The sequence below is a fragment of the Anabas testudineus genome, chromosome 19, assembly GCF_900324465.2.
Source record: "Anabas testudineus chromosome 19, fAnaTes1.2, whole genome shotgun sequence".
Classification (NCBI taxonomy): Eukaryota; Metazoa; Chordata; class Actinopteri; order Anabantiformes; family Anabantidae; genus Anabas; species Anabas testudineus.
Window position 1 is genome coordinate 3,582,531 of NC_046628.1, and position 70,540 is coordinate 3,653,070.

At 41.5% G+C, this 70,540-nt stretch overlaps 6 protein-coding genes across 8 annotated transcripts in view; 2 read left to right on the forward strand and 4 right to left on the reverse strand.

The window, feature by feature from the left end:
• Positions 1-3,422: 3,422 nt before the first annotated feature.
• Positions 3,423-9,541, reverse strand: LOC113156040 (5'(3')-deoxyribonucleotidase, mitochondrial). Its single transcript, XM_026350853.1, has 5 exons — positions 8,841-9,541; positions 7,806-7,906; positions 6,187-6,247; positions 5,949-6,063; positions 3,423-5,230 (listed from the first exon to the last, which is right to left on the reverse strand). The coding sequence occupies exons 1-5, from the start codon at positions 9,117-9,119 to the stop codon at positions 5,091-5,093; spliced, it is 696 nt and encodes a 231-aa protein (XP_026206638.1). The 5' UTR covers positions 9,120-9,541; the 3' UTR covers positions 3,423-5,090.
• A 1,006-nt stretch (positions 9,542-10,547) lies between these two features.
• On the forward strand, positions 10,548-19,683 carry cops3 (COP9 signalosome subunit 3). The gene is made up of 12 exons (XM_026350852.2): positions 10,548-10,710; positions 11,692-11,821; positions 12,727-12,839; positions 13,076-13,125; positions 14,217-14,309; positions 14,605-14,784; positions 14,900-15,040; positions 16,099-16,272; positions 16,572-16,658; positions 18,455-18,568; positions 18,669-18,749; positions 18,840-19,683. Exons 1-12 carry the CDS (start codon positions 10,656-10,658, stop codon positions 18,891-18,893), a joined length of 1,272 nt encoding a protein of 423 aa, XP_026206637.1. The 5' UTR covers positions 10,548-10,655; the 3' UTR covers positions 18,894-19,683.
• A 313-nt stretch (positions 19,684-19,996) lies between these two features.
• Positions 19,997-36,677, forward strand: usp22 (ubiquitin specific peptidase 22). Its single transcript, XM_026350851.1, has 13 exons — positions 19,997-20,460; positions 24,746-24,878; positions 27,908-28,021; positions 29,725-29,826; positions 30,617-30,783; positions 30,886-31,033; positions 31,288-31,390; positions 31,988-32,146; positions 32,889-33,015; positions 33,104-33,195; positions 34,278-34,340; positions 34,459-34,608; positions 34,759-36,677. Exons 1-13 carry the CDS (start codon positions 20,341-20,343, stop codon positions 34,799-34,801), a joined length of 1,521 nt encoding a protein of 506 aa, XP_026206636.1. The 5' UTR covers positions 19,997-20,340; the 3' UTR covers positions 34,802-36,677.
• A 33-nt stretch (positions 36,678-36,710) lies between these two features.
• On the reverse strand, positions 36,711-42,142 carry LOC113155864 (tumor necrosis factor receptor superfamily member 13B). Its single transcript, XM_026350586.1, has 5 exons — positions 42,078-42,142; positions 40,713-40,847; positions 40,309-40,425; positions 38,438-38,734; positions 36,711-38,278 (listed from the first exon to the last, which is right to left on the reverse strand). The coding sequence occupies exons 2-5, from the start codon at positions 40,825-40,827 to the stop codon at positions 38,016-38,018; spliced, it is 792 nt and encodes a 263-aa protein (XP_026206371.1). The 5' UTR covers positions 40,828-40,847; positions 42,078-42,142; the 3' UTR covers positions 36,711-38,015.
• Positions 42,143-50,195: 8,053 nt separating this feature from the next.
• On the reverse strand, positions 50,196-56,888 carry sstr2a (somatostatin receptor 2a). Of its 3 annotated transcripts, XM_026351451.1 has the most exons (5): positions 55,390-56,017; positions 54,933-55,184; positions 52,851-53,526; positions 52,297-52,622; positions 50,196-51,999 (listed from the first exon to the last, which is right to left on the reverse strand). In XM_026351451.1, the coding sequence occupies exons 3-5, from the start codon at positions 53,239-53,241 to the stop codon at positions 51,568-51,570; spliced, it is 1,149 nt and encodes a 382-aa protein (XP_026207236.1). In that variant the 5' UTR covers positions 53,242-53,526; positions 54,933-55,184; positions 55,390-56,017; the 3' UTR covers positions 50,196-51,567. The 3 variants fall into 3 exon arrangements, with proteins under 3 accessions (XP_026207236.1, XP_026207235.1, XP_026207234.1); XM_026351450.1 differs by lacking the exons at positions 54,933-55,184; positions 55,390-56,017 and adding an exon at positions 56,047-56,888; XM_026351449.1 differs by lacking the exon at positions 54,933-55,184.
• A 12,557-nt stretch (positions 56,889-69,445) lies between these two features.
• The window catches only part of LOC113156860 (somatostatin receptor type 5), a 2,416-nt gene continuing 1,321 nt past the window's right edge, over positions 69,446-70,540 (reverse strand). Inside the window, exon 1 of the mRNA XM_026352239.1 lies at positions 69,446-70,540. This exon is cut by the window's right edge and continues 1,321 nt beyond it. Coding sequence (XP_026208024.1) covers positions 70,291-70,540 — 250 coding nt within the window. The 3' untranslated portion in view covers positions 69,446-70,290.

The following is a 70,540-nucleotide window of genomic DNA, read 5'->3' on the forward strand; positions in this document are numbered from 1 at the left end:
TTTGTAGCTGAAGAAATACAGGTCAGGGAGAGCGGTAAGAGAGGATATTTCCTTCTATTTCATGCACAAACAAAAAAATCACCCTGTCAAACACATGACACAGCCTCTAGGTAGATGGTTTCTATAGACGTGTCACTGGGTTTAATTGTTGAGCCTGAGAGAAAAAGAGCAAACACAAGGCATTCTTTAGTGTTAGGGGTGAAGTGAGTCTGTTTAATTGACAGTGGCTTCAGGAAGTATTCAGGCCCTGCTCCCTTTTTGCACACTTGACTGTTGTAGCTTGATGTATGTCTTCGGTGTGACTACAGCAGTTGAACCACATGCGTGTTTTCTAACCACACAGACTCAGATTACTGATATTTTACCCTCGGTGTGACAGAAACTAATCTTGGCCCGAACAAGACAAACTTGCTTGTTTGTGTACATCTTTGTTAAAAATGAAACAGGCCAGCAACATTCCCTAAAAGAGTCGAAGGGTAAAATTCCACCCCCTAACACACACAGACACACACACTTTAAACACCTCCACTTTGCTGACACTGTGCCTACACTTGTGTAGCCCACATTATCTGAACCACGTTTCCTATCTCAGGGGAATGTGTAACATTTCAAAATCTCTATGATGAGTGTAGCAGAAGTGTTATAATGGTCCAACACAAGAATGGGACACTGGTTGATGCAGAGTTCAGTTAGAGTTTGCAAGGATGTTCAGTGGTTCTCGCATGGAGCTCGCATGTGACCGACTAGAACAGACTGTAAGTATTAATTCATCAGAAATCTGATCACTAGGTCAGTATTTGTCAGGTTGTCAGCTGAGAAAACGTAGCCAAAGACATTTTTCTGCTTGGCTGCCAAAAATATTTGTCCATGTCCACTACTATTTCCACACAATTATGTTTCAGAAACATTAGTTTTGGCAAGTTCGAAATGTTCATAAATCACTGCCACTACATAGCGTGATAGTGATAGGACAACGTGCTCTAAAAAATAATGCTTTGAGATGTGTTGTTTTTGTGTTTAACGTAAGTTTGTAATGCTACAAACTTTTTATACAGAACATACAAACAATACAAGATGTCATTGTTACTCCTTCCACAGCTGTGAAGCATTTAGGAGTTCTGCAAAAGGGGTTCAGCCTAAATGGCAACAAACCATATTATTCGCAGTGTTAAAATACAAATGTCAGTGTGTACATGCAACCAGGGTTACACTGGGTTTTCTCCAGTAACTGTGCTGTTTATTGATTGGAGAAAGCTACTAAATTTCTCTGCCATGTAAACGTGGATGTCAAGGGCTACAGACAGACACCTGTCTCATAGGAAGGATGGATAAAATAATAATAATATAAAAATGGGGAGAAAACAGAACAAAACAACAAATGAACGCACTTCGTTTTAATAAATGAATATTTCTGCATCTTGGTTCAACATGTGTCTCCCACAATTATTGTAGCTGCTGCGAAAAAACGAACACATCAGCGTCACAAACATGAGACACTGATTGACCAAAATGGATGAGATACAACTGACAGTGATTGTGCAACGGCTGACCGGCTTTTTGAAGTCAAGTGGCTTAAAGAGTAACATGGACATCAGGAGGGTGATCAAATGGAACGGATGGCACTTCTGTAGGCTTCCTCTGCAGGAGGCTCAAGCCACTGAGAGACAAAACTTATCCAGTCGTCTGGGTTAATGGTGGTGGGAAAGAAGGAAAGAGGTGACTTTGAAAGTGCAGCAAGTCACAAACGAAAGTAAGAAAAGGTGAAAGTTTACAACTGTAGTGTTTGGAAGAAGTGATGCTACCAAAGCTCTGCAACCTGCTCGTGTCCAAGCCTCAGGGCTACATTAGTCTCTACTAGCCTCTTATATCTATAGTAAAAATGCTGAATGTCAATGTAATATTTTATTTTCATGTGAATACTGTTGTTACACTGGTAACTGTCTGTTGTTTCTCCTGACAGTGGTAAATGGCACACGTATTTGTTGAGGATGCATTGCCTCCATGTATACACACGTGCATACATATGTGTGCACACATGCACCCACGCATGTCTATCGTGAAAAACTAGCAGCTATAAATATCAAACCAGTACTGGCATCAAGACATAGCAGCTACACATCATAAAAACAAATCCTGCCACTATTCATGGGCATGAGGAAGCAGAAAAGCTTGGCAGGAGGATTCCAGAGGGAGGCTCCGCAGCACCTAAACACATCTGATTTTATTCTTGGTACCACAAGAAATCAATTTTCAGACCTATAGAGGGATAGTTGGCAACACGTCAGAAATATACTGGGGAGCTCAACCGTGTAGTGCTTTATAAAACACCAGGAATATTTGAAAAGTGAATTCTGTTGTAGGGTGATTGAAGTTATGACATTAATTAAAGTAATGTGCTGATGCTTTCAGCTACCAGTAAGTACTTTAGCTGTTAAAGAGAGTGGATCAGTCAATGTTGTTTGGAACCAACAATAAGAATTTCAGTTTTATTCATGTTAAGTTGTAAAGAAAGAAAAGTTTGAAACGCCATGATATTCATCTAATATAGAGTTTACCAGATTATTCATTGGGCTAAAATCATTAGGACATTAATCAAGAATGAGAAATATGAAGTTGTGTATTGTTGCATAGGAATAATAAGATACTGTATAGTGGTTATTAATGATGATGCTGATGACCAGAATTAATCATGTATACCTTGCTTAAACACCTCTAGAAGCAAACATCTTTGCATGGATACTCAATCAGTCTGACTTCATGTAAGGCACAGGCAGCACCTCTCTGCAATTATTGGAAAAATACTGCAGCATTAAGTAAATTAAAAAGTAAAAATGTTTAGTTTGGATCCCTGAATAATAAAAAAAAAAGACAAAATCTATTTATTATAATTCTTCAGACTGATTATCTCTGATATCTGTGTTGCGATGTTGTGACACTGTGTTCAGCGTATCTATTTGGCAAATTTCATTGCTGCATTAAATTGTTGTTTTCACCTTAGACATTAAATATATTGCACACAGAAAACGTTTCAACTGTCCCTGAGTGGCTGTTCCTCTTTCAGCACTAACTCCAAGTTTACCCTTAAAAAATCATGGTGGTTTGATGTACTGTATGCGGGCACAGACTTACTTCCTCCATCAAGAGATCACAGTATTATTAGGAATGAGTGCATATTTGGAATAAATTACAGTAAACAGCACCAACATGCACGTCTGCAAGTGGGCAGATGTTGACATTTGATAGTCAGCAGTTTATCATGTGTAACAAAGTCTAACCAGGCATAACAAGTATCTAGACTAATTTTCAAATCCACATTCAGCTACATGTGTTTTCAACTAATATGATGGCGAAGAAAATTACAACACAATGACAGAGACGTTCTGTTTTATCATGTTTATTTAAAACAATCCTGCACTGCCAGAACGTGTCCAGACTTTAATCCAAGCTATTTGTGCGTTTGAGTGACTTGTGGCAGTGTGGACCTAAATTAACTAAGTACAAAAAAAAAAAAAAAAAAAAAGAACTCCACCTTTAATTGCATCATAAAGAGAGGACCGTTAAAAGCTTGTTGATCCCCTCTGTTATTCTTTTGTTTGTGAGGTGAGGTGAAGTAAAAATACAGCATTAAAAAAAAAACCTTGGACAGAAATAAGCATATGTGAATTGGGACATTAGAGTAGGCACAATAACACAGCGCTCAGAACAGCACATCCGCTACTCTGTTCCCAAAAAACACATTAGTAGGAATGGGCAAAATGAGGACTGGCCTGCCATTAATGCATCCCAACTCCACTTCTAAGTACCGACAGATGACATGAAGCAGAGCAAAGTGAAGCTTGACGGAGAAAACGCCATTGTTTAAAACTATGCGTGTTAGTGTTAACCGTAGACAGAATTAATCGATGAGTTTTGTAGTTTTGTGACTCGTGACTCAACAGTGTATAATATTACAGTATTTTAGTGTTTTTAATGAACTCCTTTTAAATCATTTATGTAAACAAACTAAACCTGTTAACTGTTGTGCATTTCCTGAATGCAAACTGCTGGGGATTTAACTAAAATGTATAAAATCTGAAGGTAGAGCAGGTTAAAAAAAAGAAAAAAAAGAAAAATCAGTTCTAAATCATCTCTTTGCTTACTTTTAGTTCTTTCTTACAACCAAAAATTAGTGTAAGCTGTAAGTCTCAACTTTAAAATAAACATCTTGCATTAATCTTTTCATTCTACTCATCTACAATAATCTATATTAGTGATGCTTTTGGCAACATGCATATGTATGTGATTAAATCTCTATCTTTACAAGTATTTGTTTCTTATCAGTGTGTTAGTTAAGATGCATAAACCACAGAGGGGAAAAACATTTTGTTTTTTTTAAAAAGCACCAATATACAGTAACAACGTGAAGTCTTTAAAAACACTGAGAGGTATCTTTGAACGTGTATGCCTGCATTTACGTGACGAACGCATGGCAAACTCCCAAAGGGGACGTGTAAATGAACGGACAAAACATGCGCAACAGTGCTTGTGACTTGTGGAGATTATTTGTGTACATTTCAGTGGTCCATCGACACATAAGTGAAACACAGGACTGAGAACTATAGATGAGCTTTTTTGTGAAGAAGATCACAGGTAAACAGCCCCAGTGGCTCAAAACTGGGAGGTGTTTGATTTTGAGGTGAAAAAACACAGAGAATGCAGAAACAGAGCAGCTCACAATGAGCTCTGCCCTCTTACACTTTTATCTGTGTATCCATTTTCTATTATTTTCTGCATTTGTTTTGCTGTTCAAGTCGTTTCAGTGAAAGTGGTGGGAGACTGCAAGGCTTCACCCTCGGTCTTCTATTGCCCCCTTGTGGTCAAACAAATGAACATCTGTCCCTCCCATGTACAGTGTGTGCCTGCTGTGCGGAAAACTATCTTTTATCTTGCCTCTTAACTTATTCTAAAATGAATTCAATGCCTCTGCAAGACACAGTGAGACCTCTGAGCCTCAACGCCTACAGGTGTAGTGGTGGGGTTGGTGTCATGGTAGTGAGCCCTTCCACTAACCAGGAAGCGAGGCACCCGGGGCACGTGGGAGAAAGAGTTCCTCACTGCCTTTTGCTGTCCAGGATGGCCCTCCAGTCGTCTGACCACGACAGGAGTCGTCTCTGAGAGGAGCGGGTGGGAAGAAGCCTGTTGTGGCAGGCAGTGAACAGGATGTGCTCCCACGTTGGTTTGGGCTCCACACCTGATTAGGATGTGATGGTACACAAAGGTTACATAACTGACAAACACACACACTGCACTGAGCACACTGTGGCATCTGTCTTAGAAAGGTTCCAATGAAGAGGAAGCAAATAATTGCAACACCCACAGACACAAACAGAATGATGTATTTCTTTCTTCTTTAAGGTTTCCCTTCCTTTTTTCTCCATGTCAACATTTTGAAGCACATATTCACGATGTTGACATTTTTAGGGACATATTTACAATTTTGATCACATTATGTCACCGCTCTTCTGTCAGTGCCGTTTTGCCAGGTAGTGAATCTATTCCTGGAAAACAAATTATCCAATCACAGCTTAACAACTGTAAAAGGTTAAAGAAGGCATGTTTTGTATTTCTCCACAAGTTAGAGCACTGTACACTCTTATATTTAACTGAGTTTTTGACACCAAAATTTACTATAAGTTTGGTGCATGGCCATTTTTAGCGTGTTCAATCTTACTGACAACAGCTGAGACCAAGCATCAATTAAAAGACCAGTCATTCATTTACTGTGTTCACTCCACTACCTAGAATTTCCCTGCTGTGTGCAAGCTGATCCTGAATGCTGTCAGAGTTCACATTAGCAGCTCTGTACTTCTCATCAATGGGCTGTACACTACAATCCAAGCCGCTGATAATTACAATGGTACTTACTGAGCAGTTTTGTGCACACACATTAAAACGTGCACAGTCCTCACCTAGAATGTCAGGCTTGTCGTCTATAAGGAGGTCTCCTGCAATTAATGTCTTGTCCCTCGTCAGGATGACCTGCTCCAGAAAGTCATGGCCCAGATGCTTCTCCACCCAAGCATACTGTACAGAAACACATGGGCACACGAGACCATGCAGCAAATGAGATTTCAATGGAAAAAAAAGGACACGGGTAATCATTTCAAAAAGAACATAATAGACAATGTCGACTGGCAGGAGGCTCACCTTCTCATATGGGCAGTGTTTGTAATGCATTATAGGGCTGGTGCAAATAAAGACATCTGTGCTGCGGAAAGAAAGAGAAAAAACAGGAGCTGAGTGGAAAACATGAAAAACATCCAAATATCTTTTCTATTCTACACTACTACACTGTTTTGCTATGTTTTTTTATAACTAAATTTTCAAATAAACTATGACGGAGAGCAGGAAAAGGATGTTTTTTGTTAGAAATAAACAAAGAAAACGCATTAGAAAAATTTATCACACCAGATGCTATGTTTCAGGTTCATTCAGGCTGTGGTGGCTAAAGAAAACCATTCATTTCCACTGAGAGAGGAAACGTAAACATACACGTTCATAACTGTGAAGGCTATTTTTGGACGTTATTCCACTGTGTTGTGTGCTTATGAGAATGCTACCAGAGGCGGCAAGCACGGCCTCCTTCGTGTTGACTCGGATCACACTCCAATGAATCAACAAAGAACTCGTTATCAATATACTGTAGATGACAGTCAAAGGACGGTGGCACTACGGCACGGTGCTGGCTCGACAATAACTTCAAAATCCTGGTGACTGCAAAGGCTAGAACGTATGAGTCACTTTTTTATATTCATAAAACCACTCATGTAATAAAAGTAATGTAACTTCATGAACATCACTGTCCAATCACATCACACTGGGACTCATATGAAATGTTCTGTAAATATTCCACTAATGGTTTTGCTGGAACATATTGCACAGTGTATGCATATCTACATTAACTGCAGCATCAGTGAACAAATGTATTACAGATTTAATAAGAACACTCAGCTTTATTGCACTTTTATTGCATGACGCTGAAACTATTAAAATCACTGAGCTGTCAACTGCAGCTATATGTGATGCAAACCACCAGATGGCGCTGTGGAACCAGATGATAAGTTTGAAGCCATGGAACTAAATGTATTATTTTATTTCCAGCACAAATGGAAACACAATTCTAAAACTTCATGAGGCTATAAAGGAACAAAATTACTATGAAGACTTGTAGACTGTATGTGGATTAAATACACGCCACAAGTTGACAGACATCTGTCGGGTTTAGTCAGCTAGTGTTACGCACATTTCTACAATATGTGTAGCGTTCCTCCTGATGACATCATCTGGAAGAGTTTTTACTTTGGATGATGTCATCTGGAGGAGCTCTTGGAGTACATTATGTTAAATGGAGGAGTTGGATATAACTACAGTGTCATTATCTGAGCTAAAAACTCCTCCAGGTGACATCATCTGGAGTTTTGCAGCTAGAAGCAGGGAAATTGTTTAATATAGGGACGAAGAACCCTACAGAAAGCACAGGTTACTCCTACTGTATGTCTGCACATGAGAAAAGTTGAGACTGTGCCTGGTAATGTTAGAGCGTATGACACATGAATTCTGCTTGTAACAAGCATCCATTAAAAATTATAAAGGCAAAAATGTGGTATGGTTTTTATACATAACTGTGCCCCCCTATCGGTTCACACACTGAAAAGCTGTGCCCTGCTCAAACTGATCACTGAACCACTGATCATAGACTCTGACAAAGGAACTTGTCTCTATCACATTTTGCTTTTAAATGACTGTCCAGGATCTTCCAGACATACTTATCCATCTTGGCCATCTCCTTGACTGCCTCCACTCCTCCCGGCAGGGGCTCCAGGTCTATGAAGAAGCCTTTGGACTGCCAGATACTGATAGCTTTTTGCTGGAGTCACACACACACACACACACACACACACACACACACACACACACACACACACACACACACACACACACCTTATCAGTTACAGTGTATGCTGTTCAAGTGAATGTACTGTATGTATATCCACGTGAGTGCACATGTTTTAAAGGAGGAATGACCAAAAGCCAACTTTTCTAAGGCCTTTCTAAATAATTAAAAAACCTGGTAAATGAATGGAACTGTGCTGTAATTTCATTAATAACAAACTCAGTTAAACAGTTTCCTGTCTATCTCTTAAGCATGGACCTTACCCCTTTGCCAACAGCTAGTTTACAATCTCTACATATTTTATGCGAGTTACAGCATGAACAAGATAATGCGAAATATATTTTCCATGGTATGGTCACAGAGGTATAGCAGTGCAGTGCAGCTGTGTGTGCCAAAGGTTAGGTGACCATTCCTATAGAAGCCCATTATTCATATTTAAGAGGTGTGCTGACCTTTCACTGGGCCCCACAGGCCACGTCATCAGATATCTGTTGGGCCCCAATGACCCCCATGACATCTCCCTAATTCTCTAGTATTTTTGTAAAGCCTGTGGAGGCCCACCGGCACCCTAGCCTATTCTGTTTTCTAATTCCGCTTTCCTTTACATTGCCAAGCTAGATTCAAGGTCTTTTCGCAGCACAGGAATCCACTCTTTCCCACTATCCACCTTTTCTTTTGAAGCCTTTCCATCGCACACATCCCCTCTGAATAAACAGTTGCCCATATGCTCTTGTCACTAGCCCTGGGTCAGTAACTTTGGATTTGTGCCCAGCACTCTTCTACTTCTTTGGCTGATCACTCTCACCAGTCACTCTAACTAAACTATCTCAGTGGATCTTAGGATCTGTGAAGGACTGCAAACTGGTATTTAAAAGTACTTTTGTCCACTTGTGTACATGTCACTTACACACAGGTCACCCCTCAGCTGTCCGTACTGCGTTGACACCCAAAACCCCCTCCTGTCATCCAGGGTGATGAAGGGTTCGTCCGGATACCTGGCCCGGTACTTCTTCAGGAACCCCCCCTCGAAGTCCGCCAGGACCCCGTCCATGTCAACCAGAACCCGCAGCCTCTTACCCGAGGTGGAAGAGGACGACATGTTCAGGCGAATCCTCTTAAACGGATCACGGAGCAAAGGTTTGGCTCCTCCGAGTAGGCGTGTTGAACCGGACAGCAGCGTTAACATGACCGAGTAGTGACTGAGCGGCTGCAGCGGCACCAGTTACTGTCACCGTCCGCATGAGAGTCGGCAAGTTTTCCAAATGATGAGGCTGTTCAAACGTCTCGTCTCAGCACCGCCATCATTCGTGTTTCCCTCTGCTCCGACTGCTAGCTTAACTTCATTATTCTGGGCGTCTCTCTGCTGTTGAGCAGCTGCAGTTGAGCTAACTGAATGGCGCTAGCTAACTTTAGCTGGCAGGCTAGCGGCTTAGCAGCATGCAGGTCAAATGTGACATTCCTGAGTCTGTCAGTGTGCAGGGAGCGGGTTGTACCGTTTGTCAGTGTGTACGAGCTGCCCGGCAGCTACACACAGCCTTTCCTCCACCCCTGAGCATCTGTGACAGGGGCTGCCGGTGGAGCCGCAATGGAAGCGAGGACTACACAACTGGTGCCTCTGCACCAAGGGGAGAAGAGCCTGTACTACGAGCAAAGATAGTTCCCATAGGCGAGATGGCTCACTCCTTTCTACTCCTGTGTGACAGCCATAGCAGTGGAAAGGAAAATAAAGAAAAGTTTTACCACCACCTCCATTATTATTATTATTATTATTATTATTATTATTATTATTATTACATGTTAACTTCCAATGGGTTCTAACAAAAGGTCATACTCAAATCTAAGCTTTCAAGTCAGATCAACAGCAAATAACAATTACAGTGCATTTTAAAAGCCAAACATACTTCCCTTCTTAAACATATAGGTGAAATTTACAAATAAATATACATGTCAGCCACAGATGACTGTCAGTAAATGCTTGAGGCTTTTTGTGTTTTAAATGTAAGTGAAATATCAGGATTTGTTTATTAAAATGTTTCATTTTGTCAACAGATATGTGTAGGGATTCCATGTTTGCTAGGGGTGGCACTGTTACTCAAGACATACTGTAGGTTATACTCCTCCACAGAGTCTTGGCTTTGAATTATAAATGTGATAAGCTCTGCAGGGAGTGGATGGATGCCAACAATTAATCTAGTTGCTCAGTTTTCCGAATAACAACTAAGAAAATGATGTGTTTTCCCTGAACAAACAACATCATTGCATCTTTTTAGAAGTTATCAACGTTGGTATCCTGTTCATGAACAGTGAATGCTTTATAGACAGTGAGGCAGCTATTACATTTTATTACATCTTTGTTGACAATTCTAAGTCACTTCCGGTGTCTTTTCCATAAAGGGAGAACTAGTTCTACAGTCTGAATTACTATAGTTGTACCTGAACCGATAAAACAAATAATTTCATTTATTAAACTCTTGATTAAAATAGACTATAATGAATTTCTTGATGACTATGATACAAATGCCATGAGCGAAATGTGCCTGTCCCTTTAAAAATCCGACGGTCCACTCGTAACTCTCGCTACAGTCTGTTCTGTTCTTATGATCTCGCGATAGCTTCACCTCAGTGGCGGCTGTGTGGCCCCCTGTCTCAGTCCGGACGGAGTTGTTTCTGACGTTTGAATGAAAAACAGTGCAAATTACCTCCACTTTGGACCCAGGAAATAATGGCTTCAGCCTTGGAGCAGTTTGTGAACAATGTGCGGCAGCTCTCCGCTCAAGGTAGGTTTAGTAAACTCATTCGACTGGGAAGTATTAGCTACTTAGCTAGCATATGCTATCCAATGCTTGCCGATAGCTAGGTAGCCAAACTGGTGAGAGCCCTGTTTTTGCTTTATCATGTAAACACACCATAAAAATTACTTTGTTTGGCTGCGGGAGTTCTGTTAAGTATCACCAGAAGATGCGTTACTACACGGAGGCGCTAGAGATAATCGCGAACTCATTAGGTCATCAAAGAAAATGTCAAAATCATACTTTTTGTTTTTGATCTGGAAAATTATTTCTGGGGACTGGCTACCGGTAGTCCCGCCCTGGCCCCACACCATTGGCTGTTGAACAGAATAAGCGGGTATTATTGGTTCAAAGTCATCTGTCGATCACACTTGTATTACCTCTGTTGCAAGGCCTTGACACAACACTTGACCGGCCGATTTCTATCGAAATACTTAGACACAACACGATAGATATAAACAGTTTTGTACGCCAGTGTGTTTCACACACTTGCAAAGAGTAGTCTCTTTTCTTTCATAGACAAGACATTTTGAATTTTATCATTTAATTTGACCACTAAACAATAATAAAAATACTTCAGCACACTTAAAAGAATGCATTTCCCCTTACTCCTTTGTGGATATTATCAATTTACCCTTATTCCTTCCAGTTGTTGTGATGAGTGGAATGTAATAATATTTGATTTTGGTAACAGATGCAATTAATTATTGCATATGTTTCTCTTGTCTAATGCAGCATTTAATAAGTATGTGCTGTTGTGAAACTCTGACATTAAATCTAATTATGACAACATAAGTTAATTAAGAAACGCAGGGCTGTCCAAAAGAATGGTTTCTAAAGCTAGATATGCATCCAGCAGTCAGCTGTGAACTGTATTTAATATTATGAGTTACCTGTCCTTCAGAAGCTGTAAAGGGCATACAAAAAGGTTTAATTTCTCTTGCACTCCACCTGGTTACCTCCACCCAGGCCAGATGACTCAGCTGTGTGAGTTGATCAACAAGAGTGGGGAGCTGCTGGCCAAAAATCTATCCCACCTGGACACAGTGCTGGGGGCCTTGGATATCCAGGAGCATTCCCTAGGTGTGCTGGCTGTGCTGTAAGTACCTGCTTTCATTTCTTTTTGCGGGTTTGCCATCATCGATGGAGTTGCTGCTGGTCAATAACCTTTATCTGTCTGTGATGAGGTCTGCTGCTGCTTTGTTGATATGTTCAGTTTTGTCCCATCCTGAGCCCATCCTGTCTCTACACCCCTGCTGTTGTTACACTCGCATTTTCAGCTACAATGTATTTTCTAAGCTGGAGCTGGAGTGTGTCTGCTGGGGTAACTCATTTATTAAGTAATATAATTCAGGACTCAAAGAGCATTATTAATCCTAGAGGGAAATCACTAACATTGCAGTTGCTAAAGTGGTTTCAAGAAAAAATATCTAGTATATGTTTTATAAAGTGTAGTTATATTATGCTTTTTATCATAGATTCTCTGTTGCACATAACACAGTAGCATTAGGCAGGAAATAACTACAGGCTACCTGTTGCATGTACAGCTAATAACGTAGGAATAACATCCTTTATTGTAGCAATGAAGGCAGTTATATCTTGTTACATAGACAGCAGGAAACAGCAGTGCTGCACTGAATGTTTAATAGAAATAAAAATGACTGTGATTCACAAGTGAAGTTTGGTTGTAGACATTTAAAGCTTACTACTATGTAAAAAAACACAGAACAAAATAATTGTTTTAAACAATTAACTATGGGCACACTAGATGTTATTATTCTTCATCCCAAACCTGAAACACGAAGCCGTTTATAAAATGCCAGGAGATATATTTCCACATGCGAAAACTAAGCATAAGTCTGTGACAAAGACCTACATTCAAAATTATAATAACAAATAATGCCTTTTTTTCAGTCTCAAATGCCACAGTGATGCTGGCAGTTAAGCTTTAAGGCCTGTATAGATGTCTCCATGATTTACCGATTATTTACGCTTATATTTCAGATTTGTGAAGTTCTCCATGCCAAACATCCCTGACTTTGAGACGCTCTTCTCTCAAGTCCAACTTTTCATCAGTACCTGCAATGGGGAGCACATTAGATATGCAACAGACACTTGTAAGTACTGACTAATGAAAATCAGTCACTCTTAGATGTTTACAATGCATGTTTGTTTTGCAACTTTGAGCTTGCGGAACAGTCAGTACAGTAAGTGTGACTGGGGTTTTCCAGCAATATGGTTGGATACATAAACTGCAAGTGTAGAATCATGCTGTACACTCAACCAAGTGTGAGCAGTACATGATATTAACAAAGTTTTAGTTTAACACTTCATCTCTTGTTTCCTTTCATAGTTGCTGGTCTCTGCCACCAGTTGACAAATGCCCTTGTAGAGCGGAAACAGGTAAGACTTTTATATTTCAAAAGGGATTTGTAGCATTTGTAATTGTAATATTTTTCTTCTAGTGTGTAAAATTTAAAAGTATTTTACATCCTTACACACAGCATACATACATTCTTTTTATTTTTTTTTTATTTTTTTTACAGATTATGCAGTTTTTAAAATTCTGATAATTCTTCAGCTAAAGCAGTTTGTTTTTATTCATGACTCACAGCAGCAATTGCTGTAGGCTGTGGTTACTAATAAAGACTGAATAGTTTAAATATCAGCATACAGAATGCAAACAGGGCTTGTTTATTTATTTATTTTTGGAGTGGAGTGTGTCTCTTTATCTCCCCATCATTTATGTAGATAGGGTGGCCAAAACATTTTGTAATATAATGCACTCCTGTACAACTCAACCACCCACTATGTCAAACAAACATACAGTAGAATTATCAAATGAAAGTTTCAACAGAAACGTGTAGATGTAGAATTCATGGCAAAGCTGCTGTATTGAATTGTTAGACTGTACAGGTGTACCGATAAAGTGGCCAGTGTGGATATACTCACACACAGCGCTTGACAAGCCCATGCTACAGTTCACCAGCAGACACATACGACCCTAGTCTATGTTGACTAACGGAGAAAACAAAGCAACACCACTTCCTTCCACCTAAACACACATTAGTGTTTCTCTTGTATGATGTTTTTGTGGTTCGTATTATGTTCTCATTACTGAACAGCGTCTGTGTCAGTGTGCCCATAACGAGCATGTGATCTTCATAAGGCACTAGCGAATGAGCTAGGTGAAATGTGTGTAGTGCACTTGGTGTGTGCACCTTCACAGCAGAAGCAGTTTCCCCCTTTGGCGAAGATGAAATTCAAAGTCTAAATTTAAATCACATTTTTCAACTCTGTCAGACAAGACAAGGCCCAAATGAGTCATCCCGTCACAGCAGCGAGCGGCAGCAGCTCAGAGCAGCGTGTTCTTCTTTAGCTAAATATTTAAATACATTTTTGTGTGCAACAGACCTGGACTATTTTCACTGTGTTTGGGTGTTTTGGGTGAGCTGCAGCTGGATAACACATCTTTTTTCTTCCTTCTTTGACAGCCATTGAGGGGTGTCGTGGTCCTAAAACAGGCAATAGACAAAATGCAGATGAACACAAACCAACTTACCTCAGTTCATGCAGACTTGTGTCAGGTAAGTCACTGCCCCCGCTGAAATCCTACAAGGCCTCCTGCTTCGACTTGAACATTTAATTTAGCTGCAAATGTGATCTGTAGGCTGTATTACCCATAATTAGTATGTACATTATCTTGATTGCTTCTTCCTCCCAAATGCACACTTGTTGAATATGCTGTTTAAGACTTGTGTTTAAGACTTGACGTGTCAAATTACTCAGAGACACAAGCTCAGTGGCAGGGCTGTCTGTGAACTGCATGCTATTCAGTGGCATACTGTCAGTCATCCTCACCACATACCTATCTCTCCACAGCTGTGCTTGTTAGCAAAGTGTTTCAAGCCCGCCCTGCCCTTCTTGGAGCTGGACATGATGGACATCTGCAAGGAGAATGGAGCCTATGACGCAAAGCACTTTTTATGTTACTACTACTATGGTGGCATGATCTACACAGGCCTCAAAAATTTTGAAAGAGCACTGTATTTTTATGAACAGGTATTTTCTTGAGCTGTACTGGCACTTTCATATCTTTGCAAGACCATAGGAGAACATGCTTCTGCACTTGCCACTTGTTGGGCCTTGCCTCACGTTTCTAATCTTCCTTTGTCAGGCAATAACCACTCCAGCCATGGCAGTGAGCCACATCATGTTGGAAGCCTATAAGAAATACATCCTGGTGTCACTCATTCTCCATGGCAAAGTGCAGCAGCTGCCCAAATACACCTCACAAATAGTAGGGAGGTTCATCAAGGTAAGGATGCACGGCACAGGTGTATTGAATAGTATTATAGAGTTGTAACTACATGTTACATTTCCATGTAATTATTTAACATGAAGCTTCTCACTCCATCCACTACTGGTTAACACAATCTGCATCCAACTCAGGCTGTCGCAGCATTACACATACTTAAGTCTTTATTTATCCAAGTAGCACTAAACTCTAAGCACCCAAAAGGTTGTGCTGTGAAGTATAGTGGTTTTTCATGCAAACAGGGCGTCTTAATTTTCATCATCAGTTCACTTGTTGATTTTGTTGTAGTTAATCAATCATTACTATTACAAAGGACATAGTCATTAAGCTGTCAATAGTTTATAGTGGCTATTTCCAGCCTCTCCAGTTCCTAGCTATAAGAACTATTTCTCATAAAATCGCAATAGAAACATAGGAATGCAGAAGTTCAGCCGACTGTTGCTTTCATGTGTTAAATACATTCAAGTCACAGTGCCAGTCCCCTGGATACTTTGTAAAGCAGTACATGTGGACCATTTCTAAAGAGATTTCCCTAACTCTCAGAGACTTTTCTAGGTGGTTGGACTAAAAAATAATCGGATTCTATACAGTGTGTCCTTATTCGATGAAGATTTTTTTCTCATTTACATTTGTCTCATTATTTTGATGTCAGTGTTGATGATCTTACTTAGTACCTATGCTTTTATGTAGACCTAAAGGGGAATATGAGAATTCAGGAAATATCATCAGAAATAGGTGAGTTGTTAAAATGACTCTTCAAGTTCGAAACAACAGCAATGTACTGCTTTTTGGGGTATCTGGAGAATTTGGAACTGTGACTCAGATGTATGTAACACATGAAATGTACAAGCCGGGACTATGCTGTCAGCTGCTAGTCACTGTGGGCGACTGTTTTTCTGCTGGTCATCATGTTAGGTTTCCACATGTTAGCTAATTTCCTCCCACATCTGAAGGAAATGAGAGTGTATTAATAATCCTTTTACTTACACGGTAAAAAAAGTACAAATCTAAGTATTGAGCTCTCAGTATGTTTTTTCCATCTTTTCCCCTTCCTTCAGCCCCTGAGCAACGCGTACCATGAGTTAGCTCAGGTCTACACCACCAACAATCCTGCCGAGCTGCGCAGCCTCGTCAACAAACATAGCGAGACGTTCACAAGAGACAACAACACAGGCCTGGTCAAACAGTGCCTCTCCTCCCTCTACAAGAAGAACATCCAGAGGCTAACAAAGGTGGCTGTGTCTGCATGTTTGCTATGAGTGTGTGTTTGTGTCCTTTTGCTTTTTTTACCACACATGCCAGATGTCTTCACCAGTACATATCAGTAGAAATGATGTTGATCTTGTAAAATGTAAACTGTAATGTAAGAGGACTGCTATATCTCAAAATATCTCTTAGTCCTTAAAGTCCTTCTGTCCATTTATCGTTGAGCTTGGTAAATAATTCTCTATCAAACTGTGGTTTAGATTTGATTCAGATTTGTATTGCGAATGCTGTATTAAACTGTATTTGCCTGATGTGCCACCTACAGACCTTCCTGACGCTGTCTTTGCAAGATATGGCAAGTCGAGTTCAGCTGTCAGGCCCACAGGAAGCAGAGAAATATGTCTTACACATGGTGAGTAGGTTCAGAAAAACCACCAACAGATGTTGTTAAATGTGTATCTAATGACATGTAATCAATTAATATCTATAGTAGTTGATCATTTGGGCCATGTGAGGATTATGTTTTTGGACTTTTCAAGTGCTTTCAATAGCATCCAACTACTCATCCTTGGAGAAAAACTGAAAGGGATGGGGATTGACCTCTTATTTGTTTCCTGGACCACTGACTACCTGACAGAAAGGCCACAATTTGTGAGGCTGGAGATCTGCATCTTGGTAAATTTCTAAGCAGCACTGGAGCTCCACAGGGGACTCTTTTGGCTCTATTCCTGTACACACTGTACAATGACAGCAGACATCAAGTACAATTCTGAGTGTTGCCACATTCAGAAGTACTCTGATGATACTGCAGTTGTTGCATGTATCAGAAATGGACAGGAAGAGAAGTACAGAGGACTGATAAAATCCATCTGCTGCCTCCTACTGAACACCTCTGAAACCAAGGAGATGGTAGTGGATTTGGTCTAAAGGTCTAATCCCCCCCTCTTCATCCAGTCAGCATTTGTGGTGTGGACATTGAAGTGGTGCCAGCCTAATACACTATACAATACAAAAAAGGACAGACGTCTTTTCCTCCAAAGGCGGCTTAGGTCATTAGAGGTCTGCAGGAAGATGTTTAGTAGCAAGTGTGCTGTTTTAATGCTGCAGTTTGCTGGGGAGGCAGCATAAAGCAGAAGGTAGCTGGACAAACTGGTGCAAAAAGTCTGCACAGTGACTGGAATGAGGTTTGACTCTTGAGGCTGTGGTGGAGAAACGCACACAGAAGAAGATAGAGACCATTCTACACTACACCGACCATCCCCTACGCAACATTGTGATGGACCATAGAAGAAGCTGCAGTGGACGACTCAACTCACTGCGGTGTAGGACTGAAAGATACAGGGGATCCTTCGTCCCCATGGCCATCAGGCTCTACAACACCCTACAGCCAACAGCAGAAGATTACTAACTACTTTCATTATCTTTCTATCTACAAGACTACATGTATTTCCTTTCAAGGAGTAATAAAGCTTATCTTATCTTATGCCTTTCTTAGATCGTAGACAAAGAGAGATGTTAGAAGGTGAAGTCACATTTACTCATTAATGCTTGGGACCATTCAGCCCTGAGACCATAGACTTAATGAGATGTTATGTTGAAGAACATGGCAGTCATAAGTGATGAGTGAACATTCGGCAGGATTTGTTTTATCGGTGTGTTTTACTATGCACAATAGGAACGTAGGATCTTAACACTTCTTGCAGTAGCTATTAATTTTCAGCTTTGGGATTTAATGGACATATCTCAGGATTGTTTTTCCAGCTTTCTGTTCAGGTCCCTTTTTTGTCAGGCACATCAAATCATTCTTAGGCATTGTTCTGTAACTTGACTCGGGGGGGAATACAGGACAGTTTTTCTTGTTAATGTTAATGGAGCATACTGCATCCCACACAAATGATCTGTCACACAAACGATTCAATTTTTGTCTAAATAGCCTTTTTAATGAGACTTGTGTTAGAAACATGTCTCCTCCAACAGAATCTGTGCATGTGTCTGTCTAAAGGTTATCTCTTGGCAACTCTTAAACAGTTGGGACACCGTCATTTCCTATCTGATCCCAGAGTAGGGAATACTGATAAAAACAGATTTTCTTTATCCTTTAAATCTACCTGGAACTCTTTCCAAGGTGTTAAGTGTACATTTCATCCACATTAGTATCACTACAAAAAGCTTTGCAGTGAACTTAATGTTCTTCTTCGTGTTCCGCAGATTGAAGATGGTGAGATCTACGCTAGCATTAACCAAAAGGACGGCATGGTATGCTTCCACGACAACCCTGAAAAATACAACAACCCTGCAATGCTCCACAAAATTGACCAAGAGGTGAGGACCTCTTTCCAGCCTGGTTTCAGGCTAATCTTATTTATGAATCCCTTTGTTTTATCATCAGTATGTGCTTTTGATGTTGTTTTTAATGTTTCAGATGTTGAAATGTATAGAGCTGGATGAGAAACTAAAGTCAATGGATCAGGAAATCACAGTAAACCCACAATTTGTGCAGAAGGTGAGAATAAGTTTAGCAGCAGCATAAATGTCAATCTTCACGCCCACCTGCAGTTTTTGTACTTTGTGACGCTTTATGTTCTTCCCCCAGAGTATGGGATCGCAGGAGGATGATGTTGGTAGCAAAACATCAAGTTATTCCTGAGGGGGCTTGGACAGGGAGAGAACGCTGCAGCCACCCCAACACGTTCTTCCCAGGATGAGTTGGATTTTTTTTTAAAGAGGAAAACAAACATTCTATTGCATATGGACATTGGTCAAGGAAAATCTAATTGTGTGGAATGATGATAAATTTGGTTATTCTTTCTTCACAGTGTCTTAAGGATAACAAAAGATCCTTACAGAAATGGAAAAAAGATTACAATTTTGTCAGTGTTTTATTTATCAATGTTCAGGTTGGAGCGCCACTGCTACATTAACAGAAACCACAATAATAAAAACTGGACTTATTTGTTCCAAACATATGTGTGAATAATTTCACTGTTTGTTTTGGTTCTGCTGCATGATGGCCGTAACTCAAGGGCATTACGTGTGAGATAAAACATCTGTAACTGACGAGGAATAAATCTGATATATTCTACATTTGTAAAGACTACAATGATCGTTTCTCTCACTCCTTTTGGTTAGAATGTAGATATTATCGATCGTGAATCTGTACACAGGGACATGCCCTTGACCAAACCCGGCACAGCAGAGGAGTTGTTCACAATCTGGTGCACTGTTTGTTTGTTTTTTTTTTTTGTTTTTTTTTTGTTTTGTTTCCTCTTTTCCTTTTTTGTTTTTTAGGTCGGATCCACACGAGGTCGCTAGAGCACTGTACAGAAAACCGTTTTGACAGCTTGTTATTAAAGGACAGATGAAACAAAACTGTCATGTCACTTGGGAGCTTGAGCTTTGCGATTGTGGATCTGTTAATAATAAATTGTTTAAGAATATAGTTTTGGGTTTCATTGCTTTGTGGAAACATTCTCATGTGCTGTGAGGTCAACTTGAATTTCCATCAGCTTTTGAATGCCACACTGTAACGCTCTTGATGGATCCGATGAAACGGATTTATGCCTCGGCCAATCAACGACCTTACACAGGCGGATGTGGTGTGCAGGAGAATCGCACCAATCACGAAGCCGTATCCACTTCACGGAGGCGGGACTTAAACGCCAGAAGAAAGTTTTCACACGCCAATCATGCGCAGCACTCAGCTCTCATTGGCTCACGCTATGAATGAGGTGGGTCTTAGCGACACTTGCAGTGTAAGCTGCTGTTGAAATTCCAGTGCTAACCAACTTTAGCCAGCTTGCTAACATGTAATTGAGCCAATGTGAAGAACTACACCTACAGCGATATTCCGTATTAAATGCGTACATCATATTTCATTTACAGTAGGGGGGTGTAGGAAAATTAGTCTTTATGTTCTCTATTGCGCGTGTCTCAGTTACCGCAACCAGGACATGTCCAGTTAGCCAGAACGCAGCAATCGGTGGGTAACGAACCTGGCAAGCTAGTCCGCCAGCGTGTTTGGACTGGGTCTGCGCCGAGGGATTTGAACAAGTTTCATCGCCCAGAGGACCGTAAAGCCGGATGCTTTGACTACCATGAGTCCCGCAGGCTGCCCCCATGTCAACGGCTTTAAAGTGGACAACTGGAAGCAGAACCTAAGGGTTATTTATCAGTGTTTCGTGTGGAGCGGCTCAGCCGAGACCAGAAAGCGCAAGGTAACAAGTGACAGAGGCAAAGGGGCTAAGAAGAGCCTCAAACATACGATATATGGTGTGTGTGTGTGTGTGTGTGTGTGTGTGTGTGTGTGTCTGTCTGGTGGGTTAGGCTAACACCGCCCTACCAAAACCACACAAATCGACACACAAGCGTCCTGCATGCCAAACTACTGTCTGCCCTCAGTCTACCCACGCTCAGAGTCGAGTTGTTGTCTTGATAGCTGGTCTAAACGCCAACCTGAACACCTGACAGACCGCAGAACAACTAAAAACAAACGAAACTACCAGAATAACCGGTTAACGTTAGGTGATTTCAACGCCAGAGACCGCATCGTACAGTAGATTAGGAAGGTGATGTGCATCTGTTTGCAATGGCACTGCGCCTGCAGTGGCTCCACTTCCCTCCAACAGCAGACCGCAGGCCAGCATTACACGGGGGCATCTCCTCGCTCATGAGGCACTGATGGCTTTAAAATGATCTAAGCAGTCGTGAATCTTCACCCCAGTAGACATTCTGCACCTGTTATCCTAACAGCTAACCCAAAGCCAGAAATGCAAGAGATGCCTTCACTGCACGACATGGGCAACACGGTTTAACTGGTCAAACAAACCATCAGACGGTTTCACGTGGCTGTGCCTGCTCATATGTTCTTAAGGGAAGAAATGGATTGAACTGAGTCATGTTTATTGTAAATATTCCCCTCTCACGTGAGGACAGAGCAGATGAGTAAAATGTGAGCATGTACTTGTATCTGCAGTGTGCGCACCCTGAAGAGCAGATAATGCTGGCAGGAGGGTTCACACCCCTGCTGCGTATAACCCCCCCTGTGGCACTACATTTGTATTGATCATGGCTCCGTTGAGCATGCAGTTACAAGCATGCCTGTCACAGAAAATCCCTGCACAGGACATACTCTGTTCCTGCCCCAATAATCCACAGTCAATCAAGCTATACCTGCAAACCCTATGCATGATATGCTGCTATGGATCAAGATTTATAGGTTTCAGGGTTTCATTTTTATTATTAAGTGTGATAATGGTGGTGTGGTGCCACCTCTGCAGACAGGTGAGCTTGCATTTTAATTTTAATGTTAGACGGTGCAGATACTGCGATGTTGAGTTTTGTTGTTATGTCTTTTTAAAGTGGCTTTCTTCCCATTTCCTCATACAGTTTTATGGATTTGTGTCAGACATGTATAGTAATTGGTATAATGCCTTTGTTTTGGAATGCATTGGCCTTTAATTCAGCCATCTGCCGTTCCCTTCAATGGACTAGACAAATAATGTTGCGTTTGGCTCATGCTCTGATATAGTCCCCATTTACACTTGTAACAAGTATCTTTCCAGCCCATTACAATTACTTCTCCTGCTGGGAGACGGCTTGCCATTGACATTTCTGCAGTCAGGGTATTCTCTAGGTGTTAGGAGAGACACAAGACCTCACTAAGCAAGTGGCCTGTTGATTAGGTCATGACCATTCAATTTTAGCTGCTGCTGTATGTCCATAACTACTCCACACGTGTTGTCAGACTCCTGCTGGCATGAGCGTTAAAGGATGTAAAGGTGTGTTTACAGACTGACACCAATTCCCTCAATGAATACAGTGAGGTTTAGGAAAATACACAGGCCTGCTGTAACACTGGCAGTTGGAAAAAAGAGTGAGGAGAGATTGTTGCATATTGATGCCTTTACATAATTCATGTGCTGTCTAAGCACTTATGCATGGAGGGATGTGTTTGAGTGGAATAAAAATCAATGTTTTCTTTTTTTGTTTGCTTTCTCCTTTTTTTTTTTTTTTTTTTTGTGCATGTGTAGGCTGCCATGTCAAGCATTTAAGCAACAGAGAATGAATCTAGTTACTGTTGGACAGCATAGGGCTAATGGTTGGACAGTCTACATATTTCTTCATTTTTTATAATTTTGTGATTGGAGCTTAAAGTTATATCCGTTGACTGAAGATGAATCAGCAGTTATTCTAATACTAATTACTACTATACTAATGTTCAGTTTCTTATTACACATATTTGTGTATGTACTATTTCTAGAAAAGTTAATGCTCTTTCTAAAAAGCAATAAAGTAAAATCTGTGTTATGTCAATTTGCTTGAATTTTGTATTAACTATACGCACATTGAACGTTTCATGCTTGCAACAAACTCAAAAAAAAAAGTTATGACAGAGTCAAAGCAAAACTGAAAGGTTTATAAAATATTGAAATACCACTAGGATAGCATCCAGGAAAGGCTCAGTGTGTGATTTCAACCAAGAATTTAGTCTTTCACCGTTTTTAGTACATGTTATTTAAAAAAGCATTAGGGCACACACAGAGGAAAAATCAGTATATAAAGGGCAAGGGTGAAAACCACTGTTGAATGTTTGTGGCCGTTGGGCCCTCATTGCATGTGTTCAGGAGCACCACTGTCCCTTAATACAGTCCACTGCTGCATTGAGAAATGCAGAAACCTGAAAAGTTTTTACACAAGGAGGAAGCCATACATCAATTCTGTGCAGAAACGCTGCCTAAGTTCTCTGGTCTCAAGCTCAAGTCGCGTAGATCGTAAGACAGCGGAGACATGTTCTTTGGTCAGATGAGTCCACATTTTATTTTCTTTATGGGAAAATGTAAGATTCCTTGTGCCAAAAAGAAAAAGAACAAGGCCACCACAGTATGTGTGTTACCGCATCAAATTCCAAATTTGCTTATATTTACAAAATAAAATTAAGCTGGTCAGTGAAAACGCTGAAAATCTTTTCTATGTATTTGATTCAACAAATATTTCTAATTGTTGTTACATATTAGGAAAAGTCCCAGTTTTACTAGAAATGAGGTTTGTACATACATCAGAAAGGATGTAATATGAACCATGACAGGCAGATGCTACAGCAACATCACCTTTCCGCTTTCAAACCGCAATACTACAATTTTATTTTCATGCAACATTAGCTTACAAACTGCAACAGATGCTGGTACAGTCACAAGACAAAGTACCCGAACAGTGGTTCTTACAGCTCTAATTGTAGCTCACCATATTCTCACACATTTGGTCTCACATCAAACAAAGCACAAGTCTTGTGCAGTGGCATCATCAAGTTATCATCTAAATTCCAGCCATCGTGTTCTCTTTAATATTCTCTTTTTGTTTTTGCCGCTCTTCTTTTACTTTCTGCCTCCTGTCTTTTCTTATTAGGCCTGCTCTAGTGATCCAGGCATTGCTCATTTCTTCTCACCTCGTCATATCCTCGATGGCTCATTGGCATGCCAGCTTTTCATCTGCATGCTTTTGAACAGTTGCTATCTGCCCTCCATCCACAATCATGCCCCCCTCCTTTATCTTTCCTACTTTACCATCAAACAGAATACACAGGAACGTATTAATCAACTGTACTGCAGTGTAGGTTTACACGTTAATCATATAAATCTGGGAACCATGTCAGTAAGCAGAACAGAGAGACACAACACATAAGAGGTCTGAGGTTTTTTTGGCCTGTGTTTATTCACTCAATAACATACGCCAGTGCCCCACACACACACACACACACACAGAAAAGTGCACTCATTAAATTGTGTCCCGGGCACCTACTGTGATTCATGACTGCCAAAAGAGGCTGAAAAAAAAGTTGTAGGGAATGTTTTTTACAGATTGAAGAATATCTAACGTCACACAGTGATTGAACTCAGAAATATGGCCATGGTGCACCAATTTGTTACGTACCACATATTGGTTGAAAAGTAGCTTCAGCATCCTGAAATGTCAAACAAAATGTGTTTCTACCACAACCTTAGTAGACCTGATGTGAACACTCTTAAGGTGTAGGGGTGTTTGCTGTAGTTTGAGGCCTTGACTAGGGGGTGCATTTAAATTCAATTCAATTAATTCGAAATTGAAATCGCACTGTATTTACTAGTGTGTTTTGCTTGTAGCCACTCATAAACGCAAATCTTTAAAACTGTATTATATATACTTTTTTTTTTTTTCTTTTAAGGAGATGGGGCCTTTCCAGCCCCCACTAAGGGTTTATGGAAATGTTTTAGCTGCCTGCTGGTGCTGGAAGCATATTTTATGGGAGTGGTTTATCACAAGCAGCACCCCATGACATTAAATATTGATGAGTGCAGCTTTAAAGCCTTGCTGCATTTTCTAATTTTATGTATATTTTAAAGCAGATGTTGCTTAAGTTAGCATGAAGGGACCAAGCTGGTGTGTGTCTGACAGTGCAGCAGTTGTGACCATCTTTTGTTGGGTCTCCCTGTTTATGCCTTTCACCTTGTCTCACCTCTCTTTCAGGCCAAGTCATGTGTCTGCCACATGTGCGGCGCCCACCTCAACAGACTCCACTCGTGCCTCTACTGTGTCTTCTTCGCCTGTTTTGCCAAAAAACACATCCACGAGCACGCCAAGAGCAAAAGGCATAACTTAGGTACGGCACGACACAAATGCACAACGTAAGGCCATCTGTATCCACAGGTGCAATTGGAGCAGGTGTACATTTCGAATGTTTTGTTGGACACATGGTGTAACATCAGACATCCAGACCTGCAATTAGCCTCTTTTACTTAAATTGAGTTGCCTTCTAAACAGACCCACACACTGTGTATACATTATGCATACAAACACACTCCCCCAAGACAGCTAAAAGGGCTAATTATACAGCTGAGTGGCTAATGAAGATGTAGCCTGAAGCTGAAGTATAATATACACCAGACTGAGTGTGTGTGTATGTGTTTATATGTAAAATCATTTACAAGATGTGGACTTGTACAGGCCTGTGACACATTTGTGGTTTTTGTGATGCATTTAATTAAAAAAAGAAATAAGAGTGACACAGAGAGCTCTTACGCAACCTGGTGCAACATAATTGCAACACAGTCTAAAGCACACAGCCTCAAGGGGGATTTCATTGTCACCTGTGTATTAAGCCTCCTGTAGCCAATTAGAAGGAATATATGCATTAGTGAACTTACTAATGAATTGGGAGTGAGGTCTGTCTTGGTGACTGATTAAAATGAAGCGCACTCATGCATGGTAAGGCTGGCTTATTGTGTATGCTTCCATGGTTTACAATTTGTTTCACCCAAAGTCCGTTTAAAAAAAAAAAAAAATCAGGGACGTGTGTTTATAGCACAAAAACTTAGATTTGCTGCTGCCTTATTTTGACAGAATTATTATTTCAGGTCAGAGAGGGCAATGTAAAACGTTGCACATAAGCGATTGCAGTGATAATTTGCATTGCTTCCTCGCTAAAGCCGGAGAAGGCTTCTATTTTCCAAACTGCACCCTCCACACGGTGTTTCTCACCATGGCTCACATGGAGGTCACTCACTTAGAAGGTGTTCATAGTGAGAAATAGGAAAGTTGTTTTTCAATTCTCTGAATTAAATATTTGCGTCAAACAGACACAATCTGGATGGCACCAGATTTGAACAAAGGCGTGGGTGTTTGCTGAACACCAAGAACAGTTGGCTGTTTTCCTCCATCCCTGCTACTCCCACAGGGACACATGGGCTGTAATAACCAAAACATAGCTCAAAAAAAAATCACTGATTTTTTACAGGGACAACTCATTCAGTTAAACCATCTGCTTAAAAGTCTCCTGTACTTTGTGTGAAGTATGGGCAGCAATCATATGTAGATAGTTGAATAATGAAAGGAAAAAACATGATTACGTGTATTACTGTTCCACCCTGAGTTTCCAATACAACCTCCCTGCCATGGTTTCTCCAGGTCTCTGGTCCCCATTGAGGGCAAAATGCATTCACAAGGTTAGCTAAACTCGTGAAACTTCAAGTTCCACTAAATGAAGCTGATCTCCTTAAAATTACCCTGTTTCAAAGAAAAATATCTCTGCTTTTGTTTCCTATCAAAATGAAATCCTTAATAAGCTGCTTCTACACCGGAGGAGGATCAATGTCTTCTACCGGCTTTTTCCTCAGGTTACAGAATTAATCCGAAATGCTACGTGAGACAATAAATCTGAAGAGTATTGTATTTTGTTGCATATGGCAAACTAGAAAACATAGATGGAAAAGATAGCATAAGAGCAAATTATTCAATTAAATCTTGTTTTTGTTGTCTTTAAAACACACGGATGCATCATCGACATAGAAAGATGCGCTAGGTGGCAAAAATACTGTAAGTAGCACGACATCATCCTGTTGGTGTAAATGGTGTAATACCAGTCATGCACCCAGTGTCTTTCTTTTTTATTCTCTCTGCAATAGAATAAGCCTGTTTGTGCTGCAAGCGAAGAATGTTGCACTGCAGTCCTCGGTGGAGAACGGTGCTGCAGCAAAGACGCTCGGGGTGTCTCTGACAAAGCCTGGTTTTGGCAGATGTTGAGAATCTGCCTGGCTTGTTTTTAAGAAGCCTCCCTTACTCTTGTTATCACTCTGCTCAGAAAGACCCCCTCCTGTGTGCGTGTGTTTCCCACGGAGTGTAATTGTGAGTTTAATTAGGTTAGCAGCCGAATTAAACGCTGCAAAAAATAGAATAGAGAGTGAGAAAGTGTCTAATACAGTAGAGAGTGAAAAGAGGCACAGATCTCAGCAGACGGGTGAGGAGGTAATTAAGTCATATTTAACAAACCCTGTGGAATTAGCCTCCATTAAATCGCTGCCTCTCCTCCCTCCTGCTTCTCCTCCTCTTTTCTTTTTTGCCATCCCATCTCTTTTATCTAACCGTTTTATGCATTTTCACTCACAGCTATTTGCTGTATTCTGTTTGCAGTCTCGTATTAGACTCATCTCTCTATCCTCTTGTTCCCATGGTTACCTGATGACCCCTTTGATGTTCACAATTGTAAAAGGATATTATCTATATGTAACATTATCTTCGTCCTGTGTTTTTTTTTATCTACTATCAGTTCAGTGCCGTTCACCACTTCAGTACTTCTCTAATTCAGCAGTTTCCCCTACCTCCTTACCTTCATCCATCCTCTCCTCCCTTGCTTCCTTTTGTCCCCCTCCACACCTACAGAATAGCATCCAGGAGAAGCCTACAGGCAGGTTGTCACGGCAACAGCAAACAGGTAGCTGCAGGTGACGAGAATGGGAGGGAGTGGAAGGCCTGTTTTGGTGAAAGTGCTTGTGTGATGTGAGATATTGCACAGTCAGATAGGCGTCTCCCTCTTCCCCTCTTTACCTTTTGACTCCTCGCTGTTCTCTCCATCTCTCAGGCTGCTTCTCCATCGTTTCTGGATGGTGTTAACAGATAGCTGATATGGCAGCAGATAAGACTCTGCTACTTGGCATGTCAGCACCATGGCAACATAACCTGCATGGACCTGAATAGAAAAGGACTGCGAGATGAATCAGTTAGCGGTTCACACATCCGTTTATGACCCTCATATAAGCAGATTAAACTATGTGTCCCTGCATTTGAACGTACTTTGTTTTTCATTCATCATTTAGCTTCATTATCATCATCCTTCTTTTGTTTATGTTTTCACAGCTATTGACCTGCTGTATGGGGGAATATACTGCTTTATGTGTCAAGACTACATTTATGATAAAGACATGGAACAGATTGCCAAAGAGGAACAAAGAAAAGCCTGGAAAATGCAAGGTATTTCAGCATCAAACACACTGTGCCATGTACACTGTGACATACACACCATGCCAATGTTTCTCACTGAGCTGAACAGCTGATGAAGACCTGAGGAGCTAATGTGTTTAGAAAAACTAAGTCGATAGTTGTGGGCAATGTGGACATGAGTAGTACAGTATTTTTCAATGTTAAATGATGATATTAGAGTAGTACCATTTAACAATATCTTATCTGCTATGACCTCAGACTTTCCAACATGCATATGCAAACACATTATTACTCAACTATGTTGTCATTATCTTGATAGAGCATTTTTTTGTAGTTGCTGGAGGCTGTGAAGTATTTAAAAGTTGTAACTCCGCACAACAGCTCAATGAAGGGTCTGACAAATGAAACGTGAATCCTTAATGGTGCAACGATTACATTCCCACCCCCCAACAGATATATCATCTCTTCATACAGGACTTGACATTAACTTAACTAACTCACCAGCCACTGTGGCTCGTGGTTTTCCAAAGTTACTAGCCACTCAACCTTTTTTACTGTTGTCAAGAAATCTTGTTTTATAAGATTAAAGTCAACAAAACCATGCTAACAATTACTTAAACCAGATTTACCCTTTATAATGTTATTACTCGAGTTAAATATATTTAGGGAGCTAAGAAAATATTCCTGAGCACAATGTGAGTGCTTTTTACTGCAGTAAACTGTAAGTTGCATCTAATGGACAGCAGAGTGCTTTCATTGGGTTTCTTTTATTAGAAACGGAGCTTCTCTGAGTCCCTGACCTGGGCTTTAAGAGTGAGCAATCTATGTGTGCTCTCAGTCTCTGTTCTGTCTCGTTACCTGAGAGGATGGGAATTTGGCCATTCTGAGACCAAATCCTGCGTTCGTGCCTGAAATAGTAACGTCCTTCTTTAAAATCATTGTCTGTCTCTGTATATTCAGAGCAAGTACAGCACAAACACAACAAGAACCTGCAAACAGGTGAAGATAATTACTTGACTGCTATTTTCAGTGCTTTTGTGGTGATCAGTTACATTATTTAAACTTATGCAGGATGTTGTATCACTTAAGACTGTGTAATATAAACTGTCATCTCCTGTTGTCTGCACCTGTTTTAATGGGTCACTCACATAAGAAAAGCACAGTCGAACAGAAAATCTTCAAGTTTATCTACTTTACACACTGAATGAACCTGTTCCTGAGAGCAACACAAGCTCTGAGGAACCAATAGATCGTGTGAAATCATCAACAATATTATCCAGCTAACCTGTTAATCCATGTACGAAGAACAGGGCTTAGGTCTTAACTCCGGCTTCCTTTGTTTGCGGGGGAAAAAAAACACATTTAAAAATACAGTTTCAACAGTGACACATTACTGAACCGCTTCTCCATTATATACTGCCCTGACCTCTCAGACAATTTGAGACAGGTCTGCCGACTGTCCCCAGAGTCAAAGGTAAACACGAAGCAGCTGCATTTACAGTAATTATGTACCACAGAGCCAGAACACACAGAGAAAAATTAGCTCCAAGCTGCAATGATTAGTCGATTTATTACATTACATTTCTGAAAGTAATCAGACCTCTTAAGTTTTTGCACACTATTTTGTTACAGGTGCTACACACATAAAGTTTCCTTCTTGTAAGGAAAGCTTGAAAAGGAAGAGAAACACAAGAAGCAAATGCTCAGGTGTGTTTGTGTATGATGTGTTGCAGGTATAGGTGAGAAGTACTCAACGTGGGAGCCCACCAAGAGAGAGCTCGATCTGCTCCGCCACAACCCCAAGAGGAGGAGAATCACATCCAACTGTACCATAGGTTAGTCTCTCTCTCACTCACTCACTGTCATGCATGTACAACTGCGCCAGGCTTGGATCAAGAGCAGAGGGAAACATGCTGAGAGATGAAGTGACAAATACACAAAGTCATAGACCTCACAATTTTCTGAAGTCTGACCCCTCCTGCTTGCTGCCTGATGGACAAGATATAAGATATAGCTCTCACTATAAATGAGCTATAACGTACAAGTCTAAGTGATGGCTAGACAGTTGCACAGAAAGATGCATTATGTATTGTGTAAAAAAAACAGAAGAACATTTTGGCTGCAGGGAAAACCAGAATTAAGCAGTGTGTGGGAGAGAGAAGAGCTGGCATATGTTTAACACCTTGTAGCAGCCTGCAGGGATCTGCTGTAGCACCATTAACATCCCTGGCACTGTCTAAGGTGAGGGAAATTACAGGCCTGGCTGCTCATCTGTGAGAACACAGCCTCTACCCTTCCTCTCCCTGCCTCCTCCTCTTTCCTTACTCGCTTCCTCTTTCTCTCCTCAGCCACGTCCGAGTGTGGTTCGGGCTGCTGTAATCTGACAAGGGCTTCCCTGCATGCAGTCCAGCATTGCCTCAGGCATATCAAGGCATTTAGTTGTGTGGGTGTGTGGGTGTGTGTGTGTGTCTTGGTTGTCCACCCTTAACAGCATTGCAGCTTAGATACGCCACTGCAGCAGCCAATAGAACTGAGCCCTTTCTCTCTGTCCTCCACCCATTCTCTCGCTTCGCCAGTTCTTTGTTCCTCTTTGTTCCAATCTTCCTCTCTCCCCTCCACCCTCAGGCCTGCGTGGTCTGATAAACCTGGGCAACACGTGCTTCATGAACTGCATCGTCCAGGCGCTGACACACACTCCGCTGTTGCGTGACTTCTTCCTGTCCGACCGACACAAATGCGAGATGCAGAGCAACTCCTGCTTGGTGTGCGAGATGTCGCAACTCTTCCAGGAGGTGACTGTCCTGTTGCAATTTTAAGAATTTGATCAAATTGGTTGCATCAGAGGTGCAGAGGAGAAACTTTTTGTCTCATACACACACATTTTCCCTCTCCAGTTCTACTCTGGCCATCGTTCGCCTCACATCCCGTTCCGCCTCCTCCACCTTGTGTGGACACACGCCCGTCACCTGGCCGGCTACGAGCAGCAGGACGCACACGAGTTCCTCATCGCAGCACTGGATGTCCTGCACAGACACTGCAAAGGTCAAACGAGCACGCACACACAAACATTTATGCATTTAGAAACACAAACATAAGGCCAAAGTCTAGAGAGACGAGGTGAGGACGAGAGGTGATTGGATGAGAGGAGCTGACAGGATGAAGAGTGAAAAGACAGCTGCAGTAATAGAGAGATGGAGAGGCTCTCTTGGTTCTCTCAACAACATAGAAGCAGTGACAGTGGCTGGGAAGTTGCACAGCATTGCTTTTAGTGACAGCGTGTGTTCATATCCACACAGACGACAACGGGAAGAAAGCCAACAACCCGAACCACTGTAACTGCATCATCGACCAAATCTTCACAGGTGGCCTGCAGTCTGACGTCACCTGTCAAGTGTGCCAGTAAGTGTGTGTGTGTGTAGAATTACTATTATTAAAGCACCCCCACAATTAAAAGTCTAATAGAGCATCAACTTACCTTGTACTGACTCAACTGACTCAAACAGTTGCTCAAAAATGAAACCATCTGGATCAGAACTAACCATTACCCTGCCCTGAGGTGACCCACCCACCTCCCCTCTCCTCTATCACTCACAAATTGCACCATAAACAACACACACACACACACACACACACACACACACACACACACACACTGCTTTACTGCAGCAACAGGAAAACCCTTTCATGGCACAAACACGGCCTGTAAAGTTAATCTCTGGTTCCACCTGGTGGCCAAAGAGACTATAGGCTATCAGATACACTTTCCAAGGATTCTGTTAATAGCTGTGTATTTTTAGTGTATTCATTTTCATGTCACTGACAGATGACCCTGTATTGCTGTTTATAGATTTCTGTGGAGTAAAAGTAAAGCCACTCTAATTCCCACAGCATCTCCTCGACCTTACTGTACATACCAGCTAGATAATGTAAACACTGCAGCATTTTCATCACCTTATATGTATACTCATCAAATTTACGCATCTGTCATCCCTCCAGTGGCGTTTCGACAACCATAGACCCATTCTGGGATATCAGCCTGGACCTGCCAGGATCCTCCACACCGTTCTGGCCCCTCAGTCCCGGAGGAGACGGATCCGCACTTAACGGAGAGAGTCACACCACTGGAGCAACAACACTTACAGATTGTCTGCGCAGGTAATTGACACACCGATCAGGATCCTCCACATCAGCATGGTGGCCATATGTAACAGCAGAGTGGCTTTTATGTTTAAACAGATAAATTAATGGAGAGCTGAGGGGAAAATAACATTAGACCCAAGGAGCGTGTTTCATTTTGTTCAGAACTATAAGAAATGCAGAATGAGAGATTATATTCTGCTGTAGAAGTAAATGGAACAGACACTAACCAAGACTTTGTCTCTTTATTGGGAAAAGGTTGCTTTCGCAACAGTAAAATGCCTGATCTGACACGACACTCAAGTGAAAGATGAGTGCCGAAACGCAAACTGCCAAACTTGATATTATATAAACACAGTTTTTCAAGTCTGTCCAACAGATAAGTGCATTCTGGGAAAGCTGCCACAGCAATAACCTCTAGCCCCATGTTCCATTTGATAATTTTAATAATAATCCTACACAAATTTACAGACTTTTTAGTCTGATTAGTCTGATCACTTTATTTCAGTTCAGTTCATATTTTAAAAAAGCTGAATTTCAATGTAATTGTCTTAACACCTGGCCACCAGAATACATTCATGTTTTTTGCATTTTATCTGAATTTTCAGTTACTTCCCTGAACTAAAATTTGACTATAACTTGGTTCCCTGAAACTCATTTCTGTTCTTCCCAAACCCTCTGAGCAGTGACCTCAGGGAGCAGCAGCATCGACACACACAGACATAAACCTGTGTGTTGAATCTCGTCCTCTCCCATTCAGGTTCACCAGACCAGAGCACCTCGGAAGCAGCGCCAAGATCAAGTGCAGCGGTTGCCATAGTTACCAAGAGTCCACCAAGCAGCTGACCATGAAGAAGCTGCCCATCGTGGCCTGCTTTCACCTGAAAGTAAGAGCGCGTGTTTGATGGTGTGACTGCCTAATTTAGGGGTTATTGGTCATCACAGCACTGTTCTAAAGTGTGTGTGCGTTTTCAGAGGTTTGAGCACTCAGCCAAACTACGACGAAAGATCACAACTTATGTCTCCTTTCCACTGGAGCTGGACATGACGCCCTTCATGGCCTCCAGGTGAGTACAGTCCAAACGCAGACGGAAATAATAAACGGCTGATCTGACCTGCAGTTTTACATTTCATCTGGAAACAACAGCAGTTTGTGGGCAACTGCTAAGACCGATCCACAGCCAGCCAGCAAAATGTACCGTAATATAATATGACATCAGTTGTCTCTGTGATGCAGTCGGTCAGTGCAGGAGTTGAAAGACAACCTATGCAGATAGACATAAAACAACCTGCTCCTTACTGACCTCATTAGATTTCCTATCCCTACATACAAGGTGTCAAACAGGTGTCAGATGATACATAGCATAAAGTGTACTGTAGATACAGATTACAAGCAAAGTCACTCACAAACTGTCACTCGGTCGCCATTCTGCCAACTTGTCGAGATGAACACCCCCAACAACGCAGCTCACTGAGGTAGAGGTTTGTTAGGGAGAGACAGCAGTGATCCCTGGATGAATAATCTTGCTCTGAACATCCCTAAGATGTGGCTTTGTGTGGGCGAGACCGACTGAACTACAGCTCTGGAAAAAAACAAGAGACCACTGCAAAATAATCGGTTTCTCAGCTTTTATTCTTTATAGGTGCATGTACTGGTGAAATGAACGGCTTTGTTAGATTATTTTGCGAACTGTTTTATGAATATTTCTCCTTAATTCCAAATAAACACTATTTTTATTTAGAACATACATTGAAAGACATAAACACACAACACACATGAAAATAACATAAATCACGCAGTGTTTGCAGAATTTAAATAATTCAAAGAAACTTTATAGCAAGAAATGAAAAGAAATCCATTCACTTTTTCAAAACGGATTCATGAACGTTTATACTTGGCAGGAGTGAAATATCCTGGGACCACGTTAAAGATGTGTTTGGATGTAACTGGGTTATGGCAGCTCAGTCAACTCCAGAAACTGACAAAGTCATAAATCAGATTGAAAGGAAATAGTATTATCTGTTCATTTCCAAATAATGTAATTGTTTACATCCCCTACTGACAACATGCATACATGAAAATACTTCAGCGGCTGACACCAGGAACAGCTGGTACTGCGATGACTGAGTCTGTTCCACTGTGTTTCAGTAAAGACAGCAGGATAAATGGGCAGTACCAGCAGACCGTGGACCCCTTCAACAACGACAACAAGTGCGGCTAACGTGATAAATCAATACACATTGCAAATAATTAAAAATGAACCACTTTGCCATCTGTCACCTGACTCATTGAGGCCGCATAATCTCTCTTCTCTTCCTGTCTGGAACAGATATAGTCTTTTTGCTGTGGTGAACCACCAGGGGACACTAGAGAGCGGACATTACACCACCTTTATCCGGCAGCACAAGGACCAGTGGTTCAAATGTGACGACGCCATCATCACCAAGGCCAGCATCAAAGACGTGCTGGATAGTGAAGGGTGAGCGAGTCGTCGCCTTACCACATGCTGCCTGGTGCAGAATCATTTGTTTACATGTAACTGAATCCAGTTTGCTGTGGTGTTTCCACTAAATGCTTCCCTTGCCAGTGGTGCTGCTGTTTGACCCTGTGGTGCTTTTAACCCCCACAGGTACCTTCTGTTTTACCACAAACAGTTCCTGGAATACGAGTAGACGGCTCCAACAGCACAGCCTGCCGGAGGAGAGGAGGGGTGATGCAAGAGTTAGTTGCACGGGGACAGGTAATGAGCGTGACAAGAGAGGCAAGGAAACAGAAAGCCAAGCCTCCTTTAGTCACTCTTAAGTTGCAATTCTTACATGGAACCACCATTACTACATACATATCAAGTTCCTCTGCCTGACATTGAAGGATGAACTGTCTGCTGTGTGGGACTGAGCACACGTTCAAGAACCAAACAAAATGCTAAAAGCTATTTGGAAGGGAGATTTGTTTGGGTCCTGAGGGACTATTGCATTCTTGCAATAGTTTTTTTTGCACTGGAATTCAGGGGATAAAGAAGAAAACAACTGTGATAGATTGTTATAAGAAAGACCTTTCTGCAAAATCTGTCTGTACTTGCTTTAATACAATAGACAAATAGTGTTATATCCTTTTTCTGTTTGTTTGTTTTAGACACAGAAAGAAGAAAAGTTTCTTTTTTATTTTATTTTACTGGGGACGGTTTACTTGGTCACAAATGCTGTTCACCAACAGCCTGCTCCATGCTTGTGCAGCTGTGTATTTATTGCCACCCCAGAGCAACTAAGAAGTGGAGCTGCACCCTTCCACTGGGATCCTAGACACCGCTTTAGTTGAAACCGGGCAACTTTCTAGACACAAGCACACTTATCCAAAATACTCACACTCCTCCAAATGACCAAATATCGCAAGCATGGAAGTCGTCCTGTTATGCATTTTTCTTCTGAGCGCAAAAAGAAGTAAGGGGAAGAAACATTAACTGACAAACGGTGTTATGAACATTTTATAGAGCGACTGGTTATTCAGTGCATCACTCGTGAGTTTGCAGCTGTCACTCAGATTCTTTTATCAAATTCCTCTTTAGCAAAGACGAGTAAGCGAGGGATCTGTATATTCTGCCTCTCATGCCTGTTGCAGTCGGGAATGGGAGGCAGATTACACAGTGCACATTGAATATTATATTTTTATACATAATGTAACTACAAGTTGGTTTACCTTTTTGCATTCTCCATAAACTTTTACGTTATTCTTTGCCTGAGCTACATTTTGCTGTCAGTCACGTTTTGTTTGTTTGTTGTTTTTCTACACAGAAGCAAAATAGTGCTGATAATTTTCATGAAACTGCTGCTATGGTAGCATTGTTTAATTTAACTTTTTTTCCCAAAATATTAATGTTCAAAATATGTCGATGTGACGCTGTTTCTGGTAAATGGCACAAAAAAAACAAAAAACAATGAAGTGAAACAAAAAAAGAAGGGAGTTATTCTCAGTGAAGAGTGTGTATAAACGGTCAGAAACGCAATCCTGTAGTGTTAACCATCGGCTGCATGTCGCTTTATTTCAGTCTGTACGTTTGTGTGTGTGTGTGCAAATGTATGAGCCCAAGGTGGGAGGGAAAAAAAACAAAACAATGCTCAGTGTATGGGTGTTTGTATGAACTGTGTTATTGCGTGTAAAGAGAAAAATGAGCTGTATGCACGTGTGTCGCGCGCGCGTGCGTATGTTCCGTATGTTCATGTACTGAATCAGTACTTTCAGCATGCCGTCTGAGCTGGGTGTCACATTTTGATAGGATTTTTTTCACATGGTGACGATGTATGTGAAAGTGTGTGTATGTATGTGTGCATGTATACGTGTGTGTATATATACATGTGCGTGTGTGTGTGTATATATGTATGTTTGTGTATATAATATACAGTTTGTATGTAAGAGAAAAATGTCGAAACCTCAAAGTTTATTTGTTCTTTTATGGATCGGGCCATGGGGTTGTAATCAGAAGAAACTTGTCTTGGCCCGTTCAGTCATTCCTCACATACAACTGCTGCAAGAACTGGACACAGTGATGGAAAAACACTCAAATAAAGAAAAATCTATATCTGTAAATTCCTTTTGGTGGCTTGTTTATTGTCTTTCCATAATCAAAATACACATGTACACACAATATTTATTCATATTTGGTTCAGTACTGATATTACTAATCAGCCACAGCATCAAAACAAACAGGTGGTTTTAATGTTGTGGTGGGAAGCTGTCGGCATACAACATACATGTGGACTGTTAATATGCCAATGGTGCTCCTGCACCTGACCATCTGACTGAAGAGGGATGGCACTAACTGATCAGTGCACATGTACATTAGCTCTGTAAATGCTAACATTGCTAACTAAGAGTCATGACTATTATAAATGTAAATGTAGCAACTGCCATAAATTGCTTCTTTGCACATGCATAGAACAGTCGGGGTAGTCGTGCTCCTGCTAAAACAATTATTTGCTCAACTGATCACTTATTTTCCTACAATGACCTCATCAGCGATGCATCGTTTGCCTTTTTACTATTTCCTGTCTTGATGATCATTTCTATTTGTATGTCTTCTTGGTATCCTATGTCATCTGAGATGTATTTTAGGGCCTGTTCTGAACTTGAAGCCCCGATATAGGACTAAATAGACTTTGGTGACTCCCAGGACGCCCATGTAGCTTTTATACTACATTAGTATAACTCGATTAGTTGTAATTTTTATGTCTGGAGTGTTTCACTTGTTTTGGTAGAAAATGACAAAACTAATGAGTGTAAGTCAGACACATAAACACTTAGCTTGTTCTTGAGCTTGTGTGGTTGACTGTGACCTATAGTTTGATGTTGTGCCACAGTCTTTATCCCAAGCTGTTTGGTCTGTTCAGTCAGAGGGAGGTGTGGAGACCGGTCCTTCAGTGACTTTATCTACTTTCACTATGACGTTACCTCGTTCTCATTTTTCTTTCTTAAAGCTGAAGAGCACAATGGTACAGTGAATTTTACAGGACTTTTCGGTAGATAAATACTGCTTCCTTTATAGGCATTCTTCTTTTGTCGCCTCGTGTCTCCTGTTAAAACTAGATATACTGGCCAGTGATATACAGATGGGACAGTAGTACTGTTAGAAAGAATATATAACAAAAAAAAATGGGGAAAATTTACATGATAGAGTGAATGGAACAAGTTAGTTCCAGGAAGTTTTCCATGTTTTACAAACTGTATGTGAACCACACACACTGGGACAGTGATGTGTAGTCAGCAGACAATGCAGCATTCTTTTTTCTTTTCTTTTTTTTTTTTTTTCTGCAAAACATTTAGTATACTATCGAACTCCTCAACTATTTTCCAGTAAGACATTTATAGACATAGATTTAAGAGACCAAATGGTTCTCATCCCACTGCTGCCTCCTCATGGACCTCCATTCCAGAGGAGTACAGGCTATCCTCAGTCCAGAGGGACGTCTCCTTTTGACTCTGGGCTTTTTGGAGGACAGCTTGCTGGTAGAAAGTGAAAGGTGCCCTCAGTGGGCTGTCATTGCCTTGCCCTAGCGTTTTCAGATCAGGGAAGCAGTGGACGCACACGCAGGTCTCTGTTGGGCTAGAGTCGTCTGATGGCTCCCGGTCAGCTGGGCGGCTTGAACTTGTTACAAAAGCTGTAGACAGAGAGAGTAGTGGCCACATATAAGATGAGAAGCAGATCCCTTGACATTTTAACATTGTTGTATCACTCATTTAAATAATTATACTGCTTGATATACTTATTCCTCGTGGTTTGCTTCATTCACTCGGTCATTGTTGGTATCAACACTAACCATGGGAGCTCTGCTGGCCACGTTGCAGGCCGACCTCCTCGCCAAGCTTGACGACACACTCCTGTTTCTGGTTTGCCTTCTTGGGGCCCGGCTTAGATGCTGTGTCCTTGGATCTTCTTGGAAAGATTGCCAAGGCGATACACAAGCTAGATACTACCAGCACCATGCACAGGGCCAGCAAGGAATAGACCAAGATACTGGACTCTTCCAGAGCTGTGATCACCGAGAGATCTCTGGAATTCTGCATTTGCGTTACCTCAGCTGAAATCATTTTAATGGTCGCATGTGGTGACATAGCTGGGGAACAATGAGCAGAATATGATTTTAGTGTTATGGGATTGTAGGAAGGACTTTTAAGACAACACAGCGAGTGCTAAGGAAGCACCTTCAACTGACTACTAGTACATACCACAATCTACAATCAAGAGAAGACTATATGACCAATCTGTCAGGGGGTTCCTGACGAGAAAGACATGCAAACAAAAAAACAGTTGGGAAGAGGAAAGTATAGAAAGAAAAAGAACAGCTTGTGGTGGATCTGTTATTGTTTGGTACTGTATGGCTGCCAATGGACCTGGCACAGTGGGCTTTGTTGATGATTTGTGCTGATGAATGGGGCAGGAGAACTGCACAGTGGCTGCAGCTGCCAGTTGTGGCCACATGAAAACAATGGACCATACTACATCATTTGGGTGGAAGCATGTTACATATAAAAACTTTACCAGCAACGCATATATGTGAAGTAAGCTTGAATTTAGCATCATTTTTAACCTTGCAGCAACTGGGCTCAGGTGAATTTACTTTTGGAGGCGTCTTGGTGTTTACGTCGCCAAGTCACACCAACAATGTGGGTGATTTACCATTTCAAGTCCTTTTTTCTGTTCTGATAACATGTTATTGACGTATTATGAATAATAGGGAAACTGGAAAATCACTTTTTTAACTTATATTTTTAATGATGACAACATACAACAGTCCCCAAGAGATTTAGCGCAGCAAGTTCACTTCATTTCTTCTTCTGGCACAGACCTGACTTTTAGACGCAGTGCACATAGAGTTGACGTCAACACTTTTCCTTTTCTTCATTCCACAACTGTGCTGATGGACACTCATTTGTGTCCATGTTTCATCATCTGGTGATGGAATACATCAGGTCCACTGGCAGCAAAACAGCCTCACAGTGTGATGATGTTTAACACTAACAGTGTTCTTGGGGTTGAAAGTCTCACCTTTATTCCTCCAAACGTACCTCTGTGGCCAAACTACTCAATTATTGTCTCATCTGATCCTAAACCTGACTCCGGAAGGTTTTTTCTTTGACCATGACGTCAGCTGCAAACTTTAGTCAAGCTTGAAAGTGGCAACTTCGGACCCGGGGATTCTCCCTTTACTCTAACGTCTCAGTCCGTGACTTTGTTAAACATGCTCGACTGCAGATAGTGGAGCTGGTTGTTCTAGCAGATCTGCACCAAGCTGCTTGGACTTTCCTATTTTACCATGTGTTGGTGAATCCCTCCACTACTTGAGGAAGGATCTCGCCTCCTTAAGTACATAACTCAAATACCTTTCACTCCCGTCGCACAGGAGTAGTAGGAGCCATTTCCCCTAGCTACATAATTTAGGTAAGCATGTTAGCTACTGGCTCATCTTCCACTAAGTCATTGTGAGTGGACAGTATTCACTTGCAGTTTGATCAGAGTTACTGGTTTGCTGTTAAACTTTACTAGTTTGCCAAACTTGTGTTCTAAAAAACAAACTTTTGCCACATCCCACACATTTATGCCTCTCAAAACCAACAGAAACAGAGAAAAAGAAAGCAGATAAATAATTGACACAGTACTGTATGCTGGGCCAGCGAGGTGAGTACTCACCCTGGCAGTGCTGGGAGCATTCTGCAGGATGCCTGCCACAAACATCAGTACACGACATGCATTTCTTCAGCAGCCGGTCATAGAAGCGGCCAGGCACTGCCCTGCAGTGTTCAGACTCTAGTGGAAGAATAATAAACATGGGATAAACTTTCCTGTTTCTTAACATTACATTCACACTTTCACTAATATGTCTGGCATTACCAGTGCTAATCATCTTGTTTATTTAACGACTGGTAATCGGGCCAACTAAAAGGCCAACTTTGTCCATATTAGTAACTTTTGGTCAAAATCGGTGTCATGTCACGAGGAGCATGGGCAAACATGACGAATTAGATCACCTCGATCTAGATCGGTAGTTCAGTTGTAAACTGTATTTACTGTATTTTTATACCTCTGTTACTCACCGCAGTAGCTGATGCATCTGGCGTTTACACGTGGTTGCTGGCATGCTAAATGACACTGCATGCATTTCTTGACCAAGCCATCCCAGTGTTCCCCCTCGTGGCACTTTCCACCCATCAGCCCTGATAACCTTCACACTGACAAACACACACAACAACACAGTTCGCATAAAACGATAAGTTCATGATCGTGTGAGGAACTAACCAGTGTAACCAGTATAAAAAGTAGGTTCGGAGATGCTGTTTACCAAGGTGCAAGTCCACAGTGGAGCTTCACAGTGTTTAATATCAACTAAGTAATGCAAGTAGTCGAGTCTTCACATGCTCAACCCTCATCAATATGAATGAGGTGGACAAGTTTCTTGAACTGTGGATGGCAGGACACCTCCACCTACACAATACACTGCAGTTAGGTTAAGTGCTCGACTGTTCTTTGTACACTAATATGGGACATGAGCTGCATTAATGTGTGCTACTGCAAGTGGAGAACAAAAATCTACTACTTGGTGAATACTGGATGATTTGGCTTCAAAAGTGGAACCAGCTCCTACAGTGTTTTAATAATTGTGTGGGTTTTGCTCTGAAACAAGTAGCCGCTGTAGCTGTGCAGAGATAAAGGGCCATCAGCAGCGTGCCGTCCTCGCTGCAACTCAGAAACTTCCATCCTCTCAGAAGTCGTGTCTTTGTTCTCACACACGCGGTCCTCTCCGCTCTGGCGAGTACTGAGTCGGCGGACTGTGAAAGTCACACAGATCTAGACCTCCTCCACCCTCCGCTGCTTTCACACACGGAATTGTAAACAAAATTTCTTCTTGGGTATATTTGTCACGCCCTGCTGATCAGAACTCACTGTGTTGCTCATGCAGCCTTTTACATTTCATGCACACCCTCATGCGTCTCATGTAAAAACCTTTTTGCAAGTCAGTAGTAAGACGTATACTTGCATATTTCTGTCCTCGTCAAAGTTGTTACTTGAAAATACCTGTGTATAACATTTATTTAGCCGTTCTTGTCTAGAGAATTGTGTTACTTGTTTTACCTTTTTTCCATTTTGACATATTGAGCTTCTCATTTTTCAGCACGCCTCTTGCTAGTGTGTGTGTGTGTGTGTGTGTGTGTGTGTGTGTGTGTGTGTGTGCGCGCCAATGTCACTGAAAACAGCATTGCATTCAGAGCAAAGTCAAGGTGATGAGAGCCATATCTTCAACTCTTGAAGTGTTCATCGCTACTGTGCTGGTTTGAAACTAAAACGCTGGCTGAAGTTGGAGGTTTGAGCCACAGCTGAGCCACAAATGCTGAAAATGTAACATTCAGCTTGCAGTTTGTGCCGACTACGGCTTAAGAACAGCGCTCTGAGAGATTACTCACCTGGCGAGATGCAGAAGCGGTGGGAGAATCCTTGGTCTGAAGATGAGAATGAAACTGGCCTGTATTTCAATATGGAAGCTCATTTGAGTATGAACTCCCTGTTTGAGCTGGGACTTCCCCCGCTGTGTGTGAGGAGCACCCCCCCCACACACACACATGTACTGAATCATAGATGACGAACAGCAATACGCAGAAAAATAATTGTTTAAAAACACTATTTCTACAAATGGACCTAAGAAACCGCAGGAATAGATCATGAATAATCAGCGATGTTTCACAGGTATTTGCTGTCTGCAGGTCAAAAAAGCAGCAGCTGTGGAACTTTTTCAACAACAGTTTGAATGTTTTTCATTTGAAGGATGGGGAAGAGGATTTTTAGTTGACCAGAGGTTGAACTTTCTGGGCAGAATTTGAAGAAACTGAACTATGTTTGTTGAAGCAATGACAATGAAATGAAGTCAAGTCGAGACAACTGGTTTGGCTTTGGGACAAGTCTCTGAGAGGTTCAACCAAAGACCAGACGTAAAAGGCTCTAGAACATATGTGAAGAGGATTGGAGGTGGCAGTTCACAGACACTTCCCATCCAGTCTGACAAAGCTGGAGAGGATCTGTCAGGAACAATAAGATAAACTACTTAAAGTACCCAAGAAGACTCGAAACTTCACCTGCTGCCAAAGGAACTTCTAGAACGAGCTGAATGAAGGTTACTTACTAGAGAATTTTGGTAATTCCAAATTAAATTTCCAGTGCAATAACGTAGAATTGTTACCTTAACTGTCCATAACCTTTACTGTCACTTAATTTTATTAACATTTGTCCAAAATTAGTCAAAACTGAGTGAAAATGTCCGAAGCCGTGAACTATGCTTAAGATTTAAAATAACATTTTGCTATTAGACACTAATAAATTTAGAATCAGACATTGACCACACAATTCTTTGCAGAGATCTTCACTAAGTTAAACTGGCGACATTAAGGTGCATGGACCCACCACGGTGACTCATCACAGACGGGTCATAATGCACAACTGAGTGCGTCAGGCAGTGTTTTATTCTGAAGATGTGACTAAATGCACTTTCTCAACATCAGTGTGAAACTTACTCAGATCACACCTTGTGCTCAGTGGAGGGTAAAACACATGGTGTGGACTTGTCCAGTTCTCTCCAGCCACGTGCAGTTGTATTTTTAGACCGAGAGTAAATTGACTGAAGTATTTTTAAATGCAGCATGAGACACACCAGAAGTCATTTAAAAGAAGACAGATTTCTTTTAGTCCTTAATCAGTGTGAAGGGCTCAAACAACATGAAAGTCACTCCACAGGACAATAGATGCACTGAGTGGGGAGGGAGGTGGAGGTGAGAACACGTTCGGTCTGAAGAAAAACAATAAAAAGCTTCAGGTTTCAGTCTGAGATTGGAGTGCAGCTGTTTGAAGCTAGCGGAAATGATGTGGTGAAAAGTCATTAAAAGGTGTTAGTTTTGTTTTACAACTTACTAATTTAGTTGAGAACAACAGGTGCAGTTGTGCTGATGAATATGCATTTAGAAAGCAATAAATTGCCCCTGAGCTATTAAAATGAATCATAGACCCCGACCTGCATTAATGGTTATTACCTACGCAGATGGGTAAGGGTTCAACCACCTGCTGGAACACACAGGCTGGTCTGAGTACGTAAAATCATCAGATGATATTAATGTTGTGGCTCAGTGTGTGCCATGGGCTTGGTACCTACGAGTCCTCAATCCAACCACCACTATATGCACTGTAACAGTCTTAATCAGTCTGTATAAGTATCGACTCATTAGAGTCGAGCAGTATGCTAAATAAGTAAATAAGTGGAACCACTTTGGATACATCTGTATGTAAATGATGTCAGTGCAACTTGGTGTGAGACAAAAAAAAAAAAGTACAAAATCAAGAAGTTGAATTTTAAGGAAGTCCAGAGAAATGATGACTTGGCTTCATGTCACTGTCAATGGTTCATTATAGTTGGTTCACTGTAGAATTTAACTTTCCCCACTGTAACAGTACTGCAGAGAAAAAAAACCTTTAAGAATATTAAAAACTTTATTTAAAACTCTGTAAATGAAATAAAGGATGTCCCTATCAGAACCATAGTAGAATGTTTGACAGCAAGCGTTTGTTAGTTAATGAAAAAAAATCCATTTATGTGGCAGAAGATTTGTCCCTGAAAGTGGAAAACACGAGAACGTGTACTGCATATGTGTACAAAATGTGACTGCAGGTAATTCCTATTTATTTGAACTGCTCTCCAGTGTGTGTACATGACGTGTGTCATAGCTTCTGACACACGGATGATGATGTGCATTACTGTGTGCCTTATCAGACTCAACTCCAAAGAGAGGAACTAAACATTGGTAGAAGAAACACTCTCGGATCTTAAGATATCTCAAAATCTGATACTTAAGTAGGTTTAACAGTACGTCAAGGTGTAAAAACTGTACTCAGTCCCAAGTCCCGCATTCAAAATGATTAATGTTAACGTTTACTAATCACTTCTGCCAGTTTCAATAACTATGTCTATACTGCTGAGTAGGTACAATGAATATCTTTTCTGATTTTTGATTTCAGGACATGTTGATATAAGATGCTTCAAGGTGTCGGTGAGGACAGAGGTCAAATCAACTCGAGGACTTAAAGGAGGACTTTCGGTTGCTTGTGTTGTTGAAACACATTCCGTAGTTGGCAGATGATGGTTGTGAATCCAGTAGAGGGAAAACAAGGTGAACAAGGTGTCTGTGGTGCCTGGACTGGATCACACCTCTAACCAAATGACCTCCTTCAGAAACCTGAACTCTAAGAATAGATGCTCTGCAGATGGCTAGTCAAATTCTGAAAAAGGAAGCCAGATCGCATGTGGGAAAAAAAAAAAGTAAAGAAACAGAATGAATAAATGATCAAATGTCACTAAATCACTCAATTGGCAATTTATGCAAAAAGCAGTGAGTTACAGTAAAGATGTAGAAATTTTAAGAGCACTTAATTACTCGAAATGTTTGCATGTCGCTGTATATGAGGAAGAATGAACATCCCTACAGCAAATGTAGAGCTGTGTAAGTTAGTCCGTTAGTTGGTTTTTGAAGTCAAGGGGTCATTTGTTAAATATAATGTCACACTTGAGTCGCGGTACAAATAGATTGAAGGTAGTTTTCTTTCTCTGACATTACTTTATAACCTAAACATAATCCCTTATCTGCACTTCCACTCTTAAATTCAATACAGCAGCTCACTCAACCAATCAAACCCAGATTCAGACCAGCAGGTGGAGACAGCTTGCAGTACATGGAGAGAACCTTCTGTTCAGTGCATGATCGACACTAATTTGCCACCTAATCTCTGTGTACTTGATAGATTTAGAGAAGCTTACATGCACCGTTTCACTTTCAAACACGCTTGTTATCTCGTAGGAACACCAGGTAACATCTGGTAATCCTTCATCTTAACGACGGAAGGAGGCAGATCAGTGGCATTAAAAAAAAAAAAGGAAAGAATAAAGAAAAATCGAATTATTTCAGGGAGGCGGGAGATAAGGGTGATGGGTATGAAACAAGCCACATGTTAAGAATGAAGGAGATAAAGGGACCTTACTACACAAGAGCTGAAATATCTACTAACCACCTGATCATTCCTACCCATGAGGTCAGATCAGGTTGCACTTCCTTGCTTTCTTATCATAGTCAGCATAGCAGTGTTCACAGAGTGTGTTTGTACTTCACCCGTGATGAGGAGAACTTGGTTTATTATAGAAAAGTGGAAAACCCGTACCGTATTTAATGAGTGCAGGTGGAGGCAGTGGAACGTGAAGGACATCTGATGCAGCAGGTCTGCTGCTGGTGCTCTCGTCTTGTTCCACTGACATGATCAGTTGGTCTAAATGATTAGCTCGTTCCTTTTCACGCGTTTATCTCCCTGCGGTTGTGGAGACGCTGTGCTCGTAAATAGCTCAGTAAAAACAACTCAGCAGACCCCAACCACAACACCCCAACTCAAACGTGACACCTCTCCAGCTCCGCTCACCTTTAAAGAACATTTTAGCGTCTTTGAGCTCATTGTTTTGGTTCTCGGACCCACTTCTTTTCTGCTTACTCAGCAGACAGTCAAAGTTGGCTACTATGTGGGCCGTATTTTACACGTAGGCCACTTCAAGACTACGTCCTATTTGTCTGTTCTCCACTGTAAATAGCTATATCCATCTAAAAGGTTAAATGCCAGTGTTGACAACTTGTTTTCAGTAATTGCTGATTAAATTAAATCATTATGTTAAACATTTGAGACCAAAACTACTCAGCACCAAGGACGTTTACTTTAATTCAGATGCTCCAGGCTCAGGACTTTTTTCCTTCTTCTCCATCATCTTCAGTATAAATACTTATATAACCATATAAATATAAAATATATACACTTCCTGTGAGCAAGAGGTTTTTCATTCACTGATTTTAGTTCAGCCTAATGTCGTTCTACTGTGAGTCTTTCCAGTAGTCATTTCTCTGTCTTGTTATTGAAAATGTCATACATAAATAGGCTTGATCACATACTACCGGAGCTTTGGGACAATGCCGACCTGCTCCCATGGAGGTCTCATCTCTATTCTTAACTGCACTCAGTGAACAAAAGCTGCAATCCCCCTACGTCTTTCACTTTCAAATTCAACTCTCCTAAAACGCAGCTGTCCAGACGTAGACGTGAAATTTCAGTTTTCTACTGTGCGCATTTAATCAGCACAATAAAACACCCCCAGGCACGACACTCATTAGAGGAGGCATTACTCGTTATCGCGGTGGAACTGAATCCTCAGCGGTGCAGATTGGACCCAGCATTCAGAGTCGTGAGTCACATGGAGGCGACTCAGGCGGGAGAAAAAGGAGAGGTGATATGAGGGAATGTTGGATGAAAGCTATTAAGCTGAGCCGTCTGCGTGTCGAGGAATGGCCAAATAAAATCGGTTGAAGTCATGTAATTCAATAATGAATTGGTAGATTGGAGGATTTAGATTGCCAGCTAACAGTTGTCGGCTGATTTATCGACTGCAGATATACCAGGGAGCCTGTATTTGATTTTGAAGCACAGACATTGCCAAGCTTATGCATTTAAACTTCAACATGTTTCGATGTGAAGCAGCTATTAACTACAATAAGTGATCAAATGCTTTCACGTTCATTTACACTCATTGCAATGACTTGTATGCTGAAAGATTTAAAGTTCTTTGACAGCCGTCGGTGCTCAGCGAATGCCAATTAGGACATTATCTGTTCAAAGTATTCTGTTTTATGTACTGCTGTGTCCCTGGGATCACAAATGTATCTCTCTCAAGCGCCTCTAGAGGAAATCCATGTAGGAGTGGCCCTTCAAATCCCACAAACCGTGTAAAATATACAGTTGACATTATACATAGTGCACAGGGAGTCTGTATATAATATATGATAAACACATACAGTAAGCTACATGTACACACCCACTGACTCACAAATACACAGGTTTTGACCATGGGAGCAGAAGCTGGCCTGCATTTTAATCGCACAGACAAGGACACTGACCTGTCCATTACAATCAATGATCACATCATATTATATGCAACAAGAAAGAGTCACAAATAAACATCTGCCTCAGACATTACATCACACGAACATAAGCTACGTAAGCCGAGGGAAAGGTAGAAATGATCCAAAGCGAGTCTCTGTTATGGTTCTGGCTGCCAATACGTCTGTACAGTATAAAGTCCTTTGGTTGTTTTGGCGTTGGGGAGAAACAGGTTACAGTGTTGTTTTGCTGTACATTGATACCATGACATGGTTTGATTTTCAGTTTCAAGGCACATAGATAAAAGTAAATGCACAGAAAAGTACTTATACACTGTCAGAAACAAGCATGGAAGTTAGGAGCAGCTCGCCTGAAATTGATTTTAATCTGTAGTGTTAAATAATAGTAATAGTATTAATTCCTTAAAGGAGTAACAGTTGCTGCTGATCATAACCTAACAAGCTACACATTTGCACCGGATGCTGCTAGATGCTGTGAATACGATCTAAACTACGACTACATATCATTAAACTAAAATCTTTTTTTTTTTTTTGAGATTGTATCTAGCACAACAGGTGGAATCCAGCACGTATGTGTGTGTGTGTATGTGTGTGTGTACCACTGGTTTCTGTCAGTGAGGCGAAACAGAAGGTGGGATACGCGACCCTCCCCATGCAGCAACAAGCAGAGGGTGCCATACATAGAATACATAGAGTTAATATTGAACAGTGCGTCCTCGCGGGTGCACACGTTCTAGCCCTTCGCAAATGAACTTGTGTTTCAATAAAAAGGAAAAAAAAAAGAGCGCGAGAACGCGGAGGTTTTCCCCCCGGTTCCCCTGCTTCTACCTCTCCTCTGTCTGGATAAATGCCCTTTAGACATCAGCGCTGAACTGTACCCGGCGAGCCCCCACGCCAGCACAAGTCAGCACAACTTTTTCATAAGAGATATTTTGTTAGTTTTTTTTTACAAAACGACAAAGAAAGCAGCTACTACAGGCACTGTCTCATTGCCTCAGCTGTCCTTACGGCGCTACATTTACACTGGATTTGGCACAAACAACCTCATTAACATCTATTAAACATCAGAATGGTCCATTAATTACATTAACTATGTCCAAATAACTAGCAGCAATGACAGAAATCGGGCGTTTTCTTCAGTGGGATTCAGTTTCCTTTCAGCTCGGTTCGCTTTGGGTGGGCGTAAAATGTGTTTTAGCTCCTATTATTCTTCACCAGCTGTGCGCGCAAATGAAAGAGGGAGAGAGACAGAGGAAAAACGATAGACGGAGGGAGAGAGCAAAAGTAATTAACTGAGCACGAAGAGAGGAGAGTTCTTGCACTTGACAGTGCTAAATGACTCAACTGAAATGAGTTCGATTGCACCAGTGAGAATTCCTCCCTGTGACACAGTGGTGAAACAGCCGCAGATGCACAATTATAAAGATGCACGTAAAAAAGATGTAGCATGTTTCATGTCTCTAAGCAGGATTGGCTGCAGATGTCACTCAAATAATGCCTTTATTTATAGACTGTTGTCACACACACACACACACACATATACACAGTGACGTGAGTCGCACTGACTCCCCAATGCGCAGGTGGTCACCCTTATCATCTTCTGCATTACTCACACAAGGTTGCAAGGAGCCTATGCCTGTGCGACACATGGTGAGGACGGTGCTGTCCCCGCTGCAGCACAGTTCTACTAGTGGTTACAGCACAGAGAGAACGTCATGACAAATTAGAGGCTGTGTGGCCCACTCCCAGCTGGGACACCGCTATCTGTGTGTGTGGCCGCACAGATTGTTTTTTTTTTTTTTTTTTTTCTGCAGTAACCTCTCAGGACAAGCCCCGTCTGTTTCCTCGTGTCTTTTGATTGCATTGATTGATGGCTTCTGACTCGACCAATATGCTGGGACGATGTCAAAGTGACACTGCTGCACATGCTAGATGAGATCTATTTGAGAAGTCAGTGTGCACAAACACCCCGATGCCGTAGCTGAAATGAAAATGGCTGTGGATGGGTGGAGGTTGATGCAGTTAGTAGATAATGTGGCCAGGCTATTGTGAAGATGTTTCTAACCCTTTATACTGCCTATTTGTTTCAGTACAGGCAATTTGACAGCAATGAATAATATAACACTCTAGGACTGGCCAGTGTAATCTGCCTAGCAGCTCCACATTAAAGATGCAGTATTTAAGACATCTGATTGAGGCTTTCCCCTTCAACCAATCAAAGCATTTCACCTATTTTTACTTAGTAAGTTCTGGAGAATCGGTATTTGTTAGAATTTCATAGCAAGACAACCTGAAGAGCTACTCAGAGCGTGATGGGGAGTGGGAGAGCGAGGCAGGGCAGAGTGGATTGATTTCCAGTGTTTGCTCGAGATGCTTATTTTAACTTCAAATGACTGACAATTTAGAGTTAGTAAATTATACGTTCAAGATGATCCCAATCAGACAAAATCAATCTTGTGTTAGTTTGTCGTTTCGAGTAGTTAAAGAGCCGCTTTGTCGAAATCTAGTTCAGAAATATGGATCAGTCATCACTGTGCTCACATGGAGCATATTCCTAAATAAGTCATTGTTGCACAAGATGTTGCCCGAGAACAGGTGAAACCCAATATGGCATCATCAGAATGAAGTAACGATGTAGGTGTTTCAGTGTATCTCTCTCTCTCTCTCGCCAACCCAGCACACGCCTCAATCACTTCCTCTCACCTGTGCTCACTGATCTCTCTTTTCTAGCTTTGTGTCCATTTTGTGCCGCGTTCCCAGTAGATATCACGCGAGCGCGCGCGCGCTTTGCTTCTCTTTCTCTCAGTATCTCCTCTCTCCCTCCTTCCTTTGACTGAGTGACACATTTTCCTCCCTTCTGTGAAATGTAGGCATTTTTGCAAACACATGCTGGCAGAACCAAATGTGAAGCTGAGGGCTGTGCCCACATTTCATCATCATGATGTTAGGACGAGCTCATACATTGTCACAACACAGCCTCTGTAAGTACAAATGGGCTCTTTGCAGTTGCCCTGTTGGCACAAGAGACAGCTGTTGTCAAAATGAGCATACAGTGAAGTATAAAGCACACATGACAGATTTGACAAACATAATTTTAGAGCTTTCCTTAATGCATATGACAATTATGCAGAATTTTACAGCAGGGATGTCCATTGAAATTAATTTACACAAAGTAAAATTGTTTTGTAAGGAGCAGGACCGGCTCTGGAGATGTTTTCCCATCCTTCCACTCAATCAATAATCCAGGATGTTAAATTCAAGAGTTTACAGATCAATGCAGCTTCTCCCGTGGAGATGCCGGCCAAACAGGAAACTTGGTCTGTGAGTAAATAAGATGTGTTGGCGGGGGCTTGCCATTTTGTTGCCCTTTTAATCATGTAAGACCAGACTAATCAGCTGGTATGAATAAAACATCACCATCAACATATTCATCTTTTGGTTGGGGTTTCTGTTTTTCATCTCTCAGAGTCCATAAGGTGTTAGAGAGCTGGCTGGTTTCCACTGAAACGGGACTCGTTCGGCTTTACGTCTACGTTTGGAGGAATCGATGCCGAACCTTCTTAACTCTGAAAAGCTCCATTAGGGAGGGTGTGGATCCTCTCACGACTCTCTTCTGCCAGTATTTATGTGGGTTCAGACCTTTTCGCTTTCAGATCCTCATGTTGCCGAGCAAGAACGACACCCTGCAATGTTTATGGAGTTGGTAACTATGCCAGTTGCCTCATTAACCCAAACATTAAGAGTTTTGAGCTGGAATCAGTGTACGTCCTCTGACCTCTAGAACCCTGCAGGACATTGTTTATTTTTCCTTGGGCTTTGTTCATGTCAGTGTCCATCAGCAGCTGCTGTAACATCATCCTCCTGCACTGGCAGCCCATCAGTCTGGAAGCCATAAGCACCTCCGCTCCATCTCTCCGACCTCCCTCACCGCTCAGATGCTGGTCTGCAGCTCTCCATTGAGCAGAGCAGAATTGTGAGTCTCCAGGTTGGCGCTGATGAGCGCCGCGTCGTTCACCATCCTGCTCCTGTCCGCCCTGCTGTCGCTGCGCTCCACCTCATCCAGGCCCGCCACCTTTTTCAGACACAGAACGTTCTGAAAGCTTTTCTTGAAGTTGTCCGACAGGAACGCGTACAGGATGGGGTTGGCGCAGCTGTTGGCGTAGCCGAGCACCACCACGAAGTCGAAGGTGCTTTTCACGGCGGAGGTGGGGTTGATGGAGCTGGTGACGGAGGTGACGTTGAAAACGTAGAAAGGCAGCCAGCAGAGGACGAACACCGCCACCACGATGGACACCATCCGTGTCACCTTACGCTCTGAGCGCTTGCGTTTAGAGGAACCCACTCTTATTCCGGATGACTTCACCTGGCAAAGGGAGGAAATGTCAGTCTCTCAAGCAGAGTGACACACAGAAACATGCTGAAAGGTAAGATTAGTCATTAGCAGTGCTGACCGGCGTCAACCTTATGATCAGTCACATTTTAAATTGAGAAACTTAAATGAAACCTTCTAATAAACATTACTCGAGTAACCAAAATACTTCAGCAACCTCAGTGAAAATTGAATTGCCTATCTTCTCAGTGAACAACAAGACAGTCACATTGTTACGCAGCGGAGATGCCGAAGCATTATGATGGCACACATGCAGTAGTAAACTTTCACCTTGACTATAATGAGCAGGTAGCACAGACATATGACCGCCAGAGGCAGGAAGAATCCGATGAAGAAGGTGTAGAATATGAAGGCTGTGTAATAGACATCCTCGGGCTCCGGCCACACGATACCACAAACTGGCACTTTGTTCAAGCCACTGAAGATCATAGTTGGTAGGATGACTAGCAGCGACACAACCCAAACTGTCAGGTTAATTAGCTTGGCTACACGGGGCTTCCGCCATTTTGTGGATTTAATAGGATGGACCACTGCTAGGTATCGATCGATGCTCATCACCATCAAACAGAAGATGCTGGTGAACTGATTGAGTGAGTCTGGTAGGGAGGAGAGGATGAGAGGAATTAATTAGAAGTTGTTAATGACTAGGGCTAAAAACAAGGCTCTAAAAAATAAGACGAGGATTAAGTTGAGGTTAAAGTAGACAGTGCAGTAGCCAATTTCACTTTAAAGGGTTCTTTATGGCTGTGTACAGATAAAAGTATTACTAGACTATAGCAAGTCTCTGTCTGTGACCAAGAACTAGTCCGGCCGTCTGTACCCACCTACGGTCATTATCACCCTGCACAGCGCTTCTCCAAAGGGCCAGTGCACCAGTGCCAGCTGCAGGGCGATGAACGGCAGGCTCATCATGCACAGAACATCTGCCACAGCCAGATTGAGGATGTAGATGTTGGTCACCGTCTTCATTTTGGCATAACGCAGGATGACATAGATGACCAGGGTGTTACCGCAGAGCCCCACAGAGCACACCACGAAGTAGATGAAGGTGATGACCACTGAACTCGTCTTGTCCTGGTGCTCTGGCTCCTTGGCCTTTGAAATGTTGAAGTCCAAGTCAGACTCGTTCCCTTGGATGTAGCTGTCATACAAGAGGGCCTCGGGGATGGTGGTGTTGGGGGGGTTCAGGAGGAAGGGCCACTGATCTAAAGCCATGATGACGTGATGGAATCAAAGGGTCCCAAATGTCTAAAGAAGGTAGAATATGAGGAGCAGAGGGGGTTTTGGCGGGTTGGTGGTTAGTTTTATGTGTTTAAAGCTGACTTTTAACACAAGTAGCTGGAGAAATGGGAGCAAAAGGATTACAGGGGCTAAGGTCTAAGATTAGTAAACTTGAGACTTTGGGCTCTTGGGGATTGGGGCGACAGGGGATTTTCATGCATGAGGAACCACAAGTGTCACATCCCAGCTGTAGGGAGATGATGAAATAGCAAGGTAGATCTGCAGAGAGAGAGAGAGAGACAACACGGGGAGAAGGATTATAAGTTTGTCTGAGAGGGTGAATCGGGGCCATAGACAAATAAAAATAGTTCACTAACACCTATGGCAACAGTTGCAAGGTTGGTTTCCATGTGCTTTTCTACATTTAAACAATTGAATCTTATACTGTATCCAAAAGCTTCTCTCCAAATATTTAGTATACAAGCTTCATTCTTCCTCTCCTAGAATATCCTCAGCACTACTTGTATCCCTACACTAGCACTACACACACGGTCAACATACGTTCAGATTGTCTGCTCTTCTGTCTTTTTCTTCCTTTCTGATCCATAAATCAGTTGAAGCCACACTAGAGCGCAGGTCAGGTGTGTGTCGTATGTGTGTATGCATGCCTCCTCCCCCTCCCCGTATGCATATATGCAAAAAGGTACGCCTGAGCGGGAGAAGGACGAGGGCACAGCACTGCCGAAGACAAATGTTTATTCAATTGATCCTGGGGACAAACAGGTCTGGTGCTGTGACACGATCTCTCACTCTGTCCCTGCGTTGACAGCATGTGGCTCAATGGGACAACAGTCCAGCTCGTGCTTTCACAACTTAACCGAACTGCATGTGATTGGCACATGTCCACTGTGCTAATAAGGAATACTGTACTGTAGTTGTGTGTGTGCGTGCAAAGACCAGACGATGGTGACTTCTGATAACCTGTTAATCTACACAGTGACTCCCTGTCCTAAATAGCATCATATATATATAATACCTCGTCTTGGTGAGCTCTTGATGCATTAACTAATCCAAACACCTTTAGTTACTGGTAGAAACAGCGAGTCCAGGGACGGCAGACCCCTCCACTAACTATCAAATACAGTACATAATGCAATACAGGCTGAATTTACACAATGAATTATTAATACTGGAAGAAATTCTGACAAGAAATATGATTAAAAATGGGGCCTGACTTCATTATTAGAGATTTCTAGAATTTGGGAATTTAATGATGAATTAAAACAATGTCTACGTGCCTTTATGAATGTGCTAGTGGAATCCTGTTACAGCCAAAACTGTGTGTGTGTGTGTGTGTGTGTGTGTAAGAGATGGAGAGTGAGAGCTACAGGGGGAAAGCCTGAGCAAAAGCAATCTGCACTAATAATACATCCACTGATGAAAGGATCTCTATAGTGTCTTGGCAGGAGGCACATGCTAATTACTGTAGGGGCTTTGGTGTTATTTGGTAACATGTTCTAGTTTAATTATAAAGCAGGCTAAGAAGTGTATTATTACGCGTAAAGGGGAATTAGTGCTCTATTAAAGCTCCTGCAAAGGGACAGTCTAATAGGCTACTTGAGATTCAGAGGAAAGCAGAAATTACAGGAGGGTAGTCTGAAGCTTTCTTGCAGCTTCACACCAACCTGCAAGTGATGAGTGTCGCGTCCTTTCATTGACAGTGAGGTGAAAAACTCTCATCCACAAATGAGCAGGTCGGTTTATTCTTTCCCCTCTGAACGTTTCAGGACAATTACGCGTTTGTCCTGCGCTGTGCCGGGATGAAGGAGTCCACATCTACCACCAGTGAGGCGCAGGTTGAGGCACAGGTGGAGCAAAATGTATCCAAGAACTCGAGGGGCATCACAGCACCACGGTTTAGTACAAAGTGGAATCAGCTGAGCCAACACAATCCATTTATTATGATATATTGGATGTAAATGTTAACTTACAGCGGACCAAGAGAAATAACTTTGTAAGGATTTCATTATAAAAGCAAGTTTGAGTCCTGGTATAAGAAAAACTGCTCTAAGACAAATTAGAGAGCAGTCAAATCTGCGCAAAACCCTCTTTCTCAATCTTGTTATCAACGGCACGACTTACTTTTACACCGAAAACCGGATCCTTACATCAAGCCCATCGTGGTGAGGTGTCCAGCAGCAGAGAAGACGGAGTCCAGCCGCTGCGACGCGGCGCTGACCTGCTGCAAAGCTGCATCGCGCCAGGCTCTCCATCCACCTGCTCCTCCAAGTCTTACGCGCGGCGCGCTGGCGTTCAGGTCGCCCACTTTCCCGCCCCCACCAGAGCTGGTGGCTGCGCTACATCCCTCAAGTCATCTTTACCCTTAAAAAAAAAAATCTCCGCTTCTGTTAATACAACGCGCATAGAAGGAGAAATAATAATATAAATCTATATTTTAAAAAAAAGCCGGAGTGCGCTCGGAAACGCGCGCTGCGTCCAACAAGAAAGTCGTGGCACCGAATCCTGCGCGAGGAGACAGAGCGGCAGGACGCACGACTCCACCAGAGAGAGAGAGAGAGAGAGAGAGAGAGAGAGGAGAGGGAGAGGAGCCGCCGAGCGCGTCACCGTGTGTGCGTCGGTGTCCGGCACTTGGCTGATTTTGAGTCACGCATATGAGCTGTCCGTCTTTTAAAGACCACTCTTCTTCCAGCACTTACTTTGCCACAAACTACGCGGCACCACAGAGCTGACAGAGTTGAATTATACAAAGAGGAAGCAACTATTCCAAGTGACACATACCTGCAGTGTTTTTGTCACTGGTCCTCCAGTTGCACCAAAAACCTTTTTTTCCAGTCACTCTTGCAGAAAATGTGCAGAAAAGGGAAAAATCTGCCTCAAGCTGTCAAACAGAATGAAGCTGCAATTAGAGCGTCTCTTGCCAAATCCATTAGCCCCCACTGCAGTTATGTTAAGTGTCATCCGGGCCTTCCATATGCACATCACAGCCAGTGGTGCACATTGTTGTTAGTGATGGCACTCGGATCTCGGTGGATGAAGCCGATCCAGCATCCCTTCTTCCGGCTTTATAAAGGAGGAGTTTTCAAGCAGGGTGCAGATGGTGGGTATCTTCCATGAGAAAATGTCCCGCCACTTAGCTCAACATAGCAACGCAGAAGTGCTGCTATTATTAATACTGAACCCACTGTTATCACATGAAAGATTAATCGTTTTATTTACGTCCTGATAGGAAGCACGGAAAAAAAAATAAATAAAAGAGTTCACGTCTTCAGTTATTCCGAGCACAGACACTCAACTGGTACCAGCGTGCGCTTCCTGTGGCTTCAGATCCACAAGAACTCTGGTTTGTTATTGTGCTCGCGTCACAGATAATCACATCTCAACAGCAAGACGATTAAAGAAGAAGCTTTTTTGGGCTTTTCCTGCTAAGAATGAGATGCTATGGGAGATCCATCAGCTTTTTTAAACTTGAAATTGTTGCTTTTGTTTGTATTCGCGTATCACAGGAACAAACAAACGGCCGGAACAAACCCCTCGTCTGCCTCTGGAGAACTGTTTGCCTTCTGGATCAGCCAAATTAAACAGCAACAGTCAGGGACGGCACAACAAATCAGTCTGTACAGAGTTTTCACTCCTGAGCAGTGAAGTCCAAAACAGTTTAGACTCTTTTACGTTTACTCTGGACAGAGGAGGAAGGAGGTACAAACTGTCACTAAACCCACCCAGCAGCGTATTCTCATCACTTTGGGCTCATGTGCTGAACAAACAAACAGCCGCTCTGTTTCCTGTCAGTTATGTACCGTTAGTCTAACTGTGAAGCACTATTACACTGCTCACCCTGCAACACTTTCATCTCACACAGACGCGTCTTTGTGTCAATTTAGCACAACCTGAGGGGAATCATTTATGCATAAACTGCGTGCAGATGCTCTTTAAATCGATAATATCCGCTGTAATGACTCTTCAGACCTTCTCTGTGCTTTGCTTTCAACTCACACCACGCACACTGGAAGTCCTTGCATGTCAGTGGTCAGCAGCCGTCTACACGGCCTTCAACTCCTGACACGGGTCTAAGTCAACATGAAACATAGTAAGGGTAAAGGTCCACAGCAGATAAGGCTTAAAAATCAAAAACACAGAGTGGGCAGTGGCTCGCACGCTCTTGCGTTAGTTCTTGCTGTTTGACTACTGTAGAAAATGGGTTCCTCATTACTGTGATGTGATCCACAACGGTCTGCAGCTGCAGATGTGACGTGTTGTTTGTGTTGTTGGGCAGATAAGCTGTTACTGGAAGGAGTGAAGCAGCTAGAGAAAAGTGTCACATCGAATCCGTCTCCCCCTTCCCTCCCTCCTTGCCCGCTGTCCCGTCTTGAACTATCCTTTTGCTTTCGTCTCACACACGTTTCACGGCCCCTGGAGCTGCTACTGTAAGCACACAAGCACGTCCTCAGAGTGCGACTGATTTGATTCTGCTGCAAATCACGACAACCTGGGCGCCGCGCTCGTTGTGAAACTCTTCCGGCGAGAAAAGAAGTGCGCTTTCATTGTGACATGACTTATCTGCTGTTTATCACTTCGACTCCTGGTGACGACGCAGTGCCACAGCACACGGTATCACACGGATTATATAGCATGGACAAATAAAGATGACCAGTCCAGGTCAAAGAGCCCTTACGTGTTCTTTTACATCCACTCTTTCTGAGTCAGAACAGGAAAATCCAACCAAATTGGCCTCAAATAAAAGTTTAATTAGTTTCAACATTTCACTTCTTCCCCTAGACCTATAATGGATCTTGTACTTCCACAGACGCAGCAAAAGACTGGCGCACAGAATCCTCTGTGTTGTATTTCAGACAGACGTTTTTGTTTTGTGCGAACAAAACTGTGTATTTTCTAAAAAGAAGTGTCTGAAAATGTGGCAGGTGATGGGCAGTGAGCCTGCTGTCTTGTTTGGAGCGGAGAGTTCTTTCCACCCAGAACGTACAAGAGAAATAGTCGATGTTAGCGACCTCAGGGACCTCAGGGTGAAGGGGGAAAGGGCCGCGTTGTTAAGACTGGGCTGTTATTGGGCAACAGTGCAAGTTTACGTGCCAAAATTCCCCAAAGTTGAACCCGACTTAAGAGTCCACACTGAAGTTAATGTTTTAAACAGTGGTGTCATCATCTTATCCTATTTTGTGCCTTTGAGCACCAGAAACAACAAATGCAGGAATACTAACGCTGGTGTTAGAGGGCGTCTAGAATCAAGTGGAGCTGTCACGCATAACAGTTCCTTGGTAAGATGTCTTGACATGAGGGGTGAAATGTAGAAAAAGCTGATCTTGAAATTAGATGGGGAAACTTATTTCAAGCTGTATTTGAAGTATTTGAAGTGGTGAAATGTTTTCTCAACATATCAACATCTTCACGTAAGATGCATTTACCTCATTTTACATCTTTTAGTTGAGCATTTAAATAAACATAGCTGAATTTAGCGTTTGTTATTAATATAATTAACTGTATAAAAGCTGATAATGATCCACTGCACATTAAGCACAATCACCAACAAGATGCTGCATCTAAAAACAGACAAACAACTCAGTTCAACTGTTTCCTCGATGCTCTCAGTGTCAAGCATTTGACTAATTTCACAACAACTGGAATCATGTGCGGAGAATACATCTCAACACTGACTGTTTAGACATTTCAAATGGAAAAAAAAAAAAGCTAAATGCATTTGTCTTCTGTGTAATAGCGACAGGAGGAACCAGGAAGTGAGGATTATTAAGATCAGGCAAAAATGATTTATACTAAAAAGCCCATTTACTGTGTAGACATCACTAAAAGCTAATGTGATGCAGTGCAAACAGATCAGGCAACAAATCCAATGCAGATTAAAACTCCCGCTGCTACATGTACACAGCCTGAAGGCCCGTTGCCTGGATTCAACTTTAAACACTTTTGCCTCATCGTCCCGTCACCAAGTTGTGAGCTTACGTAAGAAATCTTCACTCACCCAGACAACATGTGATGATATCATGAGCACTGAAACATGTTGCAGGCGCAAACCTTTGGGGGCTTTTGCAGAAACATGTCTCAGAATGTGAATCATCCTGAGATGCCAAGTGTATTACGTGCTTCTGTGTTCCCCCTGCTGTGACCAGACTGTGCAGCTGTCAGCGGATCCGTGTTGAGGGGCCCCGCGTGGCCACGTGCTCCACGTATTGATGCAAAGTGCCACTTGGCTGCAAAATACGCAGACGTCGTCACTGTGATAGAGCGCCTTCGTGATGCAACACTGAAATCTATAGAAGGTTGCCATGATCAATCATAGCAGCCGAGGCTCGGACAAACGCTCACAGCTCACAGAAGCATTTCCTAGAGTTTGTCTTTAGGTTTAAAGAGTAAATACGACAAAACAGATGCAGCAGAGTGGTGAAAATTACAGTCATATTGTGCCTTTGGGTGTTTTATTGTAATCAAATGGTTTTTTTTTCTCTTTTTCATTTCACTCTCAGCAGAGCAGTACATCAATGTGGCATAAACTGAAGACACATGTTCAAGAGACACAATTTCCACTTTCTAGCCGCAGGAAATACTAAAATGCTGCTTGTTAAGATTCAATGCAAAAGTGATTTCTCCTCACTACATCCACTAATCAGATTACATATATATATATACACAATTCCATTAAAGACGTTATTGAAAAATTACATTTTTGGGGTGAATATAAACATGTTATGTTCTGCTGCAGCATAGTTTGCATTGATTAGTTTGTTAATGCAAAGGTAGTCAACATAAGTGACTGTTGGATTGCAACACTGAATATTGGGATGGAAACATTTTACCATTATGTCAACACAAAACACAATTCAGTTGCAATTAGAAAAGAAAATTAAGGAAATGCCTAAATTGGTTGCAAGTCGTGCACGCTAACAATGTACCCACTAAACTATCCCATCAGTAATCAGTGAAGCTGCCATAAAATCGTGTGCAGATATTTCGAACTCCCTTTTTTAATCTACTGGCGTTTCTTCATCACAGGTTCCAAATGAAATCTTAAAATACAAATTAAGTTTCATTCTTTACTAATTAAGGCAAAGTGAGATTTGCTTGAACTCAGACAGCGCTGGATATCTAATTCATGCTCCAAATGAATGGCGAATGAAGATTTTTCGTTTATGTATGTGATTATTCTCCTAATGTAGAAATAGAGTTTTTGCAGCGTGCTGTCGTTGATTTGATTCACTTTAATAAAGATTTAGAAAAGACTAAGCAGTGCAAATAATAAATAATAATCAATTCACATAACAAAAAAGAAAACCGCTTCACACAAGAACAAAGTAGAGGCTGATAGCTACTGTCCGTGGAGCCCGTTCATATTCTCATGTCCTTTGGGTCTATGTAGTCCATACCAAACATACCAATACATGATGCTCTTCATCCTGTCCACACGTTCCTGTGTTCACTGTGTCTTATACCATCTCGTCTGTCTTTCATCTGACGTTAACATTTTTTTACTTCCCAGCACTGCCAGTGGAAAGAAAGACTGGGCAACACAAAGAAACCTGGCTGCTCCTATTACTCTTCATTTGGTATTTACTGTACGTCTGGTAATTACATGGAATAACCTGCTCTTTCAGGCACATACACATTATAACTTGTTACAGAATAAAACCTTAATTATATTTTTTAAAATACAAACAATAATCAATACATTGCCACGATTTCTACTAGTGTTGCTGGTCACTGGTGGACGTAGTTAAGAGAAATTAGACAACCTCTCCCCCTTTTTCATAGGTAGATTACACAAACAAAACATAAACAGCATGTCCCCCTTCCAGTCATATCAGACAAGTGGCCTTTGAACAACCTGAAAATGCATTTAATTAAAGGCCAGATTGCGCCAAAGGCTGTTTTCCTTCCCCTGCTTGGGAATTGTCAGTCATCTACTAAAGTTAATGTCTTAACTTCAATTGAAATAAGGTGTGATCCTTGTTGCAGACCTGGCAACCATCTATTTACAGCTGTAGCTGATCAGACAGATCCAAGTAATAACACATATAACTCTGAGAATAGGTGTCCTAGGTGTGGGCACTGAGTCCTCAATGGTTTTTGGGTGAAAAAGAACATTAAACGTGTACCTGAACGGATGGTGTTATCGAGAGCATCGTGAAACCTGTGAGATATTAACAGCACATTTTTGTGCTCAGAGCCGTGCAGGAGAACGCTGAGAGCCAGTGCTCACTGCACTTTGTAAAGACCAAGAAATCAGGTAGAACAAAGCTGCCAGAAATTCCTACCATTTCCACTTCTCATAACATAGAGATGAGTCAGAAACTGGCAACACAGTGGCCTTTCTTTAATTTTCTTTTAAAATTCCTTTAGCCCTGAAGATGTTCTAGCTGGTTCCAAAGACTAGAAAGGACAGAAAACAAATATCAAAACAAATGAAATATCTAACCACATATTGAAAAGAAAGCTAGCTGATTATGAACGCCCAAGTAAAACGCGGTCTGTATGGCATCAAAAACTGACTGACAGAGCAGAACAGACAATAGAGACTGTCCTACATACAGAAACTTGGCTGCAATCCAAAGACAGAGGGGAAGTTTTCATAAAAAATAAAACACAAAGTCTAAATTGAAAGCCTATATACTAGAAACATAATAATATACACCAGGCTTCTATTTGACACCAGAGTCCACCAAACAGGTCGGACTTCAGAAGCTGAGAAATCATTGACTGTATTGATTCAGTGGACAGAAGCTGGCAGACACAAATAGAGCAGGGAGGCCAGGCTGTGTTCATTTTCTAAAATGCTACCTCGGTTCCATATACAAAGAGCTAAATTGGAGCAAATGACTTCAAATGTTTCCCTTGAGAGAACAACTTACAGTAGGTCCTTGTCTACCCAGCTGTCCCATTTTCTCCAAGATAATATAAAAGCTAAAGTCACAGTTTGCTGCGGTTACACAGTCTGTGTAGCTTTGAGGTCAGCTCAGTGAAGCTGCCGAGTTGGACTGACGTGACAGACCTGGAGTTTTGACGTCAAAACCAACCCAAACGTGAGAGGGTCTTATCGTTCCTATTATTTTTTAACAGCCTGATCAATATTTGACATTTTTCCTCGTGCATTTTAAGAAAGAGATGGCTGATTCAACTTGTAGGCACAATATACTCTATGTCTGTACCTTTTTAATTTGTCTAAATTTGACCTTGTTTCACATGATGTTGTTTACATTTGGTGGAAACATTCAACCTGTTCTCATTCCCCTGGCTTACAGTTTCTTAGATATGAGGATAAAATGATTAAAACTGATGGTCATCACATAAAGCAACTGCATAGAAATTATTAAAGAGATCCCTGTAATTATTAAATGAGGAGTTGACAATGTGGAAAAACACTTTTCCATCAATGATGTGTTCACCTAATGAATATCTTATCATGCAGAAAACCAGTGTCAGTGTCTTTCCTCTAGCCAGAGAGAATATTAAAGATCAAGGCTTTCTCAACTGGAGCATCTGCCGGGTTAAAGATACCGGTACGCACAAAAAAAAAAAGGGGTTAAGCTAAAGCTAAAGGTACCATTTGGTATCGCTGGTGGACAACCCAGCTGCATCAGTCCTCGACGCCATGGGAATGACATTCGATTAAAGAGTGGAAACATCACAGTTCATTTGGCTTTATGAGCAAAGACAACTGGGTAAGGGTTATTTTAAGTTAAAAGAAAGTGTTTCCTGTAACAGTCTTGTTACGACACACAACGTCTCACACTGAACGCAAACTGCTGTGTTTCGTGGGAAAGTCCAGCACAGTATTGACTCATTCAACCACCATGTCCTTGTCCTTGCTGAATGTTACCTTAAAAGGGGTTACCTTCAGATACGAGACACCAAAGGATGTGACTAAACAATGCCCTTGGAGTGAGAACAGGCTGGAATAAATCTAGTATAAGCCTTTTATTCAGAAGTACACTAAGTATACCTGAATATATTTAAAATACTAGAAATAAAAGTACAAACTGCAGAATATTGTTTTATATTACTGGATTAAAATGACGTAAAATGAAGATGTGGGAATAGTTTGAGCTAATTTGTTTAAATAATTAATATTAATTACCTGGTAAGACTTTTCTATTTATCCTGTAATCATGTTTCACCTTGCAGTTTGGACAGAGAAAGTTTTACTCTGCGGTGTGCCACTTTTGTGTGTCACAATTTATTTATTTATTTATTTGTGTGCCTTTGAAATCCAAGGCTCCTGGAAGGCTTGAAACCCAGCGGGGCTCTTAGATCTTTAGGAAGCAGTCGTGTTGTGGGACCTGGAGTCATAACCAAACAGGATGAAGCTGCACACAGATGGAACCAACTTCCTGATGAGCCTAAATGTGCACTAACCACCACTATGCACTGTCAAATGAAACATTAGTGCTAATTTTCATGTTTCTTTGATGAGCTGTTGGACTGTTGCTGCTTTTGCTGCATTCAGGGAAACTTGCAACTTATTACTGCAATGTCACACTATAGGCGTTTAACATCTGCAGATTTTTGCCTATTTACATACTGTAACTGAATATTTATATGAATAAATTGAAGTTTAATGTTACTCTAAAGCTTTTCACTTCGAAGCACCTCCGTATGCTAAATAACTGTGTCTTAATTTATCTAGACATACTCTGTGACAGCTGAATAACAGGGAAAAACCCCACATCATGTGCATGGACCAGAAGAGAACAGTCTGTGGAGACATATGGAGCCAAACACACGCATATCCGTACATTATCACTGTGAGAGTCAGGCCTTCATCGGATCCCCATAGCACCTAAAAACAGCTCATTGATAAACCTCAGTTGCTCCCATGTACTGCCCTTTGCATGAACCTGGGACAACTTCCAATGGGAATCTAGATTATGTTGTTTCCCTCAGGAAAATACATTAAGATAAATGGTGTCCAACACAAGATGAAGTGGAAAGATAAGTTTTTAGGTTATACAAGAAAGAAAACAGAAACATCTACATGGATGACGAAGCTGTGCTGCTTCTACGCTCGTGTCCTTGAGCAAGTCAATGAACGATTTTCATCTGTGCAGAGTGCGCGCAGTCACGCAGAGACACAACACAAAGAAGACAGTTGAAAAGAAAATCCTCTCAACTTGAATTACCTTGTTGAAGCATTGATTTAGTCTTTGTGATAAATATTTCTGTGTGGCAGCAGTAGTGTTTTCGGGGTCCACTCAAAAGCACAGCAGTTATTTTTGCTGCTGAAAGGACACAGACAGTATTCAAACCCAGTCTGAAAATAACCTTAAAGACACTCGTGTCCACCTTTATTAAGTCTGTGTAAGTGACAATTATTTTTTTATGTGGCTGAAATTATATATTATCAATTGATAAAAGCTAAAGGCCTGAAAATTGACTTTTTTATTCAGAGGTAAAAACAACTATAAACTCTGATATACGTTAGTGCAGCTTTCATGTGAAGGCGCTTGTTGATTTTCTGAAATATTTTCTTCTTTTCATATCTCCTGAATACAGAAAGGAAACCAATGAGCGCAGTAAATCACCTTGGGCTTCAGGACCCTGCTGTTGCCTTTTCCAACCAACACCCTAGACCTGACTCAGCAGAAAATGATGTTTTTTTGTGACTGTGATTAGTTACGTTGGGCTCAGGTCCGAAATGTAGATACACAAATGAGAATTGTTTTGAATGTCTATGCAGAAATAGAAAGTCAAGACCTAGGGTTGCTTTGCACAGAGGTGAGAACAGAGGAGTGGAACAGAGGCTCAGGTGGGGAAGAGGGAGAACAGGAAATAGGAACAGTCAGTAATAGTTTTTGAGCGGAGGATTCTGGGTAATGTAGTCAGATGGGAGAGATCAATGAACAGGACCAGAGGGATGCTGACTCCAGGACAAATGAAGAGGCAGGGGATTAGAAATTAGGTAAAACTAAAAACAAATGGCTGGAGAGTGGCTTCGAACACAAAGTTGCACGATGTGGCAGGTTAGTACGGACCGAGAGGCTGCTTATAAAGGGTAATGAACCGGAGAAACTGATCGAGGAGAGTTAATTAGTCCAAAAATGGAACTGCCACCTCAGACAGGAAGTGGCAGGAGTGTGGTCAGGTATGTATGAGTGAGAGTGAGAGAGCAGAAACAGGAAAATAAAACTACCTGGGGCAGAGCAGGGCAGGGACCGTGACATTATGAGCTAGAAAATTAGGCACATTTGTGGTTTTAAGTCAGAGATCTTGATAACTTCTGGATTTGAATTGAATTGAATTAAAATTCGATACAGCTTGTCACATTCCACTCAGAATAAATGAACTGCTGAATTACTTTTCATGTAGCACCACCTAGGGCTGGAGACTCGAGTCAGTATTTCTAATGACCTGGACTAGTTCCAGACTCTCGGTATTTGACTTTCACTTGTCTCTGCATCCTTCTCTCTTGAACTAGCCAAATATCTTAACTGGACTCATCCGAAATGTGACTTCAAAGTGAAAGTACAGCATTTATTTAGATCCTCCAGTGTGGCTGCACTGGAAACACTAATTTGCACAAATTTGTGCATGAGTAGCACGTTTCTCTTTACTACATTGAATCACATAGCAACCTTTACTGAAGAGAAACCCTCAGAGGCAGTGGCTAGATGATCATTGTCATGCTCTCAGCTGCCTTCTATTGCATTAGCAGTGCAGATAAGAATACTATTACTCCCGAATACCAGAAGAAGAGTAGATCTTGAATGGTGTCTGTTGGTCAGATGTCAAAGTAATTTGAAATTTTGCAGAGCAGGTATATTTCAGATTGTGCTTTCTGAGGAAACAATCATTGCCGGCCGGTTGTGTTTACTGGCATCTGTACCGGAGCCCTGGCTCAGCAGTGTCTCGCTTTTGTAGTAAACGTGCCACTTTTGGCCAGTTGTCAGTCTGGTTGCACAATCAGACTGAAATAAGACAGAGATTGAAAAAGGTAAATCCATTGTTGGGAAATGAGGTGAGGGAATGACGGAAATGGAGGAGGAGGAGGAAATCGAAACAGAGGCATGCTAAAGAAATGAAAAAATGCTTGACAGCGAGGGACTATGTCAATTGCCTAACTGACCTTTATTGATCTGTTCCTCTAATCATTTCATGGACAAATACCACATTCACACACACACGCTCGCGCTCTCTCGGGGCCCATCAATATTTTTTACTGACAAACCTCTCAGGCAGTTTGCATCTGGTCTTAATTACACGTAGAGGCTGAAGATGGGATCTGTCGGAGGAAAGATGGCCAATGAAAATAACTCCTGTCTGCCAGTGCTTTAATTAGGGCCAACACACACACACACACACACAGTACACGCACAAATACACACACGTCAGGCCTTTTAATTAGTGTAAGACTGGAATTTTGTGTTGTAATACACTGTTAATCCTGCATCGTTCGGCATGTTTGATTGAACGGAGGTTAACTCAGCAGTTTCTGTTTTGTTGAATCATCTAGGCAATGCAATGCTTTAGCACCAGAGCTAGTTGGTTTTATAATAAAGATAAAGAACATTGGCAGCAAACATTTTGTAACTGTCATTTTGTGTAATGTAAAGTCAAATAGCAGTAATAATTATAATTAATGGAAGTTATGTCATTTTCTGATAATTCTTGTTATTCTAAAGACTCAGAAATAGTATTTGCTGTACAAAACACAGCTTATGGCTTGGGACTTTCAGGATTAATTGAGTTAAATGTTACAATAAATTGGAAATTAAAGTATAAGGCTTTTTCATATAATCTTGGGAATATATATTGAATGGCTTCCCATCATGTATATCTACCAGACATGCCTCGCATTTGCAAAATGTAGGTGACAGGCTGGGAGCTGCATGGAGCTGAGAAGGCTGGGAGGACAGGCAAGTGACAATCACTGTGCCTGAAATAAATATATACTGTAGACACTGCAGTGCAAACCTGTGCCCAAATATGCATATCTTTAACCCTTTCAAATCAGATTCACTGCTGCAGCTCAAACTTCTATTTGACCTCTAGTTATTTTTCAAATTGTATTTAGTCATTTTTAAGATGTTTTATGCCAATCAGTGTGTATTTCTGGGTTGGTAATATGCATTAGATGAAAAGCCAGCATCTAGTCAGATGTAGAAATCACCTCAAGGCACCTCTGCAGTTCACTGGGGACTATGACACAGTAAAGCACACATGCCGCGTACTCCAACACATCATTCCACCCACCCCCACCTCAATGTTCCAAGGCTGATAACACGACCGAGGACTCAGTGACCTTCTCAAGTAAAGCTAAACACGTTTTTTCAAAATTTTGCAGTATCCCAATTTGAAACAGTGGCTGCAAATGAGCAAAATGCATTTATATATTTAGTAAATCTGTTTACTTTGATATCTAACACTGAAGACAGGCAGCACGTGCCACAGGTAAATGAACCCACAGTACGTTCCTCAGGCAAATTATTGGTTTCATGCACATTTTTAATGGCAAAAAAGAGATAATAATTATTTATTCACCAAAACTAGCAAACATATAACATAAATAGATGTTAGAACTAGAGCTGACACCACCTACCATTGCTGCCTTTGTATTGCAGCTGTCCAATAGTATCACCTTTTTCACAGCCTTGTCAGATTCCTCCTTGCCATTGGCACTGTATCTTTACATGGCGAGGGGTTATTAGCTCTTTTACAAGACAGAAGTACAGAACGCTATGCTCTACCTAAACCAGAAAGGGGACAGTACAACTAAAAAAAAAAAAAAAAACTTTTTCGCATCACATTTGTGCTCGAGTACTTTCAACTATTCACCATGTTCTCGATGATTTGTTGGATTTATCAGCTCTTTTCAAAACAATCCAGCAGACACAAGGAGGTCTCAGCTAGTAAGCTTGACATTTACAGAGTCTTTCCAGTTCACAGCATGCCCTCTGGGGAAAGTGTCAGAGCAGACGGTCAAGGAGACTCTCGGTTTGCTTGTTCATCTTACTGAAGCAGGCAATGGCGTTTAGGAAATCCTAATATTCCCCAGAAAAAATTTAAATAGAATCTCTATGTGGTGGCTGGTTAGGACCACATCTCTTTAGAGAAAAACGTAATCCTGCACCACATACTGTATCTGTATTCGTTCTTTTGCATTTTCATTGTGAAATATTGGAACCTTTTACCCCTTTGGACCTCAAACTGTTATTTTACTGAACCCTTATGATGAGATTTGAGGGGAAATGAAACTGTTAAAAACTTCAAGTGAAAAAGATTCAAATGAGTCGTGTTTGCTAGTTTGATCTTTAACATGTCAAATACTTTATATTTTGTGAATATATTGTATCTTCACCTATGTGAAAGCAGCAGTAGCCCACAGTAAAAGTATTGAATTAAAGCAGTGTTAATTAACAGTATTGATCCATTAAATGCATGATGGTTAAAGCTCAAGTGGACCTACTATTACATATTTTATATCTACAAACATGTACTGTTGGGTACGTTAAAGAGGCCTTTATTATGCATTGTTTTTTTGTTTCTATAAGGATGATGGGGGTTCTTTTTAAAAGACTGTTCTTTAGTGTATGACCTGAACGTGTGTAGAAGAAATCACAAAAACTAAATCTTGTTTTCCTTCATACTTGTGCTTATGACCGTTATCGGCATATCAACGGTTCTGCTCAGTTTCCACTCAAAGAACACAGTCACGCCCACACACTTTGTGTGCGCTTCCAGACACAGCAGCACATTTGCAGCCTCAGTAACATAATTTCCCCCAAAAATGTGTTTTTGTTTTTGTGTTTAGATGTGGTATCACTGGATTACACTGACAGCCAGTTTTAAAATGAGGCACTTTATTACTCGAAGCAGGATACAGATTGTCACAGACAAAATTTATGCACATTTACATTACTGATACTTCACATCCAACATTTATTTGTTTGTGTTTGTTTGCATATGTGTGCAAAAATGCATATTTCACATATTTCCTTTCTGTTAAATTGGCCAAATGCTGTGATAACACTCTCTAGGAAGGTCTTCATGGCTTTGACTTTAGATAACGTATACATACATTTTCCAGCTCAACCTAACACAGATTTTTAAAATGTCTCATCTTATGACATTTTGATGTGCCAGATCCATTTTACAACAGTGTAGAATGCTAACATACATCATAACAAAATACAAGTGCTGGTATTTTTTCACTTAAAAGGAAACATTGTACAGTAAAAAAATAAACAGTAAATAAAGTAAATACATGTTTCTCTCCTTTTTGTTCACTTGAAAGTTTCTTCTGGAACTCCTCTGAAGTAAGTTAGCATTAAGCAGAGTTCACCAGTGAGCCTGAAGCAAGCAAGGCTCCCAAAAAGCATATGTACAGGTGCATGCACATGTCTACTCAGACACAAACACACATCTGACACCTTCATACGGTTAAACTCAAGCACGTAGTCCAGCTGTGGGAGTCAAGGAGTTTGTCTGCATCTTGTTGCTGGTGCTCAGCCAAAGGCATGTATTCCTTGCAATTCTGTTTACACTCCACCTGTCAACGCTTCAACCTTCTTGTGCCTCATTTCATTCATTCTGGTGAAAAGCTGAATACAAGGAGATGCTGTAGAGTAGGTCAACTAAGAGATCTATGTTATTAGAAGGCAAATTATACTTTAGGATTGATATAGATCAGGAGGTGGGTGTGTTCTCTATTATAGCAAATAAAAAGCATGATAAGAAATGTGTAGACAAATTAGATTTACCTAATCAAACACCAGCATTAAAGAGAGAGCTGAGCAAATTTCACACCTTGTAAACATACAACTCAAATATATAGTCAGAGAAATAGCAAATCCAATCACATAGACTCAAAGAAAACACTGTTGAAGGAGGAAAGAATGCACCTTATTACACTGAACAGTATCCAAGAATAGTGGAGAAGAAAAACAACACAATTAACCATAATCAAATGAGTTAGGTTACATATATATATATATATATAGGTATCAGTAGTGAGTTGTGAGAGAGTAAATAGGGTTAAATGGTGATTCAGTTTTTGTTTTTTCTTCATGCCAGAATGGTGACATCCAGCACACCTTTATTACAGTCGTTTAAGTCATACTGTTCAGTGTTGCAAAGCATGCTGGGTGATGACTTCTCTGTGCAGCAGAGGAGGGTACGAAAATGCCTCCTGAAAGTGTCGGAGAGGCAGGCATAAAGGATGGGGTTAGCGCAGCTCCAAGAGTACGACAACAGGACCACAAACTCAAACGCTCTGGCGAAGGTCAGTAACAGACCATTTTGAGAAAAGGAGCAG

Coding starts and splice junctions, on each gene's coding strand:
- LOC113155864 (XM_026350586.1), bottom strand. CDS start 40,827: ATGGGTGGAAAGTGCCACGAGGGGGAACACTGGGATGGCTTGGTCAAG. Junction 38,735..40,308: donor ATGCTCCCAGCACTGCCAGG/GTGAGTACTCAC, acceptor ATTGTTCCCCAG/CTATGTCACCACATGCGACC. Junction 38,279..38,437: donor TGGCCAGCAGAGCTCCCATG/GTTAGTGTTGAT, acceptor CTCTGTCTACAG/CTTTTGTAACAAGTTCAAGC.
- LOC113156040 (XM_026350853.1), bottom strand. CDS start 9,119: ATGTTAACGCTGCTGTCCGGTTCAACACGCCTACTCGGAGGAGCCAAA. Junction 7,907..8,840: donor AGCTGAGGGGTGACCTGTGT/GTAAGTGACATG, acceptor GTGTGACTCCAG/CAAAAAGCTATCAGTATCTG. Junction 6,064..6,186: donor AACACTGCCCATATGAGAAG/GTGAGCCTCCTG, acceptor GTTTCTGTACAG/TATGCTTGGGTGGAGAAGCA.
- sstr2a (XM_026351450.1), bottom strand. CDS start 53,241: ATGGCTTTAGATCAGTGGCCCTTCCTCCTGAACCCCCCCAACACCACC. Junction 52,623..52,850: donor CAGGGTGATAATGACCGTAG/GTGGGTACAGAC, acceptor CCTCCCTACCAG/ACTCACTCAATCAGTTCACC. Junction 52,000..52,296: donor ACCTGCTCATTATAGTCAAG/GTGAAAGTTTAC, acceptor TCCCTTTGCCAG/GTGAAGTCATCCGGAATAAG.
- cops3 (XM_026350852.2), top strand. CDS start 10,656: ATGGCTTCAGCCTTGGAGCAGTTTGTGAACAATGTGCGGCAGCTCTCC. Junction 10,711..11,691: donor GCGGCAGCTCTCCGCTCAAG/GTAGGTTTAGTA, acceptor ACCTCCACCCAG/GCCAGATGACTCAGCTGTGT. Junction 18,569..18,668: donor TCCACAAAATTGACCAAGAG/GTGAGGACCTCT, acceptor TTAATGTTTCAG/ATGTTGAAATGTATAGAGCT.
- usp22 (XM_026350851.1), top strand. CDS start 20,341: ATGAGTCCCGCAGGCTGCCCCCATGTCAACGGCTTTAAAGTGGACAAC. Junction 28,022..29,724: donor AAAAGCCTGGAAAATGCAAG/GTATTTCAGCAT, acceptor GATGTGTTGCAG/GTATAGGTGAGAAGTACTCA. Junction 29,827..30,616: donor CACATCCAACTGTACCATAG/GTTAGTCTCTCT, acceptor CTCCACCCTCAG/GCCTGCGTGGTCTGATAAAC.